At 33.7% G+C, this 72089-nt stretch overlaps 4 protein-coding genes, 2 non-coding genes and 1 pseudogene across 9 annotated transcripts; 4 read left to right on the top strand and 3 right to left on the bottom strand.

The window, feature by feature from the left end:
* Window positions 1-128: 128 nt before the first annotated feature.
* On the bottom strand, window positions 129-202 carry TRNAR-UCG. The gene has a single exon. It is a non-coding gene; the product is annotated as a tRNA-Arg (tRNA).
* An 82-nt stretch (window positions 203-284) lies between these two features.
* Window positions 285-7442, top strand: LOC110698752 (protein SYS1 homolog). Its single transcript, XM_021876272.1, has 3 exons — window positions 285-843; window positions 3896-4122; window positions 6959-7442. Exons 1-3 carry the CDS (start codon window positions 620-622, stop codon window positions 6964-6966), a joined length of 459 nt encoding a protein of 152 aa, XP_021731964.1. The 5' UTR covers window positions 285-619; the 3' UTR covers window positions 6967-7442.
* Window positions 7443-8199: 757 nt separating this feature from the next.
* LOC110698751 (probable sulfate transporter 3.4) lies at window positions 8200-13772 on the bottom strand. Its single transcript, XM_021876271.1, has 12 exons — window positions 13133-13772; window positions 12632-12680; window positions 12302-12509; window positions 11287-11458; window positions 10957-11022; window positions 10726-10839; window positions 10481-10597; window positions 10225-10351; window positions 9836-10122; window positions 9551-9741; window positions 9383-9468; window positions 8200-9124 (listed from the first exon to the last, which is right to left on the bottom strand). The coding sequence occupies exons 1-12, from the start codon at window positions 13526-13528 to the stop codon at window positions 8904-8906; spliced, it is 2034 nt and encodes a 677-aa protein (XP_021731963.1). The 5' UTR covers window positions 13529-13772; the 3' UTR covers window positions 8200-8903.
* Window positions 13773-40936: 27164 nt separating this feature from the next.
* Window positions 40937-52143, top strand: LOC110698750 (coatomer subunit beta'-1). Of its 4 annotated transcripts, none has more exons than XM_021876269.1 (26): window positions 40937-41166; window positions 41340-41360; window positions 41483-41544; window positions 41648-41702; window positions 42987-43023; window positions 43112-43437; window positions 43524-43655; window positions 43748-43896; window positions 44598-44666; window positions 45011-45161; window positions 45265-45330; window positions 45802-45990; window positions 46294-46434; window positions 46527-46601; window positions 46723-46899; window positions 46985-47076; window positions 47174-47290; window positions 48110-48224; window positions 48318-48389; window positions 48867-49063; window positions 49152-49245; window positions 49763-49869; window positions 50038-50218; window positions 50424-50520; window positions 51029-51097; window positions 51546-52143. In XM_021876269.1, the coding sequence occupies exons 1-25, from the start codon at window positions 41164-41166 to the stop codon at window positions 51046-51048; spliced, it is 2745 nt and encodes a 914-aa protein (XP_021731961.1). In that variant the 5' UTR covers window positions 40937-41163; the 3' UTR covers window positions 51049-51097; window positions 51546-52143. The 4 variants fall into 4 exon arrangements, 2 of the variants coding, with proteins under 2 accessions (XP_021731961.1, XP_021731962.1); XM_021876270.1 differs by having other exon boundaries at window positions 51543-52143; XR_002506788.1 differs by having other exon boundaries at window positions 40938-41166; window positions 50424-50597.
* Window positions 52144-53345: 1202 nt separating this feature from the next.
* Window positions 53346-53433, top strand: TRNAY-GUA. Its single transcript is given in 2 exon segments — window positions 53346-53382; window positions 53398-53433. It is a non-coding gene; the product is annotated as a tRNA-Tyr (tRNA).
* Window positions 53434-54321: 888 nt separating this feature from the next.
* LOC110698749 lies at window positions 54322-58269 on the bottom strand (annotated as a pseudogene).
* A 2678-nt stretch (window positions 58270-60947) lies between these two features.
* LOC110698839 lies at window positions 60948-63905 on the top strand. The gene is made up of 4 exons (XM_021876358.1): window positions 60948-61607; window positions 61715-62695; window positions 62784-62927; window positions 63156-63905. The coding sequence occupies exons 1-4, from the start codon at window positions 60948-60950 to the stop codon at window positions 63903-63905; spliced, it is 2535 nt and encodes an 844-aa protein (XP_021732050.1).
* Window positions 63906-72089: the final 8184 nt, after the last annotated feature.

Raw genomic sequence — 72089 nt, 5'->3', positions numbered from 1 at the left:
CAATTTTACCATTTAAAATTTTGTTTATCATATTGATAAACTTGCATTTTCTTGGCATTGCCCACTAATATATAAAGCTGCATTTTATGCGAAAACCAAAAAGAGATCACAAACTGCAAAAGCAAATTCGACCACAGTGGGAGTCGAACCCACGACCTTTTGATCCGAAGTCAAACGCGCTAATCCACTGCGCTATGCGGTCTGTTGATGAATCTTTTATCATAATCAACATACATAAATAATCATTTCTAAATTAACATAAAATTACAACGATTTTCTCTCTCCTCACTTTCTTTCTTTCTCTCTCTGTTTATGTGAAGTGGAAGAATCAGCTGTCTCAACGGTCTCCTTTCTTCCCCTTTTCTCTTCCGATTCACTGATTTTTTTTCCAATTATCAAACCCTAATTTCAACAATTCCCCCAAATCAGATCAATTTGATCTTCAACTCTCCAAATCACTTCAACATTCACATAATTTGTTAATCTTTCTTTCACATCTGATTCATCGATTTTAATCCAAAAGATCCGAATTTTGATTTCATGGGTTCCGTAGAACCCTAATTACTGGAATCGGAATTCAGTGTTGATCGAAATTCAGTAGGAGAGAGAAAGTAGAGCCATGTTCTATGGGGCGGTGGTGTGGGACCCATGGTTGATCGTCGCTCAAATTGTGTGTTTGCAATGTTTGTATTATGTAACACTGGGGTTATTGCTTGCCCTTTTAGTTGGCACTAGGGTTTCCAGAATGAGCCTCTTTTATTTCTTCGATTTCGCCGCTGTTACTGCTTCTACCGTCACTGGTTGGTGTGTCATTGCTTCCTTCCTCCTCACTTCCCTTGCTGGGTAAGCCCATTTTCCTAATTTGTTTTAATTTCTTATAATTATGATTATAATTCATCAATTATGTTGTAATAATAGTTTTAGATATTTTGCTATATTTGGGGTTTTTTATTTTTATTTTTGTTGGGTGGGTTTGTATTTTATTGTTAGGTTGAGCTTATATTCTGAGAATTATGATCTAGTTTGGACCAATGGGGTAGGTAAATTTTCTGAAGATGCTTGAGGGTTGATGAAGTTGAATGGATTTGGTAATTGGTTATTTGATTTGGTAAGTTTTATGAAAGAGTAATGAAGGTGCTTTCTGTACTAACTACTAAGAATGATGTTTTGATCTGATTTTAGATTTATGATTATGCCTCGCGTTGGTGGTTGAACATTGTATAAATGAAAAAGTGTTTTGTTACTTGGTGTTTGTTGTAGTACAAATCGCAGAAAAGAAATAAAGAAGGGTGGGTACTCAATTATGGATTTTGATCAATTTCTTTTTGATGAGTAGTTGTACGTGGTTGTAGATTTTGTATACATAGCCAAAAGATTGGATTGGTTAGACATTTTTGTATCCTAATTATTCCAAACTAAGTTTATGAATCATAGTCTGATGGAGTCAAGACTTTTGTTCAATTCAGGAGATTGTTAGACATGTTGGGTTTAATGTACTAGTTTGGCTTTGTTGGAAGAGCAAAGTTCTAAGGACTAGTTATTAAGTCTTCTGTGATTGCAACCGAAAGCTAGATGTATGAAGTAAGAAACAATTTTTGATCTTAGTTTCTAAGAGGGCTAACAAGAGGAGTTGTATATTTCATGAATAAAGGACTATGAGACAATAGGAAGTTAGCATCAGATCGCCTCTTAATATGGCCAATAGTTTAGAGTTGAGAATTGTTTTATTAATTTGGAATATTTTTGGTGGGTACTAAGACATAAGTAGTGATGAGTAAAAGCCTAAAAGGTCTTTGAGTGAGGAAGATGTTAAAGACTATTAGTGACATAGAAGTTTGACTCGGGACTCCTCCATTGCTAGCTTTCTCTTAGATTTTGTCAATAAAGAGTATTATTGAAGGTATTGGATGGTAGTAGAAAATGAATGGATAACCAAGGGCATGGATTCTAATCTATTGTGTTGGCTCCTTTGAAATAAGTCTTAGTGGTAAAATAGCAAGGGAAGTTTTTAGACAGAATGAAAAAGCATCTAAGGATTGCTCCTTAACAGAAGGATAGTATAGGAGGACCGGTCCTTTTAAAGATGTTAATATGAAGATGTCATCTTTGCCTTTTTTTCTGGTCAATGGTGGATGTCTCTAGCTTCTTAAATAGAAGAAAGTAAAAGGTTACGGTAGAATGCATTCAAGTTATTTGAGATGGAATATTGACTTTTCATTTGTAATTTGTCTGATGTAGCGATTCTCTCATAAAGGTTATGCTAGAAGCATCTCTTTAATGGGTAATACTGCTGGTTCTGATTTTTTTTTTTGGAGGGGGAGACGGATGGGGGTAAGAAGGGGGTGGGAATTTGTAGCAAAAGGCTACAAACTAATTGTGGAAGTATTTGTTCCTCATTCTTAAGTCCACATTCCTCAGTCTTAAGACATAAGTGGAAGTACCAAAAGTTTTTACCTAAGACATGAAAGAAGGCATTTATCGGCTGAATTGCGGGCATTGATGGCTATTAAGACTTTAAGATTCTATTTGGATTGATCAAATGGCCATATGAGTTTGTAGGAGATATTCTGAAAATTAGCTTACATGAAGATGATTTTTCCTTCTCTTGCATTAGCCAAAGGCTGCCGTGCTCTACGAGTTTATGAGTTTAAAATTAGAGATAGATGTGTATACTATTTTTATTCTTGGAATAGAAGTTGGTCCACATCAAAGTTTAATTTCTGTTTTAGAGAAGAACTACACAAATAAGCTACTTAGGAAGTTTATAATGAATATCGTGCAAACCATTATTCCATACTGTTACAACAGGTATGGAGACAAATTGGAGAGGGGAAATTAAATGACTTAACTTTATACAGAAGCCTAGTTGGAAGTCTGAGGCACTTTACCACGACTGAACATCGGCTTTGGAGTTGGTCATGTTAGTATATATGTTGAGACACCTATTACATCCTATGTAAGTGCTGCAAACAGGATTGGATGGTCAAAAAAGCATCTTAAATTGTGAGATGATTTATGCTTACGGAGACAATTTAAGACTAGTTGGAAAATTTGATAACGATTGGGTCGCTGACCAAGATGAAAGGAAAAGTACTGCTGAATGGACTTACACCTTTCATCTGGACTTTGAAAGACAGACAGTGGTAAGTTGGTAACATCGTCAACTTGTGAAGAGTATTTAGCAGCTTCGACAACAATTGAGCAATTTGTTTGAGGAACCTTTTTCAAAACTTAAACTGTACATATTTTAACAATCAAATTGGCCTAGAATTTAATGCATTATGGGGGGAGCAAACACATTAGTGCAAGTTTCTCTGAATTTTTTGAAAATTGGTCTATGAATTGGGAAAAGGTGAGTTTTGCGAAGTTTTAAAGCAACATTATTAGGGGGTAGAGGTGGGAGGGGGGGGGGATGTTGTTTCATACCTTTGGTGTCTACTAATTTTTTTTCTATTGGTTTGTTTTTTCTCTTGCATGGAGTAGACTGTGGGTACTTGAATGTAATACATCAACAAATTTGTAAAGAATGCGATTGTACCATTAATCAGTGTTCTGAACTAGAACAGAGTCCAATGGGGTTGGATGGGGCCTCTTTAAACCATCAACTATGATCAGCTGATGGTCGAACCACCTAATGCCTTTGCTCACTAATGGATATGGAAATTTACTAGGTTTTCATTTTATCTTTTCTTACAGGGATTTGTAGTTCTAGCGTAATTGCTTAATCTTTTCTGACTTGTATAAGATATATCTTGGTGTTCTCTTTGCAGGATTGTCTTATTATTTTATTTATTTTTTTAAGTGCATACTAAGTTCTAAAACAGTTTATTTAGATTTGATCGTATTTCTTAGGTGTCATAAAAAATCTAATTTATGTAATTTCATCTATGATCAGAGCTGGCTATCTACTGTATCTGGTTGAGAGGGCAAAAAAGTGCTTAGATTTTTCCGCAACTATCTACATCATCCATCTCTTCATTTGTGTTGTGTATGGTGGATGGCCTTCGTCATTTACGTGGTGGATTGTTAATATTGCTGGACTTGCAGTTATGGCATTGCTTGGTGAATACTTGTGCATAAGACGTGAACTTCGGGAGATTCCTATTACTCGTTTACGTTCAAGTAAGCAGATAATCAATTTACACCTTGGCATTTAAATTATTATTTCAAAACTCTAGTTTTTAGTAATCCATAGCTTTATTTTTTATTGCGTGTATATTGATATACTTCCTCCATTTCTATTTACTTGACTAACATTCCTAAAATGGAAATGTCATATTACTTGACCCATACTATATTTGGTAAGCTTTTGGTAGATAAATTCTTTAAATTACCCTCATAAAGTGCACATGGGGGCAACTTTTAGGGGTAATAAGGTAAGCCATGTGCAACAAAGGCCACAAAACTACAATTTCTCTCTTCTCTCCTTAAATATTGTGCCTAAGGCTATGTGTCAAGTAAATAGAAACAGAGGAAGTACTTGTTATATGGCTGCTTCAATAGGTATGTCTTGATCTTTAACTTTCTAGTTCTTTCATTCTTCATTCTAGCAAACGCCAATAATGAGCATGTGAGAAGACAATACCAACTCACTGCTGTTGTTGTCAATTCATATTTACTAACAAGTGAAACAATATAAATTTATTTTTAATGCTGTTTCCAAGGCTAGAATATACTTGCACAAAATGAGCTGATAGCAAAAAGCCTAAACTTAGCTTTTTTGTGATTATTCTGATACATATTATGATATTACCCATATACTGGATCAGAATGTGCTTGTATTTTGAACCTTTTGTTTTGCACTTCAAAATGTTGTTGTATTGGCTAGGGAAAATCATGCCCCACTAGATCAGTAACATGAGTAGTCTGGGTTTGAAAGACCTTAGATCTGAGTGTAGATCTGAATGATCTGCTTGTTCAAGTTCCTTTTATCTCCCTAGTGTCATTAATGTTTCAAGGTCTATCAGGAGTTGTGTGTCTGGACTTGTAGATCCACTGGCTTAGGATTGTTTTGCAGTGGCTACTGGAGGTGGCAGCTGCGGCCTGGAATTTGTAGGATTCACTTTTCAACTCTTTGTGGGGTTTCAGGTGTCAATCACAAGATATGGTCTTGATGGGATAGGGATTTTCTGGTCTTGATGGTATCATGAATTACCTTGTGATATATGCATGGGATATGGTTTTTCTAGTCTTGATGGTATGTTGAATTACTTAGTGATATAGTCTGGTTTAGTGAGATTGGATGATAAACTGCGTCACATCTTGTTTTAGATCTCATGTAGGATGAAGTTGGTGATTCAGATTAGGTAGATGCAAAGTATTAGGTGTAGTTAGGGTGTTTCAGTGTGCAAAATGGTAACATCTGTGAAGATGATTGCTTTTTTCTTCATCTCTTGGGAGTTGTTTGGCTGCATCGATCTTCCCATTGCTTTTCCTGATGGGATCAGTTGAATGGGAAGTAGTGTTTCTCTTACTACTGAGTGATCTCCCCCTGGAATACTATTATCTTTGCTTCTCACTTGTAAAAATCATATATATAATGGCTTTTGGCTGTCTTGATGGATTGTGAGAATGGCAGTCTCAGTTGTGGCAGTTGAGTATTGACGAGATAAATAGCCACCAGGGACTGACAAAAGTGATGAGCGTTCACTAGTAAGGTTTTGAAAGCCAGATATTATAGTGTGTTATCAATCAGGAAGCCAGCCTATGAGTGTCTACTATCACTATTTTTTTTATCAGGTACATATGTAAGATCTTGGAGGTTCTTTGTGCGGGTCTTCACGGAAGAATGTTAAGTTTCTTAAAACTGAAGATACAGACCAAGAAATTGATTTTTGAAATTTCAATTAATCGTGCATATAAATATATTGGCAGAATTGTGGAAGTAATTTATTAGTTATTTCTGTCTCAATTGAGAAAACATATTGACTTCCTGATGATGGCAATTGAGAAAAATGATTTGACCTGCAGTAGAGCTGCATGAAGTTGCCTAGAGGACAAATCCCCAACATGTGCTTATGACAATGAAATGTTCAAAAAAATATTAAAGCCAGTTTGGGACACCTATTACTGAATAAGTAGGTGACAATCATGAACACAACTGTAAAACCAACGGCTGGTCGTGTCTGTGTCACATCCTGTTGAAGATACCCCAAATCTGAAAGGGAAAAGGAACCTTGCTGATCATCAAAAGTGTATTGGGATTTTGGGAATGGAAATGTTAGAGATGTCGATGCGTAGAAGAAAGAGATGGTGCAATTGCAAAACATGTAGTTTTATTCTTTGAGCCAATGACTACATTTTAATACAGGCTAGAAGAAAACCAGAAGAGATGCTTGTCTTTTTTATTATTATAAATACAAGTAGTCCAATTCTTTGAGCCTATGACTTCACTTTATTTCAAGCTAGGAGAAAACCGGAAATAAATGTTTTGTCTTTCAATTTTTTTCATCTTTTGTCGCCCATGGTAAATCATCAGATAGCGAATTAATGATTGGGTTTGACTTGGTTCAAATTAATCTTAGTATGTGAGCATTGCCTCATGTGAACATCACTAGTCACTTGGTATTGTATGCATCTCAACTATGGGTTTTACCTGCTACGCCCAATGTCTGCTTCTATGGGCCAAGTGGTGGTGATCTATGTAGAGTTAAGAGTTCAGAGTTCAGTTGCAGTATGTTAGCATGAATTTGGTTCTCTCTTTTCCTTTTTTTTTTTTTTTTTTTTTCGGGGGGTGTGGGGGGGGGGGTGAATGCAAGTAGTTTCATCAGTTTGTTGCACTGGTCATGGTTGAAATGCATATAAGTAAAATTCAAAATTGAGGGCATCTAATTCTTGTGCAATTGTTTTGGTTTGTTTGTTTGCTTGTTCTATCTGCTATAATGTGGTATTACTGTCTGAATATCCAAAATGAATAATTTCCATAAACTGTGTGTTGATTGACACTTCGCTTGTACAGATGTATGATTGACCGGAAAAAACCTATCTGTGAGAGAAATTGTTATTCTTAACTTGGAATTGGTGGCTTTGCTCTCTGAGGCGCTTGTGGAGGAAACTTAAGTATATATAGATTATCAAGTTATATTTCATGAGGATGGATTGACTGGAGCGCTTTACATGGAGCTCTTATTGTTTTAGTTGATTCCACATGGGGGCAGCACTCAGCAAGAGTTAAAGAGGTATTTGGAAACATAGATCTTTTGCTGTTACTAGGTCGCATAGCTTTCCAAGAACTTGTAAAATATCTAGGCATCTTCTCAAGAGGATCAATTAATTGTTCAGATTTCATCAAATCAAATCTCAAATGGCTACATTGGTTCATTGGTTGTGCATTGTTTTGGGCCGTTATTTTTTCTTGACAATAGAAAATCTTTGGTATTGCTGGCATGAACTCCTGTACAACTTTTGGCTTTCTTTGTTTGTCTCTGTTTTTTGTGCATGCATTCGTCTCTGCACACTTGCTTGCATTTATCCTTTATGCAACTTGAATCACATTTGCATGCTCTAGTTTGGTTTTTCGTATGTCCGCCTCATTTGTCTCTGCACACTTGCTTGCATTTACCTTTATGCAACTAGAATCACATTTGCATGCTCTAGTTTGCTCGTTCGTATGTACGCCTCATTGAAAGAAGCTAATTCGGCTTTCAATTCAGTGTATCTCCTTGCGAAAGAGGGGATATTATTTTGAGACCAAGGAATAACTCTATATTCTGACAATTACTGTATCAAATCTACAGAATTATCTATGTAAATAATCGAAGTGGAGCCACAAAAGAAGATAGAATTGACATCCTAATTATCCATTTTGTATAGATAACAATTATTGAAATGCTATGTTCATTTCATTGTTCTTTGTGGGTGGAGACAATCATAGGTAAAATTTAGAAGCAAGTAAAAAGTAGCCAATTGTCTCAGTAATTGTTGCTGCCCTCTTAGCCATATCCATTTGTTTTTCCATCTCCTTTTACACAAGTCTGTAATACATTGATAGGACATAAAGACGGTACACCCAAAGCAAAGTTTTCGAGTGACAACTGACAAGGAGATGGATCAATTTTCGAGTAATTACTTCTACATCCTACCATCAGTGGTTGAGGGTCAACTCATCAAGTTGGAAGTTGAGCCCCATCACAAATATTGCATTTTACCAAAAGTATATTACAAACAAAGACTTCTATATCATATCAAAAATAATAGTGCTTTTTTTTTTTTTTTTTTTTTTTTGGGTGATTGATAAAGATTGACTTATCTTTAAGATGAGAAGGCAGTTTTAATGGCTTCTATTTATCAAAAAAAAAAAGAAAAAAATTGATTCTGTTTTGAAAAAAGTAGAAATGTGGTAGGGTTACCTAGTCTACAATATGCTTATCAACATTCATAAATTGGCTTAATGGTTAGTACTGTTGTTTCTTCTAATATTATTTTTCAGAATCTTGTTAATGGGGTATCCCATTTTGTGTCAAAAATCTGTACTAATCAGCCAAAATTATATACACTTTTCTTCCCTTTTCTCCAACCTTTCATTTAATAATTTTGAAGCTTTTCTTTCTAATCAACAGATTAATTATTCTCTTGATAAGGTTTTATAAAATGAAAGCGACAACGACAAAAAGGAAGGAGAAAGAACATAAAAATAACGGTATTTGCCTACCGTCACAGGGTATTTTGGCTATTTCGCGCAACTTATCTTCCATTATTTTTTTCCGAAAGGACAAAGACCTACTTAAAAAAAAAAAAAAAAAAAAAAAAAAAGGCCTCAAAATCTCCTCCTTGAAAGAGCTCGAACTTGACGGTTCACATTAGTTACATATACATAGTACTGCTACAACTCGGCTCGACTAATTCTAACCTAAAATGATTCCAATTATATTTTATGTCTACTTGAATTGCCTCTTGGAAGTTGGTTAAGGTTGAGCTTTCCATGATGAGGAAATATCAGCTATTGCTTCTCCTACTGTCAAGTAAAGCCCTTGTGAGCCAAAGGATTCTATCACTTTTGAAAGGTGCAGTTTTTCCATCACATTTCCTGCTGGATTTGCTAGTACTAGCTGCAGCGACATTCTTTCAAGCATCTTCCTGAGCTCGCCAAGCAGTTCGATCCCACTTGTATCTATAGCTGTCACGGCTGCATAAAAGAAATTGCAAATGGGTGAATCAGGTGGTGTGCTTACGCGTATCATTCAAGGTAGGGTGGGTAGTCGGGTAAGGGTTGGTTTAGACAAACTCGACAACGTATATAACAAGAAAGTGAAACAAATTTGTGAGATGTGCATAGTTCAAAATAGAGGCACATTATGTAGTCCGAACCTTGAAAGAATATATGTATGACTTGAAAGTAGCTGCTTGAGCTAAAGAAAACAGGGGATGCTAGATTCTAACTTACCACTCATGTCTAAGATTACGCATTTCATAATACTGTCGTTGTTAGCTTTGAGTCGCTCTTCCTCCTCTCGAACCCATCTTAGTATTCTGTATCACGAGTTGTGTTAGGTTAATTGAAAATAATTAATATCTATTTCTGAATGCCATGAGAATAGGATAGTAGTCGAACCTCTCCTGAAGATATGTTGAGTTTGCAAAGTAGATAGGAGACTCAATAGCGAGGATGAGGAACGAAGGGATCCTCATTGCTTCTCTATATCTACCAAGGCTTTGGTAAGTTTGAGTTCCGGGAATGTTTCCTAGAACATTTGTGTTTGGCCTTGTGACATGAAGCAAAATTTTGAACACCGAAATTCCAACCTGTAAAATGATTATTTCATTATATCATGAGGCTGTCATTCCCAGGACTTTATATGATCTTTTACTTAAAAGAGTATAAAACAGATTGACTTACAGCAATAGCAAGTCCCAGAGGAACTGAAACAAAGAGGACGCCGAAGAAGGAGCAAACACAAGCCAAGAAATCAAGTTTATCAACCTTCCACAAATGAATAGCTGCTTGGTAATCGATTAAACCAATGACTGCTGTGATGATGATAGCAGCTAAGATAACAGTCGGTGTGTAATGGAACAGAGGCATGAGGAACAAAAGAGTAATGAGGACTGCTGATGCCATGACTACGTTTGAGATTGCGGTTTTTGCTCCTGCATTATAGTTTACTGCAGACCTTGAAAATGACCCTGCAAAATTATGATTTGAAGAAATAATTAGCTAAAAATCGGGGGATAAAAAATCATAAAATGTGTTCCTCAAGTATAGATTATAGAATATGAAATTATTACCTGTTGTGACATAGCAAGAAGAGCAAGAACCCGCCATATTCATGAGACCAATAGCCATCATTTCTTTGTTACCATCAACTTGGTAGTTGTTAAGGGTTGCAAATGTTCTTCCAACAGCAATTCCTTCCTACAAATAAGAAAGGGGACGAAAGATATACATGTAAGTTTCGATCTTTTGCAAGAAAAATACTTCGTATATTGTTGGATATATAGTTCATGATTGTAAATTAGATATATTAGTATGCAGAATGCTTACAGTGAGAGCAAGAATGCCGCTAACAATGCCAGTTTTGATGGCAAGCCCGAGATAAGCGCCACTGAAATAGAGCATGTTTGCTGAAGGTGGGTTGAGGCCCTTAGGCAAGTAACCAATCTAGTACATTACAAAAGAACAGCGTGATTTATATCTAAACAATGCCATGAATTCTTCTAATGTACCATTTTATTTATACTACGATGTAATTTATGTGTAAAATCCAAGTATTTATATAATTTTCTTACAATTGGGATACGTTGAGGCTTTGGCTTGATGGCGAAAACTATGATTGTAGAGAGGATAACTGATGTTAATGGTGCTGCTGCTGATAACCAGAACAACTTAGGCCTTTTGGCACTCTGGGTAAAAAATTAGAAAGACAAAAAATGTGTCAATACATAATATAAATAAATAAATCAAATAAAATTGTAAATCGACAACAAAAGAAGAAAAGCAATAGCAAAAGTGCTACTTACAATATGTCTTGCTGAAAGAAGAAAGAAAAGGAAGCATAAGCCCATTAAAATTGTTGGCCAAGCCCACTGTCATCCCCAAAAAAAAAAATATTATCAATATCAACCTTGTTCATTAATGCAAAATATTTTATTTGAAATTACAAACCGAGAAAAATAACTCATTAATTATAAAATTACCGATAGAATTACAGTTCTAGACAAAGGACATATTTATAAAAATACTTGTACTCGTAGGTTATACTCCGTACAAGACCTACGAGTACAAGTACAAGTGTACACCGATGAAAATAAGAAGGAATATATACGGAAAAATATAATCACTTAGAATACCTCATTTTTGTACTTCAAAACAGAGGACAAAACAGGAATGATCTGCATTTGGTTAGTAAAGTGGACCATCCCAAGTAAACCCTTGAGCTGTTGCAATGACACTATGACTGCTGCCCCAGCCATAAATCCTATTAGGGTTGCTTTTGACAGAAAATCTATCACAAATCCCAACCTGCAATTAAACCCACACATTTTTGAATTTATTTCTTTCAACTACAAAATTACAAATTGCTACTTTGAATTTATTTATTTATTTATTTCAATTTTCGGTATATCTCTTTCTGTAATAGTCCAAATTCCTTTGGCTCTTTCTATTAATCATCCCACCGCTACGAAATTCTTTATTTTGGAAAAATGGAGTAATTCATTGCACTATCATAACTTAGTGTGGAAGAGTGTCTTAAATATGAAGTACCCCGGGTGGTGTTGATTGTCAACTAGTTTAGCTCGTAACTCTATGAAAAACTTATACTCCATATTATTTTTATTTATTGTAATATGATTTGTGTTGTCTAACTAAATGACGACCCCCCTTAACTTAGGAGCTACCTTTCACGGTATAAAACTATTATAGTGATATTTTAAAACCGCTTACATACCATCACATACATACGAAAAAATCACTTGAATTTTCTTACATAACATCACATTCAAATGTTAGATTGTAAGTTATTTTTGTGTTTATCATAATGTGTTTTCTAAAAATATTTACATTTTACAATTTTTACAAATAGATTATAAACATACCAATGGTCAAAGTGATATGAGATAAAGGCGTAACAATTATGTACCAATACGTCATTAATATGATACATTCATACATATTATGCCTAAAACAATTCACATGTAAGATCACATACATGATACATAATGATGATTTTTTTCCCCTTTAAATGTGTTTCAACCATTTTTTCCAACCCCACCCAAAACAAAAAAGAATATTCCTAGAATATTCTTCACAAAAAACTGTTGAAACCCAAAAAAAAGGGGAAAACATAGAAAAAAATTAACAAACCTGAGAAAACCAAGAGCAGCTTGAAAAACACCAGAAAAAAAGGTAGAAGTAAAAGCAAGCTTAAGATAAAGAATTGGTTCTTCAGTTGGAGAAATAACTTCACTTAGCATTGTCCCCATTACTAATGAAGCTATTGAAACTGGGCCCACTGCTAAATGCTTAGAACTCCCAAGTATTGAGTATATCAATGGTGGCACAAAGCTTGAATCTGCATTTTTTCCCAATTTTTTTTTTGTCAAAATTCCAGTACAATCGACGTATGTATAAACAGGAGTACTTTTAAAAACGGATGAAGTAAAAAAAAAAAAAAAAAAAAATTGAGTAGCTTACATAGGCCAATGATTGGTGGTAGGTTGGCTAGCTTTGCATAGCTGATTCCCTGCAATCCAAGTAATGAAGTAATGTAAGATTTTGTTAATTAAATTCTTTGACTAAGACTTCTCATTTAATTCTATTATCCTAATTTATTTATTTATTTTTTTAAAAAAAAGTCCGGTTTACATATAAACATTAAATATGTTATCGACCACTGTATTGTTGTATTACGCATAAAGTTGGGCAGCTACGAAAATCATGGATCGTCCCATGAATTTAGATATTTACTATTTCTACTTAATTTTCATACTCTACTCAATCATAAGTCATAAAACCAGCAAAAATTATGAAAAAAAAACCCAGAATTTTGTGCACTTTTATAACAAAACAATACAGTAGCAACCCATTTTATCATAAGATAATTATCCTGTAATTCTTTGTGCTCTCAAGAGAAGACGTATTATATTTCACCCAACTGACGTGTGTTACGCACGAACCAAACAAAAAAAAACATACCTGAGGGATGGCAAGGCTAGCAATGGTGAGGCCAGAAATAAGATCAGCCCTAAAAAGCTTAAGACTATAAGTGGGGCCCCATTGAAAAACAGGGAATAAAAACTCAAGAGTAAGAATTAATTTCTTAAGCCATGTTTGGTTGTTGAATTTATGGAATGGATTATCAGGGAAGAATATATCAGCAACTCTGTGTTTTAGTTTTTGGAGAGTACTTCTTTTTGGTGGCAAACAAACACGGTGTAATTCTGTTGGAGAAGAAGGGTTATTTGGTAATTGCACCACCATTGTTTGTGCTGTTGTATTATTATTGTTGTTGTTATGATTTGGGATGATATTGAGAGTGGTTTCAAAACATGCGTGATTCTCATCTTCTACTCTATTTGAGTTTACTCCCATTTTTTTTTTCAAGGAAATTGGGAAAATTATGAGGTTTTGGTTAAAGGATAATTAGGAGAGAGTGAGTGTGTTTTGGGTTGAGGGAAATGAGAGGGGGATTGGAATTGGAATTTATAGGGGTGGGTGTTACAGGTGGTGTGAAGGGTATTTTGGTAATTTAAAAGTTTTAAATATTTTTTATATTATAAAATAATTATAAGGAATTGTTTGGAGAGTGTGTGTTTGAGCTAGAGTTGTAGGAATGAGGGGTGATGGGAATTGGAATTTATAGGGGTGGGTGTTATGAGGAGAATTGGTGTAAGGGTTGTAAAGGGTATTTTCGTAATTTTGGGGTTTTACTTTTTTCATTTCTTTTTCTTTTTGGGGAAAAAATTAATAAATAATAAAGGGATAATAGGATGTAGTTAGGGTTTCTTTCGATAAAAATAGGACGTAGTTAGTGTTTCTTTCAAAAAACAAGAGGATGTAGTTAGTGGACCAATAAGATGTACATGAATTTTACAAGGGTTTGAGCCATTTGACTAGAAGAGTGTGAGTCATTTATGTTTCAATTTGGATATATGTGCGTGTGTTGTGCTCATGGAGCTTGTAACACAACGGTTTTTTTCTGATCATTTGCACGCTCCCTTGTGTATAAACACCAAACAATGGTTTGGAATCTACGGAATGTACCAAAAAAATACCTTGTATGTATGTAAATCTTAGTTGAAAGTATGAGATAGGCATGTTACTATGTTAGTATAGATGTGTCTTATTGGATCGATTGAATTTGCTTACGGGTTAATTGGACACAATTTAATTATATGTTGACTTATATATAAGCTTTTACAACTAGACTAAGTTCCATTGATGGAATACATATATTGATATATGACTAAGTTCAATTGATGGAATACTTATATGCATCATTTATGTATAAAGTACCAACTAATCAATGCACTAATTAGTACGTGCTTACATTCTTCAGGATAATTTTTTTTTCTCTGTTCTCGCTCTAGAATGAGCGCTAATCCTCAACCCCCAAACCCCCCGAGACAATAATATATTTATATGTCGACCTCCATGTTACTGTTTTAATTGATTTCCTTATTATGTTATAAAATATTGAGACAATATTATGATAACGTTATTCACCAACTTTTATATATACTGTGTGGTCAGTCATATTATGAGTTACTTCGTTAGTATTATAGAGTTATATTACTGGGTCAATGTTACAGGAGTTACTCAATCAGTGCTGTATGGAATTATTTTGTTCTTTTACAACCGGTCACAAGGTGTAGCAGCCGCACACAAAACAAGCTAAACTTTATTTCCTCTTACACTGATGAGGAATAAAGAATAATTATCATTTGTATTAGATAATATAAGTTGAAATAAACTTGCTTCGTGTTTACGTATAAAACTTAATTGTTTTCCTCCAACTTACACCGGGAAATAAGAATCTAACCCATCAAAATTAAGAATCCAATACATGTTGATCACTTTTAACCAGCTTAAAAATGTGAGTGCATAAGATTCTGACTTTCCAAAAGAACGAAATTATCAATGACTTTTCACACTTCACGTTTACTCTTTCTTCTTTTGCAAACACTCTAATAGTTTAATCCTTCAATAGTCCTAACTCTTTTTCTTTTTATAATAAAATTTTGTTTCTCTTTTTTCTTAATTTTTTTTAATGTTTAACAACAATTTTACATCCCTTTTTTGAAACAAGAGATTCTTTGAATTTCCAAAATTGTGAGCTTGGCTTTTGTTTAATTTACTTTCGGTTATGATTCTCTTACTAATAATTAATTCCATTCATATATATATATGCATGCCAAATATGTTTGAATGTTTTATATAAAAAAAATAAAAAATTATGAAAGATTTCAGAAGGGGAGATATTTTTCTCTAGAAACCAAACATATGGTAAAGTTACTTTTGTTTTTTGTATTATTGCAAAAGGTTTGGGTTGAATTTTTATATGATGTATGATATAAGAGTGTGCATGATATGTACGTAATTTGTTCACTATGATAATAACAAGTGTACCGGTATAATTCATAAAGCTAAGTATAATGAAGTTAACCTAATTAATTTAAGAGTTCGAAAAATGATAATATTATTCTATATAGGAAATATCCTAACATTCCTAAGCATTATACAAAAGCACATATATATGATACATAAAGATTTGTAATATAAGGAAGGCATTTGATTAATACGTATGTAAAAACACAGGTGCAATTAGGGCAATCTAATGTTCAATAATATATGTACAACAAATTGTTGAATATATTTCGATTAGTTGTTTCACACCACTAATTATTTCAAAATTAAGAGCACATTTGGTTTAGAGTTTTTAAGCACGGTTGTAAATTGAACTTTGATAACCCTATAAAAACTTATTATTTGAACTTATAGTTTCAAAATTTATCTTATCTTAATGCATAAAATTAAAGTAAGTGGATCGGATGTAAATTATTATGATCGGTAATTGTAAATTGTAGTGAGTTAGGCAGCTCTCATTCACCCTTTTCTAAACTTAATTTTCGTGAACTTATCGGGATATATTTATTTTAATTTACAAAAATTATACTTAAAATCTTATACAATTCAATACTACTTTGTATTTTTGTAGGTGTACCTACATTTATATTTTGCTTCCCCTTTATTATAAATAATACACGTATGTTATGTTAACAGAAAGGGCATATAATATCTAAACTATAATTTGCATTATTAGATCAGATTAGTCAATTCTACCTGCTTGATAAAAGATTAAAGTGAGGTCATTTTATACGTATTTTTATTACAAAAGGGAGGAAGTTTTTATTTTTCCCAAAAGGAAGTACTTGATTATTTTAGTGCAATCTTTAGCAAATTATCAAGGCCTACCTCAGCCAACCATTCAAATTTCATTATACATTAGGCTAAGTCAGTTAGTTGGGCCAACATGTTTTTGCAGAGATGAATATGGAAAGCAACCATTATACATTTATACTTATTTAAGAAGTACTTGTAGAAGTTATATTGTCCGGCGAGGTTTGACTTGCTTAGTAAGACTTGTTATTTTAGATTCTAAAGGTTTGTGTTTAAATATCTTTAAGTAGGGTGCTTGGGGGTGGAGATCGATCTCTTTACATTTCTCTTCTACTTTTAAATTGATTAACAAAATTATGAACATTGATGTCTGATCTGATTAGATGTTTATTATTAGATGATTTGAAGTACAAGAAAATGTATGATAATTACTTTTATCAAAAATATCAAAACTAATGGTATTTTAGGTTCTAAGATGAACAACAAAGTTTTCAAGAATTTGTTTGTAAAATAGATGTTAAGGACCCAATTAAAGATATGAATGTTACTTTTGGTACTATTTATTATTCTAGATAAGAAAAATCAGAAAGGTGAAGAGAACTAACAATCATTGATTATTTTCTCACGTTTTGCTATTGTATTGGATAAGAGCAAACAAAGGAACTTAAAAATGTTTTGTAGATAAGAAAATTTTAATCCACAATATAATTTGTCTAGCATGCTTTCTCGTCAATTCAAGTTGTTTAGTAGTTTGTCATACCTTGTCAAGTGTTGTAAAGGCTTGCATGTTAAAATCCTAATTAACTCTTATATAGTGTATGGTTTTGTGGCATTAAAGTCTAGGACTCTAGCTAAGTAGTAAGTTTTAATTTCTATAACGTATTTTATAAACATTGATTTATAAACATTTTGGTAGTTAGCTAGTCACACAAAATGTAATTCGTATTTTGTACTCCCTACGTGTTTAAATAAATAAAACATTTTTTGTGCCAATATAATATTTAACTGATAATATATTTAAATATCAATAAATAAAAATTATAATAATTGTATATATAATACTAAACTGTTTATTGGGACGATTTCAACAAGTACCCGCAAGACAATATTTATTCTTATATATAAATTAATCACAAACATTAGTCAAAGTAAATTAGATGAATAGTGCAAAAAGTCAAAATGCTTCGTTATTTATTTAAACACGAAAGGAGTATTATATTGGAATGTTTAAAAAAAAAAAAAAAAAAAAAAACCAATCCATATTATCTTATTATTATTATTATTATTATTATTATTATTATTATTATTATTATTATTATTATGTTTATATTTCCAAATATTTCACCACTTACAATGTATATTATTCACCTTTTCACTTATATTACAAGTAATCTTATCAGAAGTTACTTGAACTTAGTACAACATAAAATTTATTATAGTTGTAATTTAAAGTAGAATAATTTATCAACTCTCATCATAACTTATTTTTCATGAAATAAATGAAAATAAGGTGAATAGATTAAGATCAGATGAAGTTGATGAAAAATATATACTCCTAGTCCTAGCCAGTAAGATGAAAGTTGATAAATCAGTAACTGTCAATCTTTCCATTTTTATTTTATTTTTAAGGAATCAATCATTCAACTTGGTGACCTAAATATTACTAAAATCAGTTACTAAAATAATTAAGGTCTACAAATTTGACTGTGATTTTTGTAATTAAATTATACTTCGAACGAATCCTTTTTACCTAATTGAGCTGTACGTATATCCCATTGGCCAATTTCTCAAAATTCCTAACATTTTGCTCCCCCTTAGCCTTCCCCCTGCATATCCATAACAATCATAAGTACTTTTTATGTTAGGCGGTCCTAGTTTTTTCTTTTGAAAAGTGACAATTTTTGCTACACAAATTTTTTTTATAAGTTTTTCTCTCAAAAAAAAAAAAAAAATTAATAAAAATAAAAAGATAGATAAAAAGAAGGAAGGTTACATAATCTTTTAACCAATCTCTGAATTTGTCCTATATGACTTAGAGATCAAACTACAATTGAGTAAATCTGATCAAGATATATTATAACAATGGAATTTATATATAGTATTGTGTATTAGCTAAATGAAGCTAGATTTAAAAACAAACTTACACATGTAAAGTTTACGGTGTTAAAGAGAAATCGTAATTAATCACACAAACAACAAATAAACAAAATTGAGCGGAAAATAAGACACATGCACAAATTTTAGGTGGATTAAACTACAACAATGCAATAATGTAAGCCAGCTTAGGAACTCTATGGAATGTATTTGATAAGTTGTTGATATGGTTGACAAGATCTAATGTCCTAAAATGATTTAAATATCGAGAGGTGCCAAAAACTAACCCATTCATCATGCGATTGAACTGACCTAACTCGATCCAAAAATGACTTGCTTGATCTATAAATTTCGATATACATGGATATAATAATTTAGCATAACTAGTCAATTTCGATTGGACCTGATCTGACCTGAACCCCACCCAGCAGTGACCCGGATTGATCCGACATATATGATATTGAAGCAATACATGAAAACAATAGGGATTCTACTAATTAATAAGCTAGGGTACTAATGTATCACATATAACATGTTGGTTATATGTGTGGACATGGAGTGCCCTATCTAGTGGCACAGATTACATACATGCATGCTTTATTAGCCAAAGCATTGCATGGCCGTGCACAAACAATCAGGATAAGACTCTTCTCGATGAACACCATTATATTGGCACGGGCCACAATAACCTTACCTTGCATGCTATTGCTATACTACGTACATACGTTAACACATTAACACGTCCTTTATAGAAATTAACACTACGCTTATATAATGGTCCTCATTCAAGATATTGTACGTGATCTATTTACATGATTTCAATAATGTATAAATAGAAAAAAGACAACACATATATTTATTTATTTTTGGATGAAAATGCTATGCTAATATTTTCCGTATTTTTCTATTATATGTAATTGTATAAACCGATTATCTATCGATTAGTCTACTAATTCAACAATGTTGTTATTTTGTTGTACACTACTAATATAATACTTCATTCATATCTTAGCAACCCCTACCTTTAATTATTATATGAGTCATTTCAATGATGATGAATGAGTTTACTAGAAACATATACGAAGTATATAGCATCTCTTAGAGGCTAGAAACGTACAATAGTTGCCATGTACATAAAAAATTCAAGAGTATGAGAACGATCCAACTATTATAAACAATTACAATACCACTCGCTTAAAGCTCACCCCTTTAATTGAGAATGTTAATTCTTTCATTAATTTCCCTAAAAGGATAATTCGATTCACCAGTTAATTATACATAAGAAGTTTAATAGGATATTCTAAAATATGCTAACCCTATGCCATACTATATGTGGTCAATAATGTAAACGAGTTGGAAATTTTCCTCTAAAATTATGAAAGAAAAAAGAAAAAAAAACTATCTTTGAACGGTAAAAAATTAGAACCAATCTTTTGGGTTGTCAATTGGAGAATCATAGCTAGCTAGTCAAAAGTTTCAACTTCTTAAACTACTCTATTTGTGCCTTCTTCCAACATGACATGAGGAACCACTACTGATGTAATGGTAATGGAATATCTTCAACTATGACTAATTTCATTCAATTGACTGAATATGAACCTATTTTATATCACTTAATTGAACGGATATTAATTAATTCGATGGTGGATACATAAAACTATCCAATATTAGAGGGTGCTCAATCAGCTCCTTGAAGATAATTATATTCGCTTGATTTTCACTTATATGAATTTACAAATTAAACTTATATGAATTTACTTTGACTATAAATTGAATTGAACTATCTTGAATATTCCTTATTAACCTTTATTCAAACTAACTGAACTTATATTAAATTATATCACCAATTCTCCTAGAATTATCTCTATTGAGCCTATTTGTATCGCTGGGACTTATTTGGCCTGAAATTAGTAAAAATAAGGTGAATTGAACAAGACATTGATATAGAATTTATAAATCAAATTATGATGCGTAGTATATTCAATCAATTCAGAATTAGTTATCATGTTGTGTAAACCTTTATTAGTTTTTACACATATATATGATAATTATTGTAAGTTGTAACTGATAGATTATATAAATTGATCCCGAGTTTCAACTATCAGCTTAAGCTTTTGGTTGATTTGATTCTCTAACTATAACTATACTCTCTTCTATTATAATGTTTCATCACTATACTTGAGAATTGAAGCAAATAATAATTATTAACGTGACTATTTAATTCGAACCCAAATTATTTTGGAAATTTTTTATCATAGTTGTATTTTGGATCATTTTAAACAAACTTTTAAAAGTAAAGTCAAAGGAACAAAAATGATATTCTCAATACGCGGCGAGAGGTTGGAGCTTCCATGTAGCACATACCCATATTTATAGGGTATAAAAAAGTACCCCATTATAATTTATGCAAATTGAAATTTAGTTTATGGGGCAACCACAATGGATGAACCAAATTCAACCAATTTATTTTTTGTTAAGGATCTAACTGTTTTCTCCTCTAGGTGAAATGGAATATTCTTCTCCTATTTTTGAGGCCAAAATATGTTATGATGTGTACACTTGTCACACTACCATTGGGATTTTATATTTTTAATAACTTTAATTTGATATGTGGTATAAGCTTTAATTTTGAAGCTAGGATTTACAACAATTTTTTGCTTATATATCACTTGGTAGGGAATTTGATTCTTCCATTTTGTGTATGCTTGAGTATCCTTCAGTTACGAGTTTGACAAGTTAATAAAGTATCTATAAACACAATATGTGGACTAAAGGTTTTGAAAGTGTGTTGTGATAATTCATACATATTGATCAAAAGATATTGTGTGCATGTTACAAGTTGAGTTTATTACGTGATTGTAGGCGTAATTGTTTTCAAATGCATATACTACCTTTGTTTTTCCGAGTTCTACCCATTTACAATTTATAAGGTCATTGTTTTAAATTTTTGACCATGTCTAATTGTGTATAATTTTTATTAATGCAATTAAAGATGGCAACATGCAAGTATGCAACCATTAACTTTAAAATCTATCCTCAAACATTTGCACAATTTTACTTGACTTACTAATTAAGTAATTAGTAATTACTACGGAGTATAATTTTATTTTTAGAAGTTGATTATTAGATAATGATTTTTTGAAGAATTGATAACAAAATTAAAGTTAGAGTAATGAAAGAAAATAGGGAAAATAAAATCTAATATTAAAGGTGGACCTCCAAATCCCATGGTGAATATTCTATTTTGAGGTGAGTTTGGGGCCCAGAGCAATACTGCCCTTTGAACATGGATTAATCAATTTTGTAGGATTTTTGGTGTGCCGACCATATATCTTCACCTATTTTAAGATCATACACCATTTAATTCATATATATGACCACCAATTTTATAGTGTTAATGAGTTATGACGTTACATGCATAATATATATTACCAATTTTATTTGGAATTTTAATTTTTTGCAATTTTCAATTTACAATACATAGGATGAACTATAAGTCTATAACTCTATAACTCATAATGTACATTTCTTATGGGGTTTGAAAATTTTAACGCTTCATCTTACAATATCTCATGTATGTTTTCTATGTTTTTTTTATCACTTTTTCAACATATGTAGTAGGGTCACAATGTACATTTCATATGGGAAGATGATCGAACTAGACTCTTCAAACCGACTAGGTTTTGTTTCAAAAACCCATTCGTAAGAAAAATATTTAGTGACTTCTTAATAGATCAAACTTATAAACAAACATTGCTAATTAATTAATTTTTGATGTGGGACAACTCGTAGTATATTTACATGTGATTTTTAACACTAACCTTTCATATAACACTTCCTAGAAAATTCATATCCATTATGACGTGTGATTTACAAGGATTTCAAAGAACTCCCAATTTTAGGAATTTATGAACGAAAGTATCTTTAATTTCCTTGTACTTTTAGCTAATTAGTCGGTAGTTTCCGGGCAAGAAATAGTGGTAAAGGGTTGTTAGAGAAGATGGATATGCTAAGGAATATACCAACACACATACATTTATGCGGTTAGCCGGCTTAGCCCTACACCTATTCTTGTTATCATGAGCAATTGTGCAACCCTAGCTATATCCACTTTCAACTCCACTTCATTAGCTTTTCAAAAAAATTATTATGATCTGAATTTGTATATGACTAAAATACTTGAATTACTTTTCATTAGACTAATATAAGTAGTAGAAAAGATACTTGTATTATGAAAATGCTTGATTTATTGTACGTCGTTAATTTTTTCCAAAGATAATAAGGGTTTTTTTTTTTTTTTTAGGAAAACAGATTTGTTATATTGGTAATTTGGTATTTAAGAAAGTAAATACGTCGTATGTTACAATATAAGTATTTTCTTCATTTTTTTTCTAAAGAGTTCTTGTGAATGACCAATCACATATATGGTGTGATCATATTTATTTATAATATTAGCCCCTATTCATTCATATAGATAACCTTAAAGACTTAAAGTCCTTAATTATTCATAAAGTAACCTTAATTTGTACATAATATTAACCTCAATTCATTATACGAGTAACATCAATTAATTAAAGAAAAAGTAACTCTATTAGTTCATTCGAGTAATTTATTTATACAAGTAATTCATGCTCTTCTATTTTGACTATTAAAGGAATAAATAACTCCATTTGTTTAATTCGTATAAAGGTAACCCAATTTATAATATATATTGGAGTAGCCCCTCTCTATTAAGGTAACCCTAAATAATCATCGTAGTAAACCCCAAACTCAATTTATTATCATATGTGCGAAGGGGTCACACCATCAACTGTACTAATAGTATAGATAACCACATATAAGAATTTATATTTTTCATGACTATAATGTATTTATGTTTACCAACTCGATGATAACTTTGTATAACTTTATGTTAGTAAAAACTAGGTTAATCCCGTACAATGCACGGTTGTTAAATATTTTTGACAATAATATTACAAATATAAAGTATATAAAAGATATGCAGAAATATTTCATTTGGGTATATATGAAATATGTGTTAAACTGGAAGGAAAATATCATAATTTATAAATAGTTTACTTAAACATTTTGCCAAAAAAAAAAAAAAAAAAAAAAAAACAAAAAAAGGCGAAAAAAAAATTTAGAAGGTAATGACAAGTGTCATTGGTTATTCTCTTTTAGTATAAGTTAATAAATTTCCTTGTAAATAAAGTTGATACATAAAAAGTATACGTTAATACTAATCCAGCAATATATTACTTCATAAGGAGTATGTAATAGTAAGTTTTATTACTCGATTAATTACTATAAATATATTTTTTAAAGATAGAGAAAGAGAAAATATATTTGAATGTAAGAAAAGACAATGTAGGCAGGCCCTGTTCTTTTAAGTTGTTCTGCCCTGCTCTGTTTAAAAATAATAATTATTAATAATAATTAATATTTAATAAAAATAATAATAATTATTATTATTATTTAATAATAATAACTAATATTTATAGATAATAAAAATTAATATTTATTAATAATAATAATAAGTATTTTATAGTAATAATAATAATAATTAATATATAACATTAATTGATAATAATAACTAATATTTAATGATAATAATTAATATTTTATATTATTTAACACATTTTCTAATGTCATAAAAAGTGTAAAAAAATCTAAAAAAAATCAACAGCAACAACAACAACAACAATAAGGGAAATTCTCAACGGTGACCCTCAACTTTTGCTACACACCAATGGTCACCTCCCTTTTTTTTATTATACAAAATGACCTTAGTTAAAAATTTCATCTCACTCATAACCTTATTTCATTAAATATTAATTATGGTTAGATTTCTATTTTAAAAATAATGAAGAAAAATTACAAAAAATTAACCCCAACCACCAAAAACCAGCCACCACATGCCCAGCCACCATCTCCCTTCCGGCGACACTACCCCAAGTTCCATCGATCGCCGCCGACACTACCCAGACTCCCCCGACCGCCGGTGACACTGCGCCAACTCCACCTCGACCACCGCCAAGCCCGATTCTCATCCGAACTGACCCTAACCTCACAACTCTCTCTCCTCTGAACTTCGATTCTCGCCGCTTCGTCGTGAGGTTTTGATTCTGGGCGGGGATCGAAGAAGGCAAAAGATAAAGAGAGAGAGGGTGGAGGAGAGGGCGGAGAAGAAAGAAAGAGCAGGAAGATCGGTGGTCATATCTAAGTAATTTGGAGATCTGGGGTGGTCGATGTTTGGCTTCGGCGGTCTGGGGGTGGTTGGGGTTGTAAGTTCGGTGATTTGGGAGTGGTCAGGGTGGTCGAGGTTCTAAGTCCGACGATCTAGGGTGGTCGTTGTTTGGGTTCGGCGATCTGGGAGTGGTCGGGGTTCTAAGTTCGGCAATCTAGGGTGGTCGTGATTTGGGTTCGGTGGTCTGGGAGTGGTCGAGGTGGTCTTGTTGGAAAGGGAGATGGTGGTTGGGCAGGTGGGGGTGGCCGGTTGTTGGTGGTTGGGTGAATTATTCGGCGGTTGACGGTGGTTGTTTCGTGGGAAGCGTCTGGTGGTTGGTTACGGGCTGTTGTGCGAGGGAGTTGTTGCGTTGGGGTTGTGCGGTGATGGGTTGAAGGTGGAGGTAGGGAGATGGTGGCTCCGGTGAGGGTGGAGGTGGTGCTGGCTACATCTAGTGGGGATGAGGGTGAAGGTGGTGGCTGGGTTGGTGGTTTTTTTTTTTTTTTTTTCAAAGTTAACCATAGTTAGTTTTTTTTTAAATAAATAACACTTATTAATGTCATATGTGAGATAAATTTCTTAATTAGGGTCATTTTGTATAATAAAGAAAAAGGGAGGTGATCATTGGTGCGTAGCAGAAGTTGGGGGTCTTTAATAATAAATAAATAATTAATGATAATAATGCGATAATAATAATAATAATAATAATAATAATAATAATAATGATAATAATCATCAATTGACTTTGTAGGTTTATAATAATAATAATAATAATAATAATTATTGAAATTTGCTTTGCTCTGCCCCAAAAGCTTAAAAGAATAGGGCCGTAGTGTAGTTACATGGAAAAGTACAAATATAGTATTAGGGTAGGAAAAGTGCATATAGATATACTCATTAACAGCAAACCGGTGACTACGATCATGAATTCATGATTATGTTACATGCATTTGGTGTTCTATACTTCTATCTGATGTCAAAAGTCATTAAGTCAACTGCCTTAAGTTAAGTGACATCAATGGAATTGGAAGTCCAGTGTCCAAATTAGAGGATTAGCAAAGCTTAACATGATTTGAAATACGAAAGTAAATCAAACATTGGGATTAGCCTCGAGAGAAGACACTTCTGACCTTTGACTTGAAATTCGTGCTCCCCCTTTGTTGTAAATTATATTTAACGCAGTAAAGTATGTAATATAAGTGGTTGAGGTGAGAGGAGAAAGATCCTAAAACAATGTCACACACCTATAATAACTAGACTTATGATAATAAGGCAGTTTTACATAAATATTTCTTAGAATTTACATTATGAGTAATTTAATTCTTTGATTTGACTTTCTCACGTTCGTATACATGATCACTTACACATTCGTTCGTATACATGATCACTAACACATTGTGCACAAAGGTGGGGGTCGTAATTTAAGCTAGAACTTTTATTCATCAATTGTATTCCAGTCAAAGTGAATTTAACACAAATTAGATTTTAGTAGATCACTAATTAAACAATTAATTAGGGTCAATTAGGCCTTTACTTTAAGCATAGCTTCGACTAATATCCACAAATGACATACGAAGTATATAAATCAAGTCTCAAATCTTCAACGTTGTGCACATATAAATATTTTACAGGCATACAAAGATTAAAAAAGAGTTTTAACTATCGCGTTGGTTTAGGGTGTTTAGGCTTCAAGCTACTTAAATTCATCTCACTTTAGGCGTGTGAATGTATCAATATGGTTAATTAATACACCATCATAAACTTTTACAACCCGAATTTGTGTAAAATTAGGCATTCGTTTTCATTCCTAATTAATTGTCGCATTATCTTATATGATAAATTTTTCACTCTAATAATTTTTCTCTCAATGCAGGATGTGAAACATTCACTCATGTTCACTTCCTCTACTTTTTTTTTTCTTTTTGTAGAAAAAAGCACAAAAAAGTAGTAATGTAGACAAAATTTCAATTTCAGTTCTAATACGCATACCATATACCACCTCAAGTCTTTTTGGTGCATCAAAAATGTGTCCAAATAATTTATGCCGGTTAAAAAATACGAAGTATGTACTTCTATACAAGACAGAGGGAGTATCTGTTTAAATTTGTCCGGTACTTCTAAAGAAGCTCTTTGACTTATTAAAGGGGAATCAATGTTAGAGATATGATGGGTCCATTGGACAAAATTGAAGTTGAAACAAGAATAAAGTCAGACAATGAACACACGAGTAGAGCGTAGAGTGCAACATGGGCCGCAGAATAGCAGCTGCTGGTAAACCGTTAACAACAGCCATGCAACTTAATTTTACTTCAGGTTTGTACAGTTGGACAGCCTTGCCGCTTGAGTACAACCGTATAGGTCGCCAGGTTATGATTCTTCACTTTAATACATAGTACAATAATACAGTAAATGCAAGTGATAGATAACTCAAGTGGTTAATGTTTTCCTTGTTGTTTAAGAGCGAAGTATTGGGATCGATTCTCATTATTCATCTTGTGGCTATCTAAACTAAATAAAAGAAAAAAATAAATAAATAAAATACTAGTATAGTAATTTGAATTGCTCAGTATACAATTAACTTGAAATGTACCGCTCATAGATAGTCACATTGATTTAACATCGAAACAAAATCCTCTTTTCATTATCCGAAAATGTGCTATTCATCATCAATCTTAGGCCCTGTTATGCAAGCATACTCACTAATCCAAAGCCTACTAATTAGACTCTGACTAATGTAAATTTGAGCTGAGCTGAGCCGGTTAGACTCCAATTGTGGAGAAAGCTCTCCAAATAAGTGTTGTGTTCTCAAGTCTCAAACTCTCAACCCGAGATCTTGGTTAAGGTAGAGCAAATTACTTATCAACTGATCTAAGTATTTGTGGGTTTATTTTAGACCCGTGTCATATTTATATTCAATTCTTTCACTTATTTCATAAAAATAGTTCAAATAAAGGTTAATTTATGAGGGTTTTTATTTAAGTACAACTTACAACTAAAATTAATACAAATAAGTAAAAATTTGGTGTATTCACCTATCATTGTACCACAGCTTAATGCTCCATAATTTTCTTGTTCTTATATTTTAAATGATGGGGGGTGCAGTAAAAGTTATTCTAGAACAAATTAAAAAAATTGCGTGGATTAGTAAAGTTACTCCTCATTGGACGTTTATGAGTTATGCCATGTCCATTGCTAAAAAAAAGTTGTAAAAATTACTGTGTGTCCAAGGAACGAGTTTTCTTGACCCTACATATTAAGAAATCAAGGGTAAAAGAGCATGTTATTTAACATATAATGTTACATGCATGCTAATAATAATGATGAAAAGTACTATTTTAAAAATGAGAAAGTGAACCTTTGTCTTCAATCCTTGTATTTGTTGATTTTAGCATCTCATTTGTTAATTTAATTTTATGTATTTTTACTAATTGCATGCTTCCATCATCGACATATATGTACATAGAATCAAGCTGAATAAAGAATTAATTCATACATAAACGGTAAAACCATACATGTTGAGGTCTAATCAAAGTCGTTTCCTTGCCTTACAAATATTCATTACTTGGTTTCGGCCCTGTCCTTTAGAGCCGTTCTAATCTGCTGAAATCTACTTTGCCCTACTAAGCCCTACTCTACTGACTCAATCGGCTCTGCTGACACTTGCTCTGCTAAAATTTGCTCTGCTCTGTTAAAATCTGCTCTGTTATGCCAGAAGCTTAAAAGAGCAGGGTCTTCACTAGTTCTCTATTTAGCCATTTTGACATACATATTTTTGCTTTCGGTTGAAGACATATATAAATAATTAACCTACATTTAATAAAATATAAATAATTAATCAATGTAACCATAAGCTGTATATGGGACATTGGGACGCAATGATTGTGAATTAGTAGTGGTGTACTGGTGTGGGGATCTTCAAAGGATATTCTCTTGTAGTACAACAATAGTCAAAGCTAGTAATATAAACTACTTCAATCCTAAGGAAGTTACTTGTTTTGATTTTCTTTTGCCTAAAAATTGCTTATAAAGATTGAGGCAAAAGATGTACCGTACATAGTGCGATGATCTAAATTAAGGCAACGAACATAATCATGATGACTCGATCTACTATTAAGTTTATGCTTCTCTTAAGAGAATGAACGAACAGACAATATAATGGAACGTAACATGTGGCAAGAATGCAAGATACATGTATCTATGTTATTTATTGATCTGTACTCTTGAGTATTGATTCGATTTTGAGATTATGTTCGATTCAACTTATGTAAACATACCCGAAAACTTGTTTATTTTAAAAGTGATTGATCTTTGATATTGCAATTAGAAAAAAAAATTATGAAGAGTAATTCAAATCTAATACTCCGTAATATGATACTTTCTCTGTTTCATTTTATTTGTCCCATAACAAGAGAGCTAGAAGCCTAGAACTACTAGAGTTAAAATGATTCTTTTCAGACTAGATTGTACGATTGTTTCATGTTGTAAGTCTTGTCTCAAAAGAACAGTGACTAAATATTTAAAAAAATATATGAAAAACAAAAAATTTTGGGTTAATTAGAACACAGGAAATAGTATTGATGAGACATGCATCAGTTTTGGAAGAATTGATCATGTACAGAGACCAGGTAGGGTATTAATTCAATTCTTGATCAAAAGTTGGTCGAAGATAGATTATGTAAATAATCTTGTATTATGTTTTTATGTACGAGTAGTTTTCCATCCATTCCATAATAATTGGCTAGTCAAAGATGTACTTGTTTTGCATTTCCATAAACTAAATGCTGAGTTGATGACCTGGTAGCTCTTTTTAAAAGCTAACACAAACTTAAGCTCAAGTACTTGAGTTTGTGTTAGCTTTGACTTCAACTTAGATTTTTTTTTTAATACATAAATTTCAAAATTGATGACCTGAATTCAGACAAAGGGAGTATGTGTTTAACATTTACTTCAACATCCCGAACAACTAGTCACATTATTTGTATTGAACTACCAATGTGACAACTAAATTCGGATATAGCTTAGAGACTTGAGAGTATATGTTTAAATTTAAGCTAAGCCTAACTACTTTGTTGATTAATGTACTAGCTTCAGGGTTGTGTCTTGCTCTTTCTTGCACACAATAATTGTGCCTTAAATTTTTTTATTTTTATTTTTTTTTCTTTCAAGGCCTATTCTCTTATACAATTTCTCTTAATATTTGATCTATAATACTTCGTATATAAAGTGAAAGTGGGTTTTGGGTGATTAAGGGTGTGTTCTATTCACCTGATTTTTATTTATCTGAACTTATTAACCCTTATTAGAACTTATTTTAGTTAAAAAAATTGAACTTGGGTAGCCCTGATTAACCCTAATCACAACTTATCTAAATTTATTTTTCCTGAACTTATCTTATCTGAACTTATTAACCCTTATCTGAACTTATTTTTACTGAAATAAGTGGAAATAAAAGGTGAACAGAACCGAGCCTAACTTTACTTTCCCAAAATACCCCTCTCATCTTTTATTTTCTTTTAAGAAAAACTACCATTATTTTTAAAAAATGTAAAAGCTATCTATTATTTAAAATGAAACTTTTTTTTTTAGGGAAGTCATATCCTACGATTAGCCTGCATGACTTCATCAATTTTTATACCCACAATATATTTTTTTTATTAGAATAAGGTAGATAATTCAGGAAAAAAAAAAAGGAGAATCGAGCCATATAAATTTCTTATATTGAACGTGCAATGTGCGTGTGTCTCCTAGCTTGTTTGTGTAATCTTAGAATCTCGTCTAAAAATTAAACTTTATCTTGAAATTTTGTGTTTCTGCTTGGTGCAAGATAAACACAGCTGTTTCTATAGTCCATTTACACTTATAAATTTATAATTATGTACTCCCTCCGCCCACGATTAACTGCACCAAACGTCCTCTTTGCGGACGCCTAGGCAAAACTTTTAGTGGAGTTTAATTAAGTTTGGGTGGGTTTAATTAAGTGGGAAAAAGGAGGGAAAGAAGTGGTCCCTTATTTTTTTGTTTTTGGGTGGGTTAAAGTGAGTGGGAAAAAGGTGAAAAATTGAAGGCCCCTTTTATGAATGGGAAAAATGTGGAAAATTGAGCGTAATTAAAAGATATTAAACAAAGTTAAAAAATAAAAGTAAGGGTAAGGTGGTCTTTTTACTTTTTAAAATTTACTAAAAGAGGAAAGAAAAAATTTATTGCGCATAATAGAGAGCATCCATTTATGACAAATATTGCAGATAATTGTGGGTGGAGGGAGTATAAGAATTTTGTTGATATATATATATATATATATATATATATATATATATATATATATATATATATATATATATATATATATATATATATATATATATATATATATATATATATATATATATATATATATATATATATATATATATATATATATATATGTATATAGTCTCGGTGTTAGGTTGGTTCTGATTGTTGTGATTCATGCATGCAAATTCATCTCATTATGATTTGTTAGAAGCTTTTCAACTTCTTGGGAGGTTGCAGTATTTGAAGCATTTTCTAATGATATGGAGCAAAAAAAAACAAGGACTCGATAACTGAGTAGCTTAAGTAACTTTGAACAAAATTTTTATTAAGAGGCATATGTTCATGAAAATACTTAGAGATTGATATATGTTCTGTCCTGCAATATATATAGAGTTGTTCTAGTAGTTATTCTGTGTTGATTTTTGCATGGCACTTATCAGCTACGCGCATCAGAGTGCATAATATAGAACTCACGATGACAGTGAATGGTATTGTTGACATATTTTTATGATCACTGAATTAACTTCCTTAGAGACGACTACATACAACGTTCTGCTGAGAAACCATGAGCTACCGAACCTGTAAGATTACAGGTTGATTCATGAAGTATTAGTAATTTTTTCTGTAACAGCTAATATGAGGTATTAGAGGAAGATAAATTGTTTCAGACATCCATTAAAGCGGAGTTGTATTGCTACACTGACAGATCATGAGCCACTTTCTGCTAGCCTGCTAGGGACTCTTGCTGTTCCAAGATCAGCAAAAGCCTACAGGCCTGGTTTCTACATTGTGGTGTCACCGAAAGAACTTCTCACTTCTTTTTAGCAACAGTATGTTTCATCTCGGTCTTCACCTCATCGGTTTTTTTCACCCTTCTTACTGACACTTTCCAACTATTCTTAGTATCCCTGCTAATCTCATTGCACAGTTCATTTTTGAACAGCCGAGTACCATATTTCGTAGACTATCAGTTTTTGTACCATATTTAGCAAGTATTGACACTTCTGTAATCACATTCTCGAATCTTGACAGATGCTTATGGAATGATTATGCAGAATTGCAAATTCCAAATTTCTCAGATGCTGTGTTTTTATTTTCTTATAAACTGTCTGACTTTTGTCTGCATGAAAAAGTATACCACAGTTTGGTAGGAAAGAGCCAGCAATCTATACTTACACAAGCAAATCGCGTTATTTGTATTTCATTACTTCGTTGATTCAATTCTGAAACAAAAGTTTTCACATTCTATTGCTGCATAAATCGTTTACTACTTTGTACGAAGTCTATATTAGTCACATCAAAGCGCACTAGTACATAATTGAGTTTATGTAACACGTAATTGGTAACACTTCTTGAAATGCAAAATATTAGATTTATAAGTAACATTTTGATAACACTTTATTAGAATGTAACACTTTTAACATAAGTATCATTTCAAAGTAACACTTTTTAAATTAGTAAGATTTTATGGTAACACTAAGAGGTGTTACATTATTTTTAGGTGAATTAAACATTTATAATAAAGTAAAAGTTAGTGTTAATACCCAAATTTTATTAAAAAAAGCAGGGTATTACCGCCAAAGCAATTAAAAAAATAAAAATTTGGCCTCAATCAACTAAAACCGCCAGAATCAAAGAAAACCAAAAAACTTTCGTAAAAAAAAAAAAAAAAAAACTCTCAATTCAACTTTAATTTCCTCCTCTATTAGGTTTATAAAAAAAAAAAAAAAAAAAAACTCTCAAAAAACTATCGAAGATATTAAAGAAACCCTAAATGTTGAATCTTCAAGGCTTTAGTCTGTACCCACTTCTCTCGCTCACCTCCATTGAAGCGTACTTACAAATTCTTCATTAAAGAAATATAGAGTTATGCAAAATTCCATTTTTATTTTGCTATTTTGTTACTTGAATTCTACTTTTCACCTATATACCCATGTGTGTAATTTATTATAGTGGAAGTTGGAGTTGGGAAAGTAACTTATCCGTACTTGTTGTTACATGAGTGTGATTATAGAGTTTCCTTGTTTGTTCTATTTTTTACACATACATTGCATGATGAATTTTTTAGTTGATATGGGTGATGATTTGGTGATCTTAATCGATTATTAACAATATACTTGCATGAAAATTGCTAAATTTATAGCTTTACCCTTCAATTATCCTAGTCTTGAGAAATATATGGAAGGTCTAGGAAATAATTTTGGGTCTAGTTTCATGGTGAAAAATATGATATGTACTGGGTGCCACCTACGTTACTTCCCGTTGTGTTTTGAGTATGATCCCTATTCAACTTTTCACAAAATTTTTACTGTTATTTACAATATACTTTGCATGCTTGATTAGTCGCCCCCCTCCCCTCTTTAATTTCTGCTTTTTACTGTTATGAATGAAAGTAACACCTTCAAGAATTTTCTGCTTACATGCATTTAAATTCGGTACTGTCTAAAGTGATGATGTCTCGTACTGTTAATAATTTTCTGCTTACATGTTTGATTTTTTGAAATGAATGTGGCTAAGCTGGTTATTGGTTGTGCAACAGAGAAGCTTGTGGTGTGATTTTTGTAAGTTAGTGATTTAGTGTTGTGTAACAGAGAAGCTCTGACTCTATTTTGCAGGTTGAATTTATTTGAGGTCAGTTGAATACCTATGAGCTGTTGAATATTCAGAGGGCCATTCTTAATTTCATCAGGACCCAAATTACATTTAGTTTACTGTTGTAATACCCTTTTACTAAGAATGTATTAGAAAATAATCTAGACTGCGTTTATGTGCAGTCATGTGCTCTTTATGTGCTTAGGTATTTGAATTTGCAGTCACTTAGGTGCTCTTTTGCTCTTTCTGTGCTTAGGTATTTGAATTTGCAGTCAGTCAGGTGCTCTTTCTTTGTTCCTGACTCTCTCATTTTTTCTTTTTCTACTTAAATTCGTGGAAACAAAAAATTAATTTCTTGGAATCTTATGGTGGTTGGTCTGTATGTCGTAGTTTTGAATCCTATGATTACCAAACTTAATGCCTGCAATACCCTTTCTACTAAGATTATGGAAGAAATCAATAATTTAGACTTTGTTTTATGTGAAGTCAGGTGATCGGGTGCTCTTTCTCTACTCAGGTGCTCAAGTACTTGAATCTGCAGTCAGGTGGGATCATAATTGTCTGCCTAACTAAAGTATTAAGCTCTTAAACCCGTATCCTAATCAATGAAAGTGGCTAGTAGAGGTCCTATGACATGCATAATTCTACACAACAAAGGTTTATGCATTTGGCATATTGTGATGATGATGATATAGCCTAGAAGAATTTGGCACAGACAGTAGTTTTATTTATGTCTTTTCTGGAGTTTGTGTGACCTACAGGTACAACCTACTGGATGAGTGCCATCAAGGAAGTACTTTTGATTGTGTGAGATTACGAAGGCTTCCTTCAGTTGGAGCCTATTGGATGTCTGTTGCTCTTAGTGTTGCGCACTGCTTTCATTGCTGTCTACTGCTATTGTTAGTTGCTGGTCTGGTCTGCTGATGCGCGTTGCTTTCACTGCTGTCTGCTGCAATCTTTTGTTACTGCTAGCTACTGCAATCTTTTGTTACTGCTAGCGGTCTAGTCTAAAGACCGAAGTTCGTGACTTTCTTTTTGTTTTATTTATTAGATTACTTAGCCAAACAAAAAAAAAAATTGGTGTTGATTGGATTTTTTTGTAAGAAACTATGAAATTTTATCAATTCAAATCATTGGTGTTTCTTGGAATTTTTTTTTTTTTTTTGTAGTAGTTGTAATAATAACCTATTAATTAATAAGGTGTTACATTAGCTTTCAAAAAGTAATACATAATGTCGAGTGAAAGTGTTACTATGTGTCAAAAGATGATTGAAAAATGCTACCTAAAAATAAACAAGGTGTTACATTAGTTTACAAAAGTGATACACAATGTCGGATAAAGCGTTGCTATATGATTGAAAATGTTACCAAAGATAAGTAACTGTTACATAAGATATAAATAGTAACACTTTAAAAATGATACTAATAATATAAAAAAGTGTTACATAAGAGGGTTTAAAGTAACACTTTTAAAAATGTTACCATACGACCCAAAGTGATACATAAGACCTTAGGTAACATGGATGTATCACCCACTAAAGTGTTACCTATTACCTATAATAACACTTTTACCACTTTATATAACACTTTTTGGGTGTTACTTAAGGTCAATTATGTACTAGTGGCGGTATGTCTTCACACAAACGAAGTACAAAAAACGATAAGGATTAAAATCGTACAATTACTTACTACCCCTATTCGAATTTGATTGTTACTAGTTCATGCTACCCAGGGTGTTATACGAGTTTCTAATCCAATCAATATTAAGACTTACACTTTCTTATATAACACACAATGATAGATTCAAATGTCTTCTAAATTTAATCAAAGAGCAAGATTTACGGGTGGCACATAATAGTCAACATTCAACAAGAAGGCGTCACACACATAAAAATCTACCATTGATTTGTACAAGGATCTAATCCAACGGCCCAAAGCATGTTGGATGATGATAAGATGATACAACTGAATCTCTTATAAACTTGTGTGCCTAAATTCCGCTAAAACGCGCTCATAAGGTACCCAAACTCCTTTAGGCCACACTACTCGGGCCCAACCTAAAGGCCCAATTAAATTATCCTGATATGAAAATACCATAGAACACAATTTGTATAAATTAGTTTAAACTAGCATAACACCCGTGCGATGTACGGCTTTTAAACCATAATATTAGTTTTTTTTCTCAAAATTATTTATAGTAATGACATTAACAATACAAGCTAGGAGTCTAATTTTGTTGAATATAGTATATTTTTCTCTTATTTTATCCCATCATCCTTCTAATTTAACTTTTTTTCTTTCCGTTTAGATATGACAAATATGAGACAATTATTCTACAAATTTGCCTCATTGATATGTCTAAATTAATCATACAATAATAAATATAATGACATTAGAATATTGTAAATTGAATAATAAATAAACTTTTTAATCATTTTCAATGCATAAATATACTTCATTCATTTCAGAATACATGCTATACTTTCCAATAATCAAAACATGACAAACCACCTGCATCAAGCCACCTCTACCCTACTTATTCAAAAAAATTACCATATTCATGCTTCTAATTGTGCTTGCATATAGTTTTCATAAAGCGAGTTAAAAATTTTATTTCTCTTAGAAATATGCATAATGTTATTGTTGAATTGATTACCTTAATATTTTGATGATTGACATACATAAAACAAACTCTGACTAATGACGTGTGTAAGTCTTGGTTGAACAGAAGATTCAGGTACAAACCTAAATGTTCCGGAGTAGGAACAAAAGAGTTTGAAAGACTTGACGTTATTTGCAAGCTTTCAATATATCCTCACAAGCTCTAAATACTTAGTATATTATTGTACGTACTTGAGAAGCAAAAGTGGTGGAAGGAACTAATAAGAACCTCGAAGTTCCTGAAGGAACTCGACGTATGACTTAGAAACGATTTTTACGAGATATTTAAAACGGTTTTCAAAGTCCTTGATTTAAGGAAAAGATAAAATCAATTTGAAAAGTTTTGTTTTACAAATAAATAAAATCTAAATAATTCTTTAATTTAAAAGATAAGTTTATTTTAATTTAATTAATTGTTTAAATATCTTTTTAATAAATAAATATTTATCTTTTTAATAAATATTCTTTTAAACTGATTTTGACTTGGTAAAAATTCAGTTTGCTTAAATTAAGGTATCACGTTGAACTTGGGAGACAAGTCAGTGAAACCATGTTTCTCAATTTCCTCAACATACATCCTAACTTCCCAGGTGAACGTGGGATTGAGGGGGAAGTGGGAACATGGTTGAGACTTAACCAATCTCCCTATAAAAAGCTATCAACGTTGCTGTTTTAAAGTGTGGAAAAACAACTTCAATTTTCTGAGCGTAAAAAGTTTCTAAGTGTTTTAAAGCTGAGTTCCTTCCATCCTTAGAGTCTCTTAAGTACATTAGGGAAATCCTTGTAATTACTTTGTAATTGGGATTGGGGTTTGTGAGAGTTGTAAGTGTGAGGCTTGAGAGAGTTCATCACATTGTACAAGTGATTCAGAGTCGAATCACATAGAGTGTGAAACTGCGATTGAGGGATCGTAGTTGGGTAACTTGAGTTCCTCACGGAACTTAAGTCTAGGCAGAATATTTACGTTTGTAATTCATCTTTACATAGTGAAATAATTCATTGCCTATCCCGAGTGTCTTCTCTCTTAATAGTTAGTTTAATTCCGCAAAAAATTTTAAGTCTACAATTCACCCCCCCTCTTGTAGTAGACATTGTTCTATCAGTTATTCATAACTCGTATTAAGTATTTTTATTAAGTTTCCCCAAGCAAAATTTTATATACTACCTTTATATCTTATTATTTGCAATACAAGAATATTTTAAATCTTACAAACAATACCCATTTGTTGCAAACAATAAGAACGAGAAGTAGTATTAATAGTAATGGCATAGTATAGTTTTGAAATATAACAACAACTCTCTATGATTTTTAATACAAGTAATAACACAACTAACAATATTAACGGCTAAAGTTCTGCGTTGAAAAAAGGCTACCACCTAAGTGGAAAAAAAAAAGAGGAAATAATACTTTAATGATTTATTATTTTATTAATTATGTTAGCAATTAATCTCAAACTAAATTCTGCCTGTGATTTTGTGAAATTTGTTACATAAACCCGGGTGCATCGTACAATTTATTATTATTATTATTATTATTATTATTATTATTTTATTTTTTTATTTTTTATTTTTATTTTTATTTTTTATAGCAAAACAACAATATTAGACTTTTAATAAATAGAACAATTAGTTTCCTTTTGCCACTTGATTCTATTTTTTTTTATTATTGAATATTATGAGTTATTTGTAGTATGAGTATATATACACTATTATAATGTAATTAGTATGTAAGAATTATAATATATATGTAGTAAGTATATTTTGTTGATAGGAAATCATGAAGATCGTTATGCATAGACACTTGCTTTTAAATGATTGGAATGTAACACAATAATACTTGTATACATTATATATGATAGCATATGCATTATTTACTATTAATTTAATAAGATCACTATTCGGAATCTTTATAATTTATATATAGCTCAAATGCTTGTAAACTAAAATCTGTAATATCATTTTATATGATATAAAATATTTGTGTTGTTTATACTACCATATTTAGTTATATAAGATAACCTTTTTTATATTATTTACTATCAATTTAATGACATCGATTAGTGATTATTAGTAACTAAAAAGATTCTTCTAGATTGCATATTACTATATTGCAATAAACTTTAGAATTACCACATTTAGTATTCTGTAATTAGGCGGGAATTTTTTTTTATTGTAAGAGCGACATGTGTCAAGTTTTCAGTTGAGCGTCCTTTGTTTTAGTGTGTATATATATATATATATATATATATATATATATATATATATATATGTATATATATATATATATATATATATATAGATAGATAGATATATATAGATAGATAGATAAATTAGCAAAAATACTTTCAATTTGTTAAATACCCAAAAATAAGAGGTCGCCCTAGTTTAAAACACAAATTCTTGATTAAGGCGGATTTTCATTAACTTATTGTAAAACGGGTTAAACGTACCCTAAAAATATTTAAAGTTACCCTTATATATACAAAAGTTATCATTTTCCTAACATAATTTTAATTCTTAAAAAACACTTATAGTGTATTAGATTAATCAAATTAGCCTTCATAAAACGTATCCATTAGAATCACACATTAAATTACAATAATCAAGTTCATTACAAGTTAATAAAATCATCCTTACAAGGATTAAAGTTACCATAAATATTGTTAAAGTTACACTTGCATTAACCATCTTACAATAAAATTAACGTAAGTCCGTCTTACACAAGAGTTATTGAAAACACAAATATTCCAGTGAAAGTGGTTGAAAATCGGATTTTGGTTGTAATTTAAAATATTTGGTGACTTTTTTACCGGTTGTAAAAAGTAATCAAAAGAATGTTACTCGTATCAAATAATTTAGTTTCGAATGAGAAATAATTTGTCAAAACTAAAAACCTTTGTAGAGAAGTATTAAGTATACGAGATTTTATTTCTAAAACTACTCGTATTACTTAATACGAAGTATAATCTTTTCAAATCAACAACATATCTTTATCATTTTTTTTCAAGAAGAAAAGGGATTTCATTTATTAATAAAATATAGTCAAATGGCACTTACATATAATTCTTAAGAAATCAATAATTCTAGCACAAGTAGATATATAAACACCTTAAAATTAAATACATCACAAATTTGATCAACAATCGCCTTAATAAAAACTTCATCTGAAACAATACAATTTGTGAGTTAGCACTGCTCTTTTTTTTTAAACAATTCAATTCATTAATCAAAAGCCATACAACATCTACAAATGAAATCTAAATCAATAAATACATAAAATTGAATCAAATAAGGGTTTCCTTTATCAAAACTACTATCGTTGAATAGATCTTTCACTATGGTACATCCCTCGCACACATCGCTGGAATATACAACCTTTTCGGAGAGACGGTCTGACGATTTATTGTAGCCGTATGGATGATTTTTATCTAATTCACTTGAACGCCTTTGAAGATTTGACAACCGTTGCAATCCCGGACAACTCTTTACTAACGAACTGATAATAGGCAAAAGATTGATTACTTTTTAATAAACCCTAACACAAAAAAAAACCTAAACAAAAATAAATAACAAAATTAACAAAAACTAACGACTCCACCATAGGGAGACGGACGAATATCTACACTACTCGTGTAGATTTATTAAAAACTAATTTGCAAAACTAAAGATAATTAAGGGAAAAGGGTCGAAATAAGTCTAATTTCTGAAGAAATTACACTATTTTTGGCTTAAACGGCCAAGAATATGGAGAAATCTTAGAAGTGAGGAGTAGAGAAGAGGAGAGGAGATGCGAGAGTTTCTATGTGCTAGTATAGCTTTTTTTTTTTTTGACAGAGCATATCTTTTTTTTTTTTTACGGGTTACAGAGCATATCTTTAACTCTATATCTATATATAAATTATTAAAAGCGTTCTCACACAAATTTACCTGTGGTGCACCATTGGAATGCACAAGCTTCCTTTCCACACATGAACAGTTCATTTGAAAAAGAACTAAAAAATGACACTACAAGTCTTGAATAACAATAATGTATGATTTTGAAATGAAAAACTTATCTAACAAAACCTCATATAGCTCTTAATTTCATCGGTAAGCAAAACAATCCTTAATTCCATAAAACCATTAAAAAAACATATACTAGATATCATTTTAGCAACGGAATGGAAAAAAGCTTGGTAATATCACGAAAACATATCACAGATGTTAGTCGTAGACTTGTATAGTAGGATGGTAGCAAGTCGTTCTAAAAAATGTTGGGAGTTTTTTTCCCGATCATTACTGTAAATGCAAGTAGCGTTTCTTCATCTAAACTTATTGGCCTTGAACATACACATATTTTATGTAAGCTAAACTTATTCGCACCTTTATTATTTATGTTATCTCATTTGCCAGATAGTAGGATAATAAAATTTTTAATGTGAAAAAAAAATCAAACAATCATGCGACTCTTACAATAAACTTTCAAATCTCATTCATTAATTTTACTTATGTGGCAATTGATTTTTTAAATTCTAAAATAAAAAGTGAATTTCTTCGTTGGATGAAATGATGTGCTCCAATCCACACATATATAAGTAATTTTAACATGCATTTAAAATTTCTACCAATGTAAATTTCTTTCATTGGTTGAAATGATGTCATTGTTTATGTATATATACTTCAATACTTGAATCTTAATTACAAATCTTAATTAAGAAGCATACAAAATACTACGTTTAAATTACGAATAAACAATAATATATGAAGCCACATTTGAGTCTCCCCGAAAAACTATTCTCCGAAACGCTAACTTACCCCCTCTCTCTTTTATCTCTCTCTTCCCTCACTTCACTTCGGCGCCATTGAAGCTCCGCTCACCTGATATCTCTCTCTCTCTCTCTTCTTCTGCAATTTTTCCATCTCTCAATTTCAATCTCATCGCTAATCTACACTCAATTGTCGGCAGATTTAATTTACCCTAAATATGGTGCGTTTTCTCTCAATTTCACTACATTTCTCACGATTTTCAGATCTGATTTGATTTGATCTCTTTTCCTTCAATTTTCGTCATAATTTTGTGTTTTTGTTTCTTATTTTTTGTTGAATTTGGTTGAGATCTGATGGAATTTTTGTTGTTTTTGTGTTTTGTTCAATCGACAGCCTCTCCGACTCAATATCAAGGTAATTCGATCGATTAGGTTTTTGTATTTGTTTCTAAATTTCTGAGATCTTTTGTTTGTTTGATTTGATTTGAATTCGTGCATTGTTGTTCAATTTGTTGATGTTTGATTTGATTGGATCAGAGGAAACTCGCGCAAAGATCAGAGCGAGTGAAGTCTGTGGATCTACATCCAACCGAACCATGGTGATTTTCTTCTCTATCCTTCATTTTTAAGCTACATTATGATTACGATTACGTTGCGAGTTAGAATGATTACAATGTCGTATAATTTGTTATTGTGTTGCAGGATTTTAGCGAGTCTCTATTCTGGAACTGTTGTTATCTGGAACTACCAGTCACAGGTATGATCATAATAGTAATGGAAGCTCTTTGATTGATTTCCTGTATTAACTTAATTGACTTTATGTAATGTTTGATCATGCGGCATTAATGTACTATGTACGATTGATCATTGTTTAATGATCAATTGTTTTATTACAATGTTTAATTTTGAGATGGTTAATGTGTGATTAGAAGCCCGAATGTTCGAGAGATCGTTGTACAAAATGTCTTGAGTGTGGTAGGCGATTATGTGGGTCTTGGACCTTTTTGCCTTGACGAGTGTAGTGATTGTATGTCTGAAGTGGTTTGGAAGCTTTAATGCTACTTATCCTCTGGAATCCAATAACTGAACATGTCGAACATAGTTGTTTTGGTCTTGTATTAGTTTGAATAGAACTCTGAGGGGATATTTGGTGAAGGCTGGAATGACTACCATTGCTGTTGATTTAACTTACTGCTGTGCCATTCAGCCTTCCATGTGAATAGGTTGAGCTGAGCTGTCATAGATTAAACCGAGATAAGACATTGATTTCTGAACAATAGGTGGGACATGTTTGTCTGTGTGTAGTTTGAAAGTTTGGTGCTTCTTGATACATAACCAGTTCTTATGTGAAGCACTGTAAACCATTGGAAAGGTTGAATTCTAGGTCTTTTTTCTGATTTTTTTTTTCCCCGTCTAAGCTGGCATACTATCTGGTGTTTGGAGTTTAATGCTGTGTCTTCATCTCGTTGCGCCTGTAGAAATTATAATATGTATGTGAAGGGTTAGATAAGCTCAGAATAAGGAGTTGTTGCCAGGAGGAGAAGTCAGATGGCCGTAAAATTCTTTTTAAGCTAGAAAACACAGAAATTGGTGCATTTTCCAAATGTTTTGGGTCTTTCACTCCAGCTTCCCTTATAATCTGCAGCCTTTCCATGTATTTCACCCTCCTAGGTGAGTATCTATGCTTATTGTCTCTCTGTTGTAACACCTAAAGGTTAAATGGAAACAAAGTTGGAAACATATTATTGGACTCTTTTATATACATCTTTAAGTGCTAGGGGCTTATCTGCATAACAGCTCTATCATTTTGTTTATGTGTGGATTATTATATGGCACACTTGTTTTACCTCTGTTGTGAGTTAGGACTGTTTAAATGTATTTGGAGTTGTGATACTACTTTGTCCTGTCATTTGTACCTAGACATTTATTGTGTGCCTAAGTGGGTTGTCACCAAGATGTTAATATTTAGAAAGTTCTGGAGACTATTGAAATTCTTATAATTTAATATTACTAACATTGGCACAATTTCTTTGTCTAATAGACCATGGCAAAGTCTTTCGAAGTATCTGAGCTACCAGGTATATAATTTGCACATAATGTTGGAACTTACATGCTCTGTGCCATTTTTCGCTGATTGATTAATTTTGTTTCTTTAACTGTTTGCAGTTCGGTCAGCAAAGTTTATTTCACGGAAGCAATGGGTTGTTGCTGGAGCAGACGACATGTTTATACGTGTCTACAACTACAATACTATGGATAAAGTTAAAGTATTTGAGGCTCATACAGATTATATTAGGTGTGTAGCTGTGCATCCCACTCTCCCTTATGTGCTATCATCATCTGATGATATGCTCATTAAGCTTTGGGATTGGGATAAGGGTTGGAATTGCACTCAGATATTTGAAGGGCATTCCCACTATGTGATGCAAGTCACTTTTAACCCCAAAGATACTAACACCTTTGCTAGTGCATCCCTTGATCGCACGATAAAGGTATGTGTTTGAATACATTTCAATATTTTATGTACTATCTCTTCGAATATTTTTTAAAGTAGGAATCGTGTTGATGTATTTTTCAGATCTGGAATCTTGGCTCACAGGATCCAAATTTTACTTTGGATGCCCATGTTAAAGGGGTGAATTGTGTTGACTACTTTACTGGTGGTGACAAACCATACCTGATTACTGGTTCTGATGATCACACGGCGAAGGTTTGACATATTGCTGAGGCCTCATCATGTTTTGTTAATTGCTAATGCTTGATTATTGCAATTTAACCTATATGCGAGTCATTTGCATACAGGTCTGGGACTATCAGACAAAGAGCTGTGTCCAGACTTTGGAAGGGCACACGCACAACGTTTCTGCTGTCTGTTTTCATCCCGAACTTCCTATAATCATCACTGGTTCTGAGGATGGAACAGTTCGCATATGGCATTCAACAACATACAGGTGTGTTGCCTTTTGATTTTAAATTACTCCCTCTTTTTTAATTGTTCTCCCAGTTCTCAAGTTTGCCCATATTTTGTTATATATGTTTCAGAAAATTTAATAAGGTGATATATTATAACAATTCAACGAGACAAATACAATAGTATTTACGTCATAACATTTCAAAGTAATACATGTGAATAGTGCAAAAGTTATTATGGAACATTTTAAAAAAATAATTTAGGAGTGAGTATATATCGGGAGGGTGGGGGGAAGGAGTAGTTTGTTTCTGCATCAATCAAATGCATTCTTTAAAACTTCATTCTGACCTCCTTCTTTCCAGTCTTTGAGTCCCATAAGTGGAGCAAATGTAATTTACTACGGCATTGTGTTTCATTTGGAGTTGGTATATTGGATTACGATGATGCATAGGTCCTTTCATTTGTTTAACTGGTAGAAGAATCAGAACATTATATTGCAAGGACCTAAGAGACAATGTTTTCGACCAATTTTTTTTTTTTTTTTTGAGGAAAATGTTTTCGACCACTTATTTGTTGAAAACCTGTTTTTTTAAGAATTATATGGATTTTTGCTTTTTAACATAAGTTATCTTTTCAGATATTTAGTTTATTTATCAAAGTTTATATGTCAGTTTTTGATTTGAAGAATGTATTTTATGAAAGTTGAACTTCAGTCCCTGATTCCTTGAGTTTTATTTGCAGGCTTGAGAATACTCTCAACTATGGTCTTGAAAGAGTTTGGGCTATTGGATACATGAAGAGCTCCCGTCGGTAAGTTTTAATTCTATAGTGCTTCTTTGGGAATTACCTAGCAATTCGAAAACAACCTTAATTGTAGGTTTACTGAACGTATTTTTGGGCAGCAAAGCTCAATCAATCTGAGGTCGTGTGCTTCGTTTGTTTGCATAACTTGTAATTAGACTTCTTTTTGTCTCTGTGTTATTCTTTCAATGTAATTGGTTATTTGGTTTGTCTTTATTTATCTCTGGTTGGAAGAAAGTGTGGTATAAAGGCTTGATATCATAGTCATTGTTCTGAGCTATGTTAATTAGTTTATTTTTGGCAGAGTTTGTTGTAGATATGGCCTGACCTTATTTATTTTAAATTTCATTCAGTGTTGTGATCGGATATGATGAAGGAACCATCATGGTGAAAATGGGTCGTGAAATACCTGTTGCTAGCATGGATAATAGTGGAAAAATTATATGGGCTAAGCATAATGAGATTCAAACTGTTGATATCAGGCGTGTTGGTGCTGGCTATGAGGTTTGAATCTGATAGCATGTTTTTGCACTCTATTGTCAACGAAGATGATTTTTTAATTTGGTTACTTTCATGGTTTTTGATCTCTGATGTCTCCTTGTGTTAGGTGACTGATGGTGAAAGGTTGCCATTGGCTGTGAAGGAGTTGGGATCTTGTGATCTTTACCCACAGGTGAGGCATTCATGTTGCCAAGTAGCATGACTTGAACTAAAGATTACATCAAAGCTAAATGAATATTTCTTGTGTATTAAAGACGGTGATGCTACCTTTTGGCTTTTTCTTTTTTTGTGTGAGGAGTTGCAGGTTGTTTCTGCTCCTTTCTGTTTAGTACAGTTTATTTTAGTAGTTAATTGAATGCTGAAAGCTTTAAAGTGAGTTCCTGAACCTTTCGGTGGTTTCCAATCGGTCTATATTATGTCTGGATTAATTTCGTTCCTGGTCAGATGTAGTTGCTATGGTGTTTTTTTTCAGAAAATGAAATCAACATTAGTATTTCAAGGAATTTTTTTTAGTTAATTTTAAACTGAATTTCTGTGTTTTCTAGTGGGTTTATCAACATATTGCTTGTTTTAAGCACCTAGTGGTTTGCCGTTCTGAATAAATGGACATTATTCTTATGTATTGTTTTTTTTGTTTCTCCAGTTTTTAAAGCACAACCCAAATGGGAGGTTTGTCGTGGTTTGTGGGGATGGAGAGTACATCATTTACACTGCTGTTGCTTGGAGGAATAGGTCGTTTGGTTCAGCTTTGGAGTTTGTTTGGTCATCTGAAGGAGAATATGCTGTCAGAGAAAGCACTTCTAAGATCAAGATTTTCAGCAAAAATTTCCAGGTTCTTACTTTATATTTCCTATAAAATTTTCTGTGTTCCGTTTCTGTTGGGCATTTTGTGTGTATCTTTGGGGCAAGTGTGAGTTATTCTGCATGGTATCTGCTTATTTTTGCAATGAGCTTGGGAGGTTTGAATTGCTGTTTGAAAGGTTCTTGTTTCTATTGTTATAATATTAAAGAGTTTAGATGAATTATATGAGAATTGTTTGCTTATTGTTTTCTTTTCTAATGTAAGAATCTAGTTTTGTTGGTGTTATAACAATGAGGTGTTTTTCGTTGCTGAGTTGTTTATGGTTGCTTACAGGAAAAGAAGAGTATCAGACCTACTTTTTCCGCAGAGAGAATATACGGTGGAACTTTGTTGGCCATGTGCTCTAATGATTTCATATGTTTCTATGACTGGGTTGAATGCAGATTTATCCGTAGGATTGATGTCAATGTTAAAGTAAGTGTTATATTTATAGTTTACCTTGTAGTTTTAAGCTGTCGCATGTGGCTGCATTTACAATGTATGCATTCTTTAATTGATCATTGCAGAATCTATACTGGGCTGATAGTGGTGACTTGGTGGCTATTGCTAGTGACACATCTTTCTACATCCTTAAATACAATGTGAGAATTGCTTCCCCTTTCTGCACCCTTCTCAATCAGTTCTTCTTTTCTTCCTTGCCACTATTATTCAAATGCTCATGAGCTTCTGGGTGATGACTGTTGTGGCTTATGATAATTACAGCGCGATGCTGTGTCATCCTATGTGGATAGTGGAAAGCCGATAGATGACCAGGGTGTGGAGGATGCATTTGAGCTTCTCCATGAAACAAATGAACGTGTGAGAACAGGAATTTGGGTTGGAGATTGTTTCATATACAATAATTCCTCCTGGAGGCTGAATTATTGTGTTGGTGGTGAGGTATATCCATTTAAACTTTTTGTGGATATTCTTTCTTTGCATAGAATGGTCTAGATTTACCTGAGAAATTATGTTTTGTCTTCAGGTAACCACAATGTTTCACTTGGACCGTCCAATGTACCTGATGGGCTATCTTGCTAGTCAGAGTCGGGTGTATCTTATTGATAAAGAATTCAAGTGAGCTTCAATCGTGCAGCCTTCAATATAAAAGTGGTTTTTGCTGTGATCTATATTACTAAGCTCTTCTTTTGTTGTTCCTCTTTTTGTTTTGCAGTGTGATAGGTTACACTTTACTGCTTAGCTTGATTGAATACAAGACACTTGTGATGCGTGGAGATTTTGAACGTGCCGAGGAACTTTTACCTACAATTCCAAAGGAGCACCATAATAGGTCAGTTTAACTTTTAATATTCTAAAAAGTTCGCTTAGAGATACTTTATCTTTCAGTCTGTTAAAAGTTTAGACTTTGGATTAAATACTAGGATTTTTTTTTTTTTTTTTTTTTTTTTTTCCACTTTGTTTTTTGGTATGTGCCTCTTTGTTTTTTTTTTTTTTTTTTACTTTAAACATAGAGGTACATACTAGTACATAGCGACAGAATAAAACAACTGTAATATTAAAAAAAATAAAATTGGATTGGCCTCGGTATTTATTTTGAAAATATCAACTTCATGTGTTGTTAAATTATACCAGTATATATGCTTGTGTAGTTATGAATTTTAGTGGTCTAAGTTTTGTATTTGCAAGAGTGTAATATAAAACTTTGCAAATATTTTAAAACAGGAAAGGGGGAGGAGGGGGGGGGATAGCATGAATCTTTGTGCTATTTATTAGTTGAGATGTTGACGTTTATGCTTAGAATTTATGTATTGACCTGACTAGCGTATAGTATTTTGTTTTGAAATTTTGATGGACTAGACTGCTACTTCACATAGCTGTGGTTACTCCGTTTTATACCCCCTCCATCACTTTTTAATCTGTACACTTTGACCGTTTTTCTCTCACTAAAAGATTCCAAATGTAAAACTAAAAAGTGATGGAAGGAGCTATATCTTTCTCTTTGCCACTTTTTTGTATGATGTGAATGCCTTTTTACAATTGATGAACGTTGTTGTCCTGAGGAATATTGACATATTGTTCATGTCACACCATTTTTTTTTTCTATCTATAAACTAATATTGGATATTCATTGGTAAAATCACATTTCCAGTGTGGCTCGCTTCCTTGAATCACGTGGAATGGTTGCTGAGGCTCTTGAAGTGGCTACTGACCCTGATTATAAGTTTGATCTTGCCATACAGCTCGGCAGACTAGAAATTGCAAAGGTAAGTGGTAGTAGTTGTACAAAAAAGTTGAAGCTACCAATATGAGATTGCTGTTTTTTTTTTTTTTATAATTTTTTAATTTCCACTCTGCAGGAGATTGCTACAGAAGTTCAGAGTGAATCTAAGTGGAAACAGTTGGGAGAATTGGCCATGTCTACTGGAAAGGTGATTGATTGCTGTATGCCTGTATATTTATCTCATTATTCTTTATTATGGAGTTTCTTGTTAAAGTTTTGCTACTATCAGAGAAATTCTGTCGTGAGTAGCTAAGAGATTGTTCCACCTTGTCATCTTTTGAGGCTGTGTCTACATCTTGGCCTTTGTGGGATTAATCTTTGATTGTTGCTCAATTCATCACTAGTAGGAAACTAGGGATATAATTAGGTTATTATCGTACTGTGTATATCATTTTTCCTCAGGGTGTGTATGGCTTGTGGGAATTAATTTGAATATCGGGGTGGTAATGTTTGGCTGACCAGGCAAAAGCAACCTACTTGTAATAAATTGACCTAGGCTTTAACTGTGTACAAATTGGCCCAAACTTAAATTGATCTGGCCCTAAGGTTCATATGACTGATTGATAATTTATCTATAATTTGAAGATTTCTTTTTAGGATTCTCATTGTTTCTACTATATTGCAGTTTGAAATGGCAGAAGAATGCTTGAAGCATGCAAAGGATTTCAGTGGCATGTTGCTTCTTTATTCTTCAATTGGAGATGCTGAGGGAATTTCAGAGCTTGCTACCCTAGCTAAAGAACAAGGCAAAAACAATGTTGCTTTCCTTTGCTTATTTACGTTGGGTAAATTGGAAGAATGTCTTCAGCTGTTGATAGACAGGTTAATACTGCTTCAGAGAAATGCTTTTGTTTAAGGTGTCTGTCTTTTTATCTCTTAACTGATGCATCGAATTTGATTAATTTTGCAGTAACCGAATTCCTGAGGCTGCTTTGATGGCACGTTCTTATCTTCCCAGCAAAGTTTCCGAAATTGTTGCCTTATGGAGAAAGGATCTCAGCAAGGTCAGTTGCTTGTCAATCGCATTTGTGAATGACCTGGCTTTTATTCGTTTTTGGTGGACTTTAGATCTTTTGGTTTTTAAAAACAAAAATATTCTATTTTTCGAAATTGAAATGGACTAAACAAGAACTGGGTTCAGTTGTGATGTGCCTTTCTGTTCATGCTTCCCATCTTTATCATCTGAAGATGTGTGACAGCCTGGGCATCTGAAGTATGTTTCATACATCAGTGCATTTCTTTTTATGTAAGTGGTGAGCTTCTGATAGAGTCATGTAAGTATGTTTCACACATGGATAAGTTTCAAGTCTAATTAATGGTCTGTTTCCAGCAAGTTTCAAGTCTAATCAATGTTGCTTCTTTAATCAAAATTTTTCCAGTATTTATATCGTTTTGCATGTAAAGCATGGTTATTGGCTTCATTGACTTTCTAAAAATCAAATTAACAATTTATTTATTGCGTAAGTAGAAGTCAAAATTGTTTCATTTTAACCTCATAGAATGTTCTGACCTTTGCTACAGGTAAATTCAAAGGCTGCAGAATCATTGGCAGATCCTCAGGAGTATCCTAATCTGTTTGAGGATTGGCAAATTTCTCTTGCTGTTGAGTCTAAAGTTGCCGAGACAAGGTAGAATAATTAAAGAGTCCCCTCATCCTAAACATAATTTGTGTTTTTTTTTTAGCATAATGGGTGATTTTTTTTAGGTTGGTACTATGTGAATGTGGTGAACTTTTATCATGATATTCTTTTTGTCATACTTAGTAACCTGGGTTGACTTTTTATTAATATATGCAGAGGCAGTTATCCTCCTGCTGAGCAATACTTGCAATATGCTGAGAAATCAAAAATTGATCTTGTTGAAGCCTTTAAGAGTATGCAGATAGAGGAAGACCAACCTCTTGAAAATGGTGACACAGTACATGAAGACGAGGTTCATGAAGATGAGGTGCATGAAGATGAGGTTCTTGAAGATGAAGTGAGTACATTATCTTTTTTGTTGTGTGTGTTATTTGCCGTAAATCATGCTGTTTGGAATGTAGTGATTTTTTTTTTAGAGAATATAACATATATTTTCTAGATTGATGAACTGTTAGCATTCTAATACCCTTTGTCTTTTTAAATTCTTGATGCCAATGTTGTGAAAAACTTATGTTCTTATCTATTGTGTTTTCTTTGGGCAGAATGGAGCAGATGAAAGTCAAGAAGAGGGTGTTGTTGTAGATGCTGATTCTAATGATGGCGCTGTGCTCGTCAACGGTAACGAAACCGAAGAATGGGGTACGAATAATGACGGAACCCCATCAGCTTAAAGGCAATTGGTTGGGCCAGTGTTGAAAATCCAAATTTTGTCTCTGGTGATTAATTGATTTTTTTCCTCTTCTGAAGTCCAATTGTTGAACTCTTTCTTTCCATACCCTTATAACTTTCTCATTCTTGAATGATGACTTTTTTCGATTTTGGTATTGAACCTTGTTGGTTTTCAACTGTTGGTTAATTAATAACTGCTCTCTTGTGAAACTAGGTGCACTGGTATTGTTTTGATTTGTTTAGGAAATGTTTTGTCAACTCTGTAAATTTACTTGTCTGCAAGCCATGGTGATGACAATGAGAAATAGTTGGCTATTGCGCCTTGGTTGTTTATCTTCCATTCTGACTGGAACGTTTTGGTCACTTCTTCTCACTAGTGTTACTGACTCACTTGTGCTACTTGTTCAACATATAAAAATATTCGTTTTTCTCTATGTTTGTGGTGGTGTTACTTATTCTTGTTGTCTTGATCTTGCAGTGCTTACTCAACATCCATAAGGTCCCTTGTATAACTGTTGATTTTGGCTTGTAGACACCCTTGCATAAGGTATGAAAATATGCTTGAGTAAAGTATTTCTCAAGTTTCTTGTAGTAGTGTTACGATGCAGAGTTGATCAAATTATTGATCTTCACAAGTTTATTATGAGAATCCTACTCCTTTTTTGTGCTTTCACAATTGCCTTGTTTTTTGTGGTTTAGTTTAATGTCAGTGAAACAACATGACTTTATTTATTAGTGAAACAATTAATCAGTGATATATAAGCAAATGTTCTTACTTTTGGATCCGAAATCAAGTTAGATAATGAGTAGTTATGTGAAATCAGAGCTTTTCTGAAAGATCAGATTTTCCCTCCCTCGCTGTTATTATTTTTGCATGCTCATGAGCTTGTTCATCCTGTTAATATTAGTTCTACAATGTTCAGTGTTGATCTTATTGCAGTTTCTAAATTTGTGATTACTATCATAACATTTGCGTTTGACCGTTTGTGTAGCAGGTTTTTGAACGGGATGGCAGGTTAGGGGACTGAATTGTTCACCGTTGCTATAGGGTTGTTTTGTAGCGCTTGAGAGTTCCATCGGAGGGCCACATTTTAGATACAGTTAAATAATGTTTCTGCTGTTTTATAGTTCATTTTCATAGGATATTCTTTGTGGCCTTCTCCTCACCTTCCTTTGATAGTATAATACAAATTGTTAATGTGAATGTAGAAAGTTTTTTTTTTTCCTTCTCCTATATAGTATGTCTTGGTTGTTAGATCAGGGTGATCAGCCCATAAGATTTGATTTTATATATTTGGTTTGCACGTTACGGCAAATAATTAGTAGGAAAATTTTGCAGAGGCATGTCTCTAATAGGAGTGTAATAGAGCCATGTCCTGTGAGAGTAAAGTAATAAGCATCGTGTATTTGATTTTATATATTTGGTTTGCACGTTACGGCAAATATTTAGTAGGAAAATTTTGCAGAGGCATGTCTCTAATAGGAGTGTAATAGAGCCATGTCCTGTGAGAGTAAAGTAATAAGCATTGTGTATTTGACTGCTTTGTTTTGATATCTACAGACTAGTTAATCTTGAAAGATTTAATTCTGGTATATTGTAGCGATGAAGCCTTTTAATTTATACCCATACTTTCCTTGCTCCAGTGAAATGAAGCGAAAAAAAAAAAATGAAGTGTAATTTTTGATGGAATAACTTTTGCTACATTAAAATGGTGACCATTTTTTTTTCCCCCCACAAATGATCTTAATGAGGCTAATAATCTAAATTGATTAAAAATTAAACTATAGATAGTAAAAAAAAAAAAACACATTTGCTCAGTCAAGTCTAAAGAACGTGTTCCTTAACATTTTGCTAACCCCATTTCACGTTGAAGTCTTGCCAAAAAATACTAGTCCTCTGTGGCTCTGGTGGTGGCTTTCATGATTATTGTAACCATAGGTCAAGGGATAAAGGACTGGTGGAAAAACAACTATACAGGCAAAGTCTTTTAAAAAGAAAAAATAAAAAAAGAAAAAAAGAAAAAAAATTCACCCTAAAGTGAAGTTAAGGTATTTTCAGCGTTCTACAATTTGAACATCAACTTTTCACTCTTGCCCCTTTCACTTATACAATAGAGATTAACCGAGTAATGGGGGTGATGATGATGGTGAAATGGGGTTATTTTGAAGGATGAGTGGTTAATTGCAATGGAATAATGTGGAGTTATTATTTAATGGTTAAAATAAAAGATGAAGGGTTACTCGTATGAACAAATGAGCCACACATTACTTTTGTTTTTTCCTCTTAAATATTGAAATTTGAAGGAATGCAAACGAATGAAGTATAATAGAGTATTATATTCCCTTCGTTCCTATTTTTTTTGCCCTACTGAATTTTTAGGGGTCAAAATATGAAAATTTTGACCACATATCCTCACTATTAAAGTAGATACGTGTTAAATTAGTTACAATGTGTACTCTAAGATTATCAAAAAAGAAAAAAAACATAAAAAAAATAAAAATAAATTGCAGAGTATTGAAATGGAAACATATATATTATAAATCAAAACTATATATTTTAGAGACAATTGAAAGTCAGATAAGGCAAAAATTAGGGACGTAGGGACTAGGGAGTATAGTCTTAAGCCAGATCTCAATCACTTGTTTAATTCAGATTAAATGATCAACTCACGTTAGTGTTACAGACTGCAGTGCTTAATTAGTTTTTTATTTGTTTGTAAATTGAAACTAATTTAATTCTAGATTATTCCTTGTTATATGTATATATATACAAAGATATAATGATTATCAACAATCCGACCTTAGCTCAGTTGGCAGAGCGGAAGACTGTAGTGGTAAACACAGCTAATCTTTAGGTCGCTGGTTCGATTCCGGCAGGTCGGATCTTTTGTTTTATTTTATTTTTTAAAATGTTTTTTCTCTCTTTACACTGTCTTTACTCTTAATGTCTTGGCTTTAGCAATAATTTTAGGTGTCCATATCAATCCATCCATTGGAACAATAACAGTGTTAGTTTCGTTGATCCATCATTGATCATTCCATATATCTTGCCCTATCTAGGCTATCTATGTTCTTTGTGTTACACTCACTAAATCAATTATTTTGTGGGAAACGCGTTAATTTCATTTCAACTTTCAAAGTGTGGTGTGCATAGCTTAACTTTCATGATATACTCTCATACTCCTATATAATTTCCCTCCATATTTGGATAAGTGCATCACTAATTAGCTTGTATTATTCACCATATCTGAATAAGTGCATCACTTGTATTATTTGCCATATCTGATCTGAATGAGTTATAGATGCATCACTTCTATGGACGACTTTCTTCCATATTAGACTATTTTCTACCCACCCATCACTCGGACACTCGGTACTTGTCCCACTTAATTAGTTGGTCTTCTTATTTCTCATAAGACTTTTCACCTTGAGATAAATTAAAATGACTTTTCACCTTGAGATCGATAAAATGATCTTTCACCTTGAGACACTACTACATAAACGAGCAAAAGCAACGGTCAAATGCATCAGTCGAGGCTAATTAATGCAGGTTAAATGCAATGATTATGGTTAATGCAATGATCGTTTTAGCTATTGCAACAATACTTGTCCCACTTAATTAGTTGGCTTTTCTTATTTCTCATAAGACCTTTCACCTTGAGAGGATAAAATGACCTTTCACCTTGAGATATAATGACCTTCCCCGAATGAAATATGATCCACCATTTCAACAATACCTAAGCTGATATATACTTAAAGCTTAATAATACAAATCAAACATAAACAATATATATACATGCATTGAGTATGCAAATCCTTATTAACATACATCTATTACTAATAACCTTATCTGTTGTTCTAAACGGACAACTCTCTGTTTCTCATTGTGAGAAACAAGTTGTTACTCATTGGATATGTGTTAAGATTTGAGGCTCCTACTCATGACACATACGCGGTCCCCACCAGTAAAAAACATCACATTATTTTCCAAAATGCTATTATGAGAAACAAAAGTGTTTCTCATAATGAGAAACTGGGGCTACCTCGTTCTAAACATTTTATAATTGGATAGGATTAATTATGAGAGAAACAATTTTCTTCTTTATCAGTTCGGGTGATCCATGACCATCTCCATGTTGGTACACGCATTGAGCTGTACGAGCAAGATTCATGGCCGCTTCTATGAAATCAACCGAAAATGGAGTCTCATTCACAACTTGAATTTCATTTAGCCTTGTCCAGCTTTCGTCGATCAACTTGCTTAAGTGTTTACGTGCATCTTTCATTGTTACACCTTTTTCCTTAGCATAACATGATATTGCATTTGCTGTTTCTCTTCTTTCTATTTCAGCCTATGTACACCAAAAAATTTTAAACACGCAAAAAAGTTAATATGTTAAACGTTACTATACATGTACTTCAAGTCTTAGGTCATGAGGCAAACTTATAATAATTGTACGTACCTCAGAAGTGGCAAGGTCGTTGGAAAGTCGAAAGACCATGGAAGGTAAACGTAAAATGTCATGGTTGTTTCTTAAGCAACGAAGCGCCTCAGGAGTAATTTCTGGACTCACGAAGAAATATACGTGGGTTAATGCTACGATTCCTGAGACTGAAACCCATCCGTTGTTGAGATATTCTTCAAATGTTGGGGTTTGGCTATTTTGGAGCCATTTTGCCTCCACCAAAAAGGCTTTTGTCATATCTTCCCACTGCATATAGTCAAGAATATAAGCTACTTTAGTCTACTACAAATAATATATATGGTTGTGTTTGGTGAGAAGTCGAAAATTCAAACTGATCGTGTTAGCTGAATTTGACTAGATGATTGTACTAATTGATTTGACTAACTAGTTGTATTTGCTGATGTTATAATTGTGTTAGACAAATAATTGCTTTGTTAAAACTTTTTGAGTATGTAAAATGACCAATAAGAATATTAACATATTTTATTGTTGTATGTAGAGTTTTAGGTTAAATAATGATTGTATAATTGTCATTTCACCTTAAAATAATACTTGAACAAGATGATAAAAAAAAAAAAAAAAAACAACTCCAAGCATGCAACTTATTGAAAATGAGCCTGTTTGCCAGCTCACCACCTAACATCCCAATTTACTACGGAGTAATTTAATTGTATTGGTCAATCAGTTAATATTGGTCAAAATAATTGGAGATGGAGTTACTAATGTCCACTTAAATTAAGGTTACCTGTCAAACTTATGTAATTTACTTACTGTTTTTTTAAGGTAAGGGATGCAATTAAAACCCTTTTGCTTGAGAATTTCATATCCAATCTCATTAACAGTGTTGTACAAAGCCAGAAAGGTTAGTTTCATGTAATCTGGTAACTCGTCGATAGAGTTAATGTTCCACCTGCATATCATCATAATAATCACATATAAACAATAACACAATTTAATTAGTAAATAGTTTAAAATTTTACTTATGTGCGTGCATGTAGATCTAGTACAAATTTAATCGCAAACCTCTCAATGGCATTGGTAAAGAGCTCAAGTTCATCAATGGTCCCATAAACATCATAGATGTCATCTATAATAGTGATGAATTTAAAGACTTTAGTTAAAGCCTTTCGACCGGAGCTAAGTTCAGGCTTAGGTAATGTGCCTATGCCCCAAAATAAGCACTCCATTAGTCTATCCCTCGCAAAGCTCAACTTCTCGGATAGCTCAAGATCCTTCCACCACCTATGGATTAAAAACAATAGTTGCATAAAAGGTATATACTCCCTCTGTTTCTAAATGTTCTTCTTATTTTGACTTTTTACGAAAGAATCACGTGATTAGTATCTTCCTAATAAAAATTGTGAAGAGCTTACCTAGCCAACTCGTGGAGGTCTTGTTGATGCATCAATTGAGCCCTATTGAAGTCGAGCATGGCAAGTTCAGGCAAGGCCGTTTCAACATCCTTAGGATGAGTCTCGATGTAGTGTCTAGCTTCAAGCTTTGGCATTCTATATCGTAATGCAAGCCCTAATGTGTGCTTCACATCATCATCAAAAATGAGTTTATCCTCTTCTTTAGAATGATTATTAGTTAGATACTCCTTGGTGAAAGCTTTGGCCTCAACCAATAGATGCTCCCCTTCAAATCCAAAATATGAGGCTTCATTTAAGCTTATCATCCCTTCTTTGTCATTGCATAAAGATGGCTTAAAGTTGTCGTTTTCATCCACGAATTGCTTAAAGATATCTGTTTCTCACACCAAATATATCCATGATATATTAACCACAATTTTAACGAGGAAGGACATTTTCTTTATCACAAATATTTCGAATATATATATATTTATTATGAGCAATGTTGTTCAAATGATAATTTGCTAAAATTACATGGTAGATTAATTATGGTGTTATAGTACACAACCTTAATTACCTTTTATAAGTTAAAAGTTGGAGAAGTAATTATCATAACTTGTACTTCCTTTGTACTATTTGACTTTTACACTATTCATATAGTGTACTTTGATTAGACTTGATGATTCATAGCTACGGAAAAATTTAGTCATGTGGAGATACACAAAGTTTTTAATCATAGAAGTTTTTCAAATCTCGTGTAGTTTGGTCGTATAAAGAAAAATTGGGAAAACTGTGAGGTGCTAGCTAGTGAGGCTCAAACTTGTGACCTCAAAGTCACAAGATGAATTCCCCCACCAACTCCATCAGCCTTGCTTGGTTACAAAATTAAAATAATGTAGTGATAAACAAGCACATATGAAAGATATGGTATGATGTGCGTATAAAAGATATGATATGATCAAATTTAATCATTTAACATAGACACATACCCTGAGAAATAAAGATTCCACTTTGTCTAAGAAGTCTGAACCCAAGAGCAGTAGCATGAAGATCAAGTCCCAAATCACCAAATTTGCATGCCAATCTACGTAGTGCACTCTCTATATCTTCGCCAAACTATTCTCCAAGACCTAATCTTTGTATTTCATTGACTATCTTGAAAATTTCGAAGGGTTCCAATTCTTCATCACCCATCATATTCTTCACCTCACATTTTAGTCTCTTTACTATGTTTGCGTACTCACCCTAGATAGTAGATAGATCGATTAGTCAAGCACACATGACAAATAAATAATTAACGGAAATTATTAACACAGTATCACATAAGAAAGCATAGCTAATTTACGGAGTAACATTTATATATATGATACCAATTAAGACATTAATTATATTGGTTTATATATGTATTCAGACAATGTGAAGAGAAGAGAAAGAGAAAAAAAATAGAATTAAAAAAATAGTATTATTATCTACGAATATAAGAAAACAATATTATCTACGAGTATAAGAAAATATGTTTGAAATATATAAGTGCGACCAACATATAATTATATATGTTAAAATATTACTTGTGTTATACGAAGTATTATGCTTCGAATATAATATAATATAAATATATGTTACCAAATAATAACCTTACCTGTTGATGGACATAGTGATCTCTTTTCGAAGACTCAATAAGGAACTCAAGTTTCCAAATGCTAGGTTTATATCCAGCAGAACGTCTATCTTTTGTTGTTGAAGTGCTCATAATTTTTGAGTGGGTGGTTGTGCACCTAATTGTAGGCAATATATTGGGGCAATAATAACCATGACTTCTTTGTACAAAGAAGTGGATTAATTTGGGAGCAAAATTTTTATGTGTGCCTCCCATTAATTTTTTGCTTACTTCTTTTTTTATTTACAATCTATATATACATAGTACTTCGTATATAATTTTCAATGAATGATACTTCGTACAATGTGAGAGATCCATACTAATTTGGTAGGGACTTGTTTTATCTTAATTATATAATTTAATGGAGACTTTGGTCTGATGTGTACATATGCAAAAATATCTTTATTATTGACAAAAACAAATTAATGAAAGATGAAGATTATTTATAAAGACAAACATTACTATTTTACACCCAATTTTGACATAAAACCAAGTAGAGTAGGAAAGAACTAGAAGATCACGGTCTCAAATTAATTCATATACCTTTTCTTTTGAAAGTAGAATGTATAGCACTTATGTGAAGGCTCATATTGCATCCATATCAATCTCAAACCCCAAAGAGTCCTTATGTGAGAGAGCATGGTAGACAATCTTATGACTTTAATTTAATCATCAACTCAACTTTTTGATTGAATTGATTCTTAGACATGGTATCAAAGCATGCGTAACAAAAAGTCATGGGTTCAAATCTTATTAACTTTTCTTTTCAAAGTGGATTATTAGTGTGAAGTGTTAGAAGGTTCATGCAGTAGCCACATTTTAACCTCAAATGACTTGTAAAGGAGTGTGATAAGATATAAAAATCAATCTTGTGACTCTAACTAGTTACTTGAGATTTTAATTAAGTGGGTCATTTGATAATTTATACCACAGTTATTAAGTACTCCTTAGTTGGATTACTTGGATGTCTCATCTTCATGGACTAGCTAGATTCTTAAAAAGCATATATCAATATATGCATTATTTTTGGCTTATTGCATTTAATTTCTTGGCACAGTGTAGTCACATCATTCGTACGAAAACATACATATACCCAATGAATTTAAAGATAAAGACAAAGTTTCAATTCCATTATTATGTGGTCACACGTTTTTTTATATTTTATGTATTTTTTTGGGTACAAATGCAGGGACCGCATGTTAAGTTACTGAGAGAAACCCGGACCCGACCTGATCCAAATCCTAATAATCCGAATTCGACCCAATTTGACCAAATTTCATATTTCATAATAATATTAAGTTTTACACTATTTTTGATTGTATATAAGCATAACTCAAAATCAACCCGAAATCTGACTCGAATCTGACTTGCTGACCCGAATTTTGCCACTCCTATCTAGAGTCAGTTCACATGACCCCTGATGAATCCCTCGAGTGTCACGGGACTTTCCAAATTTTTCAATGTTTTTCAGCTTGTTAAACTATAAATATCTTAATTTAGGATTTATTCAAGGCATCAACCATCAATTTTTCAGAGTTCATATGAGATTATCCGATAATTCTTAACCAGTTTTAATCTCATATTCAAGTAATGTGTGCGAAAGTCTCTAAAAAAATTATCCGATGCTTTACCTTTTGACCAAGATGTGAAAGATACATTCCCGAGGGTGAATTCAATTCAATTACCTTAGTTTAATTTTATTCTTTCTATTATATTTTTACTGAATTTACTAACAATTTATTCATGATGTAGCTTTTAAAGTGCGCGTTATAAATATGCAATTTAATTCTAATCTCATACATTTAATCATTTTATGTGTTAGTCTTAATGCCTCTTTACCAAAGGCGAACGACCCACGTAAGGGCCTGGGGTAACACGTGCTACCCTTTAAGAACAAAACAAATATTTTCATTAAAACAAGCTGCAACAAGGATTTTGTATAAATTTTAGGGTTTTTTCTTATTAATACTACCTTTAAAAAACTTGAATTATTTTTAATCTAAACAATTTTTTTTTTTTACCATCCACTTAAAATTTTAAGGAAAATTTGTAAATTACCACCCAAAAATAGTATCAATTTATAAATAACCACCCAATTAAAATTTTATTTTAAATTACCACCCACTAAAATAATTTTTTATGCATATTACCACCTTTTTCAATTTTTCGTTTGATTTCAGGTGAGTGGGGCCCACATTCGTTATTTCCCTCCTAAATTTTTTTATTTTCTTTCGAGTTCACATTGTAAGCTATTCTTCTCTCAATTTTCTCATTCAATTCTCTCTGCAAATTCACCTAACTCCATAAATTCTGATCCGGTCTTCAAATTTAGATCCTAAATTGTAGATTAAAACCCTAAATTAGTTTAAGTTGAGAGAAAAATTTGCTCCTGTGTAATTGGGGTTTAACTTGAAGGTTGTTTGCGAAAATCACCATTGTTGGGCGTCTGCTGGGGACCACGTGCTGAGTTCATTGACCTGACAATTGCTTGCTGTCAATGGCGACGTCAGAGGTTAGCAATTTAGTTCCTTGTCTTTAATTTTGTAAGTTGTTGGTTGGTGATGGTAGAATTGCAATTTTGTTGAAAGTTAGGGTTTAATTTGTACTTTGTTGAATTATTTAATACATTTCAACTATTGTTTAATTGTTGGTTAATTGTTTAAGTATAGATGTTGGTAGGACAGTGATGTAGGGTATATGTTTATTGCTACTATGTATGTATGTTTGGTTTAAAAAAGTCTTCATTTTTTCCTAAATCTCCTTATTTTGCTATTACATGCACAAATTGCTGGTCCTGTTCAATTAGTTGATGTTAAGGTTAGGTTAGGGGGTGTGTTTGTGAACAAAAAAATAAGGGGGAAGACTTTCTGTGGCTATGAGGGTGGCTGGGAATATTGGAGGTATAAGTGTAAATTGAGTGAAATGTCAGTGGACTTGCTGAGGGAATCTTGTATTTGGGGTAAGCTAGACTTACATGTGCCAGACTCATGGAATATTTGGTACAAACAAAAGGGCAAGACTTGGTCAAATGGTAAAAAAGAAATTTTGAGTGAAGATGATGTAAAGGGCTTTTTGGAGACAAAGACAAAGAATGGGTTTGTTGTAGTGTATTGTACTAGCCAAGTACCCAGTATTGTACAACCCACCCAAAACAGAAAAACCAAAGCTGATAAGCCCACTGAACTTAGGAAAAGCCCTAGGTTTAAGCTGAATGTGGAAAATACAGATAAGGTTGTAGATCAGACTGAAGAGGGAGGTCCATATGAGACTGTGACAGGGAAGAAATCATCAAGGAAGAGATTGTTCTCTGAGAGTGTTAAAGGGAAGAAGAAGCAAGGGGAACAGGAAGGTAATTCTGGGAGAAATACAGTGAAGGGAAAGGGAAAGTGTACAACCAAGGGTAGGAGGAAGAAGAAGACAGGGAGGGAGGTTGAGTTGGAAACAGAAGCTGGATCTGGCTCCTCCAGCTCTGATTGTTATGACACTGACCCTGATTGGGATATAGGGGAAGAGAAGGGGTTAGATGAGGATGCTGAACTTGAAGAAAATGTGAACAACACTATTCAGAACATAATTCAAGAGGTCAACCTAAGTTTGGAGTTTGTGAAAGATAAGAGAGAGGATGAGTTGCAGAACAAGGAGTTGATCATTGAAAGTGAATTGTTGAGCAAAGAAGTTTTTTTTTGCAGAGAGAGTTTAGTTCTGATTCAGAGGAGTTGGATAGCCCTAAGTGTTCTGATGATGAAGAAGACAAGTACCCATGGTTTCATGCCTCAACAGACTTCAAGAAACCAATAGTCTTGGTGAAAGGACAGAAGTTTATCAACAGTAAACTGCTTAGGAGAGCATTGAGGGTTCATGCAGTTGAGAATAGATATGAATATTGGTACTTGCACAATGACAGCAGCAAGTTAACCATCCACTGCAGGAGGAGATGTCAGTGTAAATGGAATGTAAAAAAGTGTAGGTTGCCTAAGTGTACTTGTGTTGGAGGGAGGAGATGCCATTTTAAGGTGGTTGCTAGGAGATCTGTCAACCAAGATTTTTGGCAGATTAAGAATGTGAATCTTAAGCATAGGTGTGTAAGGGTAAAAAGAAATCTCAATCTTACTGCTGAATTTCTAGCTGAGAAGTACATTGAGGATTGGAGAAGTGATCCAGGGTGGAAGCTAAAGGGATTCATTAGGAGGGTGTTAACTGATCTTGGCATAGAAATTACTTATAGCAAAGCTTGGATGTCAAGGGCAAGAGCAAAGCTAATGATCTATGGTTCAGCAGCACAACAGTATGCCAGAGTTTGGGACTATGGAAAGGCTCTCATGAAGTATAACCCTGGGACACAATGTAATGTTGTTATTGATGGGATTGAGAAACCTGAGCCCCCATTATTCCTTAGGATGTTTGTTTGCCTAGCTCCTTTGGCAAAGGGATTTTTGTCTGGTTGTAGACCCTTAATAGGGGTTGATGGATGTCATCTCAAGGGTCCATACCCAGGGCAGATACTTGTTGCAGTAGGGAAGGATGGCAACAACAATATTTATCCTATTGCATGGGCTACCTGTGAAATAGAGAACACAGAGACATGGGTGTGGTTCCTAGAGAGCCTAATGAAGTCCTTAAAAGATGAAAATGAAGGGCTTGGGTTCACCTTTATGTCAGACAGACAAAAGGTGATGAATTACTTACTACTAATATATTATTTTTCAACCTAACATACATTCTTTTTTATGTAATGCATTACTTTTGATTTTAAAACAGGGGTTGTTAGAAGCTTTCCAGCAGGTAGTCCCTAATGCAGACACAAGGTATTGTGTCAGACACATTTGGGCCAACTTCAAGTTGCAGTTTAGTGGAGCAACATTCAAAGAGCTATTTTGGGCAGAAGCTAGGGCTACAACACAGGTATACATTCACCTCAAATTGGCTATCTGTGACTGTCTGTGACTGTGAGTGTGTGAGTGAATCAGTGACTGTCTGTGAGTGTGAGTCAATGACTGAATGAGTAACTGTCACTGTCTTGTGAGTGTGAGTGAATCTTTGTGACTGTGTGTGGCTGTTTGTTTAGCTGAATCTGTTTATGTAGGTGTGTGTGTAAGCGTGGTTGTAAATGTGTTCTTGTCCTTTTTGTAGTTTGATTTTGAAGTGGCAATAGAGTCAATAAGGTTCTTGTCTGAGGATGCACTTGAATACCTAGCTGACATCCTAGTTGAGCATTGGTCTAGACATGCTTTTAGTTCATTCCCAAAGTCAAACATGTTGCTTAACAATGTTTGTGAGACTTTCAATGCTGTGATCAAAGAAGCTAGGGATAAGCCCATATTGACTCAGATGGAGTGGCTTAGGAGGTATATGATGAAAAGAAACAATGATAAATGGGAAAGTTATGAAAAAATGGAGGGAAAAGTAGTTCCATATGTAAGAAAGGCATTCCAAAGGATAGAACCAGTAGCTAGGCATTGCATTGTGCAAGTATCTAGAGGTGACACTTATGAAGTAGAGCTTAATTCTGACATAGTTAAAGTGGACCTAAGCAAAGGTACTTTCACTTGCTATCATTGGGAGCTAACTGGTATCCCTTGTGTCCATGCATATGCATGCATCATGGACAAAAGGGCAGACCCTGAAGAGTATGTGGACAGTGCTTACTTTGTGTCCACATACATGTTAGCATACAGGTATGAGGTTGCACCTATGCCTGGTCCAAACCATTGGGAGAAGGTGAAGCTAAGGGAGCCACTACCACCAGCCATCAAAGTACAGCCTGGGAGGCCTAAGAGTAAGAAAAGAAAGCTGGAACAGGGAGAAATTGTGGGGCAGAGCCAGCAAGAAGAGAAACCAGTCAAGAGAAGGGCAACATGTAAGAATTGTGGCCAGCTTTGACACTATGCTAAGACCTGCAACAACCCATCAGTGACACCAGTGGCTGTATCATCCCCTAAGAAAGAAGGTGGTAGACCACATTTGAATACTGAGTGGGATGAAAGCAGAAAGGGCATCAAGAAAGGTGATTTAAAGTTAATTTATGCTAATTGTAGTGTAGGTTTTAAGTTTTTTAGCACTAAAAGTTTTTTTTTTTCAGAGTGTTGTTAGTGGTACACCTGGACCACATAGTATAGCCAGGAAGAAGTTCCCCCAGGAAGAGCATAGAAAGAAGCAGCAGCAGAGTGGTCAACAACAGAGTCAGCATCAAAGTGAGCACCAGACTGAACAGCAGACTCAGCAGAGCCAGACTTCAACTACAACAGCTGCCACAGCCTATGCACAAGATTCAGAAGCACCAAGAAGCAAGTTGCACACTATTAGAATGACTAGGGAATAGAGTACTTTGAAACAATCTTAGTTGAACAATGAAAAGTTTTTTTTTTTAAACAATCTTAGTATTTGAACAATGTTAAGTCTTTTTTTAAGTAGTTGAACAATGATGACTGCCTTTGTTTCAATCTTTTGGATTCTGTTTTGAATTGGTGAATGACTAGTTGTTGATTGCATTGGCAAGATAATTATTTTGAACTTTGTTAATACTTTTTGTTGTTTTATTTCAATGATTATGTGATTGTGTCATTGATGCCAAAATACAAACAACTCATGCCAAAATTGATACCAAAATAACTTGTTTCATTGATACCAAAATAACTTGTTTCATTCATACTACATACAAATAACACCACAAATCATCATTTTAATCAGCACACCTCCCACTCAAACCAACTTATTAAGTACAACACTACCTAAAACTAATAACACTAAACATATAAGAACTACAATAACCAAAAGCTTGCTGTCAGAACCACCATTGCTGTGGAGCATCTTCTTCCTGTCACCATTTAGGGACTTGCATTTCAATGTCAGAGTATCCACCTCATTGAGCAAGCATCTTCTTTGGGCAGTGAGATCATCAACCTGAACTTTGAGTGTGTTCACTTCACCCTTCATCAACTTTTTGTCAAGCACCAACTGGTTAATCACCTCTCTCTGCCACTCAGTCCCTTCACTATCAACCCATTCAAAACACTTACAACCCCCTAGTTTCAGTGTTAGGGTCATAGAACTTGCAAGCCTTGAATTTCCTGCCTGGGTTAGAAGTAGTCCATGATGTCAACTTTGCAAAAGGCAAGCCACAGTTGCATTTCTTCTGGTTTGTGGGAGATGTGTTATTCCAAGACATTATCAGACCTAAAATGAGCATAAAACAAGTCAGTTAAATCAACAATAACAACAACCAACCAAGTACACAACACTGCTTACTCACACCTATTCACTGTGGTGGTTGGCCACCATAATCAGGATAACCAGGGGGTGGCCAAGTCCCATTTTGCTTCATCCTGTACTCAAGTATACAGTCAGCCAAGAAACCAGGCTCATCTGTGCTTCCAACATGTATGGTGTAAAACTCCTGATTAGGTAATCTCCTAATCATCTTGAACAAATCTCCATCATCTTCTAAAGTCCAATACTTTCCTTTATATAAGTACTGGAATATGGGGTACAAAATGTCAATTGATCCTTCTATAGGATCATCCATATCACGAAGTTGTTCTTCAAATGCTATTGCAGTATCTTGTAAGTTACTTTTGCCAATCTCATATTCAAGGTCAATAACTATAGTCAAATACTTAAATCTGAGAACCACCTTATTCTCTTCCATTTCTACCACAATAATTCCAACAACAAATAAACATAACAGCTTAAAACATGCTTCAACCAATTCTAAGAGTACTTAATTAAGTGTAAACATTGCAAACACAACTTACCCAGTACTAACAGAAATTCAATGACAAAACACCTAAATTGGGCAAACAACATGAACCCTAATTAACTAAACACTTAGTTTCCCTCAATTCGATTGGAAAATAATCCTAATTAGCGAAGAAAGTAAACCCTAATCAACTAATCAACAAGTTTTCCCCAATTTCAGCACAATTAGTATCTTGTAAATTTAAAGAATGTAATAGGTTACCTGATGCGAATTCACCTCTAACGATTCTTCAAGATGTTACAGCAAATACAAGGGCCTGAAATTTGAGGAATTTGGGGAAATTTTGATGTACAAATCGCAAATTAGGGTAGGAGTAATGTTAAATAGGGGAAAATCGGGAAGAAATTCAATTAGGAAGGGGAAAATAGCCGTTAGGTGGGCCCCACTCACCTGAAATCAAACGGAAAATTGAAAAAGGTGGTAATCTGCATAAAAAATTATTTTAGTGGGCGGTAATTTAAAATAAATTTTAATTGGGTGGTTATTTAGAAATTGATACTATTTTTGGGTGGTAATTTGCAAATTTTCCAAATTTTAATTCTACATTTTCCCGCACGCCTCATTGACAAATTACGTCCCTAATTTCGTTATATTGGGCCCATCTAACGTCCAATTTTTGTTTGAATGGTAAAAAAAAAAAAAAAAAAAAAAAAAAAATAATAATAATAATAATAATAATAATTCTCACAATTCTCCATCATCCTTCCTTCAATTCTACATCAAGTTTTTATGGACGTAATTTGTTTTTTTTTTTTGGAAATCACGTAACTATGGGATTAATTAAGGGACAACAAGTCCATCAAAATATATGGGTTAACCTCACAAGGACAATTATTAAACCAAACTTGTTCAACACCAAAAGGGACTAACTTAGCTAGGTGATGAGCAACGTTGCCATTGCGTTTAACGTGAGACCAAATAACAATATCAAAAGAAGAAGAAATAGACATAATGTCTTCTAGAATAGAGTGGAGCTCAGTGAGATAGATGGAACCCTTCAAAAGCCTTGAGACGAGGGTGAGATTGTCTACATTTGGTGCTTGATTTATCCTTCCAATCAGCAATCAGGTCAGCAAAAGAGATCCCATCATACCATACCAGCTCCTCACAACTAGCCCCCCTCCATATGTTGTGCAGCAGCGGAAGCAAAGATCGAAAAACAATAACGAAAACAATAAATAAATTCAATGCAAACAATAAGAACACACACCAAGAATTTACGTGGTTCACTATCAATGTGATAGCTACGTCCACGGGCACCGAAATCAACGTTTCCACTATAAACTGCAAAGATTACAAAGATGATTCTTGTCTCTCAAGAACGGCTCTTCTCTCTCCCCTCTTCTATCTCTCTTGTTACCCTAATACTAGTATTGGGAGTTTTTATATTAATCCCTAAAATAAAAGATACTTGGGCAAAAAGATAAATAAAAGATAATTTTTCATCATAAAAATACGCGCTCCGTACTTTCCTTCTCCGCCCGGTCAGACCGGGCAAGGTCTGCCCGATCGAGCGCGGGAAGAAACTTCTCAAACGAAGCTCCTGCACTGCCTTCCCCTCACTGCCCGGTCCGACCGGGCAACGACCGCCCGATCGGGCAGTGGGGGTCTCCAGAATACGCACAGACTGCCAGGCCAAGCTCCTCACTGCCCGGTCCGACCGGGCAGGGTCCGCCCAATCGGGCAGTGAGGGTCTTCTTGCCTTCATACAAGCTGCCTTCCTATCTTCACCGCCCGATCCGATCGGGCGGTGAAGAAAACCTTCGATTTCTACGAAATTTGAGTCACTTTCTTCAACAATCTCCACCTTGACGAGAACACGTAGTCAGCAAACACGATCCCATCAATCACATAGTGAAACATATCTCAAGCCAAACCCGATGCAAAGCTCATGCATAAGCCATTCATCCCGATAAGTGAAATATACTTGTCTCATAATATACTTGTCTCCAAGTATACCAACTTATAATGCTCCACCTGCATTACAAGCCCCGGGCAAGCTCCACCTTAAGGCCAACACACCTACACCAGAAGCTCCCCAACATCGCCCCTAAGGGCGAACTACATCACATAGTAATCGATATTTAGCAAGTCCAAGCAATGTTTGAACTTACTAAATGGAACAGGCTTAGTGAAGAAATCAGTCGGGTTGTCAGCAGTCCCAATCTTCTTCACCTTAATCCTCTTGTCAGTACGTAAGAAATGATACCTGATATCAATGTGCTTAGTCCGATCATGGTGCACTTGATCTTTAGCTAAGAAAATAGCACTTAGACTATCACAATACACCGTAGCAAAATCCTATGCAATACCCAGTTCACCTACAAGACCTTTGAGCCAAATAGACTCATGAGCTGCAGAAGTTAAAGCCATGTACTCAGCTTCAGTAGTAGACAACGTCACCGAAGACTGCAATGTAGACTTCCAACTAACCACAGAACCACCCAAAGTGAACACATACCCTGTCACGGACCTCCTGGTATCCACATCAGCTGCATAATCAGAATCATTGTACCCAGTCACCAAGCACTCTTTATCATTCCCATACACAAGTCCAATATCAGCTGTCCCTCTCAAATAGCGAAAAATCCTTTTCACCCCCTGCTAGTGTTCTTTCCCAGGTCGAGCCATAAACCTGCTTACAACACTAACAACATGCGCAATATCCGGCCTAGTGCAGACCATAGCATACATCAAACAGCCAACTGCGTTGGCATATGGAACCCTAGACATATAGTTCAACTCTTCCTCAGTTTGAGGTGACAGAGACAAAGACAACTTACAGCTAACAGTAGTTGGCGTACTTATAGGCTTTGATTTTTCCATCCCAAAACGAGACAAAATCTTTTCAATGTAACTTTTCTGGGTCAAGAAAAGCTTACCTCTAGCTCGATCTCTGTAGATCTCCATACCCAAAATTTTCCTAGCTGCACCTAAGTCTTTCATGTCAAATTCCGAGTTAAGCAACTCTTTCAATCTAGTAACATCAGATTTATTCTTCGTGGCAACCAACATGTCATCAACATATAACAGCAAATAAATCATGGAACCATTTTCCAGCTTACTATGATACACACAGCAATCATATGAATTCCTTTCAAAACCATGCGAAACCATAAAAGAATCAAACCTTTTGTACCACTGTCGGGGGGATTGCTTAAGTCCATACAATGACTTTAGCAATCTGCAGGCATAGTGTTCCTTTCCAGTAACTTCGAATCCCTCGGGCTGCTTCATCAGAATCTTCTCCTCTAAACCACCATGAAGGAATGCAGTTTTAACATCCAACTGCTCCAATTCAAGATCAAAGTGTGCTACAATTGACAATAACACACGAATAGAAGTATGTCGAACCACAGGTGAGAATATCTCCACAAAGTCAACCCCTTCTACTTGACTGAACCCCTTAGCAACTAGCCTAGCCTTAAAACGCACTTGCTCAGTTTCTGATAACCCTTCTTTTTTCTTGTAAATCCACTTACACCCTACAAGTTTCCTCCCTTCCGGTACCTTTACCAATTCCCACACTCTGTTCTTGTAGAGAGACTGCATCTCTTCACCCATTGCAGCAAGCCATTGCGCCGACTCACTACAACTAATTGCTTGTTTGTATGTGGCAGGTTCAAATGACTCTACATCATCAGCTACACTCAATGCATAACCTGTCAACTCATCAACACAACAAGACCTTCCTTCCATCTCTTCAATCAATCTAACAAGCTTCTTGATAACTCGTTTAGGCATCTCAAGAATGGTGTCAGATTGACTAGATGACCCCTGATTTGATTGCTCCACCTCTTCCCCAGAGTTAGGATGAGTTGAAGTAATCTCAGGTTCAAGAGTACCTAGCACTGGAGTATCAGCATCATCATCAATATATTGTACCCGAGGTAAATCAGCTATGGTAGATTGATGCACCTCAAGCACTCCATTTGTCTGTGATAAATTTTCCCCTTCCCTTCCTAAATCAGAAGTCTCCGTACTTTTAGTTGAATACATGGTGTTTTCATCGAAAGTAACATCCCTACTAAGAATGACCCGACCCTCCGAAGGTGAATAAATTCTAAACCCCTTCACACCATCCCCGTACCCAACAAAGCACCCTTTCTTGGCTCGTGGATCCAGCTTACCCTCAATAACATGATAATAAGCAACACAACCAAAAATCTTCAAATTTGAAAAATTAGGTAACTTACCACTCCAGATATCAAAAAGAATTTTGGAATCAATTCCCGAATGAGGACCCCTATTAATGACATAACAAGCTGTCAACACAGCTTCACTGCAGTACCTCCACCCTAGACCTGCATTAGAAAGCATGCATCGAATTCTCTCTAGCAGTGTCTGATTAACCCGTTTTGCTACACCGTTCTGCTGTGGTGTCTTCCTGACGGTATGATGCCGACCTATACCCTCATCTGCACAGAACTGATTAAACTCGTCTTTGCAAAACTCTAGCCCATTGTCTGTTCGTAGCTTCTTAATCTTCCTTCCTTGTCGATTTTCCACCAAAGCTTTCCATTGCTTAAAAGATTTGAAGGCCTCATCCTTTGACTTAAGTAACCTAAGCCATGTGTATCGGGACTTGTCATCAACAAATGACACAAAATAGTGGTAACCTCCCATACCTTCAACTCTAGATGGCCCCCAACAATCTGAATGGATGTAATCGAGCACTGATTCAGTAATGTGAGCACCCTTGCTGAACTTTGACCTGTGTTTCTTACCAAACACACAATGCTCACAAAATTCAAGGTTGGCAACCTTGACTCCCGAAAGAAGACCCCTCTTAGACAATAGTTGCATCCCCTTCTCCCCCATATGACCAAGCCTCATGTGCCAAATCTTAGTCATCTCCTGGTGAGATACCGATGCACAAACCGCAGAACTAGGCAGTGTAACACCATCAAACACATAAAGGGTGTTCCTTTTGATACCCTTAAGTACCAATTCAAAACCTCTGTAAATGCACAATTCCCCATCCGAAAATACACCATAGTACCCCAAATCATCCAGAGTACCCAATGATATCAGATTCTTTCCTAAAGCAGGAACATGCTGCACCTTAGTCAAAGTTAACCTCCGCCCATTAACAGTCCTCAAACTCATGGAACCAATACCTGTAACCTTGCATGGAGCATTATTACCAACTATAACCATACCCCATTGCGAGGCTCATATGTATCAAACCAATCTCGACGTGGACTCATATGGAACGAACAACCCGAATCTAGAACCCAGTTTTCAGATAAATCACCAGACCTTGCAGAACTGACTAATGCTAAGTCTTCCTCTGAATTATAGCTCTCTTTTGGTTTCTCTTCAACTACAGCAGCTTGGGGTTTGTTTTTCTTCACTGGACAATTAGCCCTAAAGTGACCCGGTTCTTTACAGTAATAACAGGTCTTAGTAGTTTTACCAGATCCATCACCCGACCCAGCATTGTTACCCTTGTTAAACCCCTTTTTCTTTTTAGATTTCCCGGACTTAACAAACAATCCACTACCATTATCCCCATTATCACCTATAGCCTTCTGACGAAGTTCCCTAGTGTGAAGTGCTGCCTTCACTTCTTCTAAGGTCAGTAAATCTTTACCAACAACAAAAGATTCTACAAAATTCTCATAGCTAGACGGTAGAGACACAAGTAAAATCAACTAGGGGTGAAAGTAATTTGGATAAAAACCGAAAACCGATCCAAACCGAACCGAAATAGCAATTCGGATCGGGTTTTTTTCGGTTTTCGGTTTGGATCGGTTTCAAAAAATCAAAACCGAAATATTTCGGTTTGGATTCAGTTTTGGGCTTCCAAAAACCGAAAACCGAAAATCTAAACCAAATTTATGAATCCCAAATATCCCAGCCCATTTCTTCTACCCTACATATATATACTAAAGCCCTAAAATACTCCTCTCTTATCCCAGTCTTTTTTTCCCCTATTCTGCGGCACATTCCTCACCAAACCCTAATCCTCCAAAATTTCCCCATTTTCTCCCTCACCACCTCAGTAGCTCCGACCACCACCTTCCTCAGTCCGCTCACCACATATCCGGTCAACGTCTATCACCATCAGTTCGCTTGTGTTCGTGGCTTCGTGCTCCCGCAGATCTCGTTTCTCACCGCCGCTTGTGTTCGTGGTTTTGTGCTCCCTAAAATTACCACCAGTTCACCGCCGCGGCGCCGCTCGTGTTCGCGTTCCCTCACTATCTCCTCTCACTCAGTCACTCAAGGGTAAGAATTCTCATTTTTTGCTTCTCTTCTTCTTATTAATTTCACTTTCGTTCTGTTAATTTCACTTATCTTTTCCT

The sequence above is a fragment of the Chenopodium quinoa genome, unplaced genomic scaffold, assembly GCF_001683475.1.
Source record: "Chenopodium quinoa cultivar QQ74 unplaced genomic scaffold, ASM168347v1, whole genome shotgun sequence".
Taxonomy (NCBI): Eukaryota; Viridiplantae; Streptophyta; class Magnoliopsida; order Caryophyllales; family Amaranthaceae; genus Chenopodium; species Chenopodium quinoa.
This window is presented reverse-complemented; position numbering and strand designations above follow the sequence as displayed.

Excerpts from the sequence above, each read along its gene's own strand:
- LOC110698752 (XM_021876272.1), top strand. The coding sequence starts at position 620 with ATGTTCTATGGGGCGGTGGTGTGGGACCCATGGTTGATCGTCGCTCAA. Across the intron at positions 844-3,895 it reads CTCCTCACTTCCCTTGCTGG|AGCTGGCTATCTACTGTATC; the intron begins GTAAGCCCATTT and ends ATCTATGATCAG.
- LOC110698751 (XM_021876271.1), bottom strand. The coding sequence starts at position 13,528 with ATGGGAGTAAACTCAAATAGAGTAGAAGATGAGAATCACGCATGTTTT. Across the intron at positions 10,123-10,224 it reads TTCTTGCTATGTCACAACAG|GGTCATTTTCAAGGTCTGCA; the intron begins GTAATAATTTCA and ends ATAATTTTGCAG. Across the intron at positions 9,742-9,835 it reads CTCTGGGACTTGCTATTGCT|GTTGGAATTTCGGTGTTCAA; the intron begins GTAAGTCAATCT and ends ATCATTTTACAG.
- LOC110698750 (XM_021876269.1), top strand. Across the intron at positions 41,703-42,986 it reads TCTGGAACTACCAGTCACAG|ACCATGGCAAAGTCTTTCGA; the intron begins GTATGATCATAA and ends TTTGTCTAATAG. Across the intron at positions 46,602-46,722 it reads TCTACATCCTTAAATACAAT|CGCGATGCTGTGTCATCCTA; the intron begins GTGAGAATTGCT and ends TGATAATTACAG.
- LOC110698839 (XM_021876358.1), top strand. The coding sequence starts at position 60,948 with ATGTCAGTGGACTTGCTGAGGGAATCTTGTATTTGGGGTAAGCTAGAC. Across the intron at positions 62,696-62,783 it reads TTATGTCAGACAGACAAAAG|GGGTTGTTAGAAGCTTTCCA; the intron begins GTGATGAATTAC and ends ATTTTAAAACAG. Across the intron at positions 62,928-63,155 it reads AAGCTAGGGCTACAACACAG|TTTGATTTTGAAGTGGCAAT; the intron begins GTATACATTCAC and ends TCCTTTTTGTAG.